Source organism: Mesocricetus auratus, unplaced genomic scaffold, assembly GCF_017639785.1.
Source record: "Mesocricetus auratus isolate SY011 unplaced genomic scaffold, BCM_Maur_2.0 Super-Scaffold_100028, whole genome shotgun sequence".
Lineage (NCBI taxonomy): Eukaryota > Metazoa > Chordata > Mammalia > Rodentia > Cricetidae > Mesocricetus > Mesocricetus auratus.
The window spans coordinates 9,341,368-9,403,249 of record NW_024429209.1 but is presented as its reverse complement, the minus strand read 5'-3'; the positions used below and the strand labels follow the sequence as shown (position 1 = coordinate 9,403,249).

At 47.9% G+C, this 61,882-nt stretch overlaps 2 protein-coding genes across 2 annotated transcripts; one reads left to right on the top strand and one right to left on the bottom strand.

Annotated features, from left to right (window-relative positions):
* The first annotated feature begins 22,949 nt into the window (after window positions 1–22,949).
* On the top strand, window positions 22,950–23,781 carry Gtsf1l (gametocyte specific factor 1 like). Its single transcript, XM_040733113.1, is given in 2 exon segments — window positions 22,950–23,645; window positions 23,647–23,781. Coding segments are annotated over 2 exon segments (537 nt in total). The 5' UTR covers window positions 22,950–23,243.
* A 4,458-nt stretch (window positions 23,782–28,239) lies between these two features.
* On the bottom strand, window positions 28,240–60,917 carry Mybl2 (MYB proto-oncogene like 2). Its single transcript, XM_040732907.1, has 14 exons — window positions 60,667–60,917; window positions 56,651–56,744; window positions 54,622–54,693; window positions 52,531–52,623; window positions 51,083–51,303; window positions 46,049–46,208; window positions 37,789–38,085; window positions 35,871–36,287; window positions 34,936–35,075; window positions 34,068–34,167; window positions 32,036–32,149; window positions 31,017–31,118; window positions 29,221–29,427; window positions 28,240–28,766 (listed from the first exon to the last, which is right to left on the bottom strand). Exons 1-14 carry the CDS (start codon window positions 60,684–60,686, stop codon window positions 28,638–28,640), a joined length of 2,166 nt encoding a protein of 721 aa, XP_040588841.1. The 5' UTR covers window positions 60,687–60,917; the 3' UTR covers window positions 28,240–28,637.
* Window positions 60,918–61,882: the final 965 nt, after the last annotated feature.

Below are 61,882 nucleotides of genomic sequence, written 5' to 3'. Positions count from 1 at the left end.
GGTAGATGATGGCTAGATGGGTGAGTAGGTGAGGGGGATGGATTGATGGATGGATGGATGGACAGACAGTAGGACGGACGGATGGACAGATGGATGGATGGTGGGTAGATGATGGATAGATGGGTGAGTAGGTGAGGAAGATGGATGGTGTCCTAGTTTGCTTTCTGTTGCTATGATAAACACCATGAGCAAAAGCAACTTGGGAGAGGAGTATGTTTCATCTTATAGTTTACAGTCTATCACCAAGGGAAACTAAGGCAGGGACCTGGAACAGAATCCGAGGCAGGGACCATGAAGGAGCGCTGCTTACTGACTTCTTTCATGGCTCTGCCCAGGCCTGGTAGCCTAGACATAGTATTACCCATAGTGGGCTGGGCCCTCCTTTATCAGTTAGCAATCAAGAAAATGTCCCATAAACATGCACACAGGCCAATTCGATGGAGGCAATTCTTCATTTGAAGGTCCCTCTTTCCAGGTGTGTCAAGCTGATAATCAAGATTAGCTGTCATAGATGGGATTGATGGATGGGTAGATGGATGTCTGGATATTCAGGCAGATGGTTGCATGATAAAAGATGGATGGAGGCAACCATGTAAAACAAACAAACAAAACAAAACAAATGGCCAAAAGTAAATAAATCAGTAGCCCTGATCTGTGTGTCCTCTGATTTCCAAGGAATTAGTATTTACACTGAAGTTTATTTCAGGGTTCCACCATAGTGTGGCCACGTGCAGTCGGAGCACAGAAACCACTCTTGAAAGTCTAGAAGCCAACGCCTGTACCAGGTGGGGATGGGAGGAAGGCAGAAGAAAAACAAGTGAGAGGAAGAGGAAAGAAATGGGAGAGAAGGAGAACCACGAGACAGGTCTACCACAGGGGGATGAAAGTGCCAGAGAACATGAAGCCACAGTGGGTACAGGGAGCACCCAGCATCACTATGGACTAGACCCAGTCCAGATCCTGCCCCTGGAGCAGACTTTTTCTCAAGGACCAGGCTGGGAGGGGCTCCCTAGTGCTGGACAAGGATCCTCCATCAGCTTAAAGAATGAGACCCTCTTCACAAGAAGTCACACTTGGAAGCACAATGACCACATCTGCTGATGCTTCTGAGCCCAGACTGCTGGGCACAACCCAGGGTAATGCATGAACACCCTAGAGTCTTCCCATCTACCCCATAAGATAGACACTCACCATGCCCAGCTGGGCAATGGGTTTGCAGCACCCCTCCACAGACACTCGCCATGCCTAGCTGGGCAGTGGGTTTGCAGCACCCCTCCACAGGAAGTGATTTTCACTCTGTTTCTCCAACCTAAAATATCCAGGGAAAAAGAAAGCGCTGTTGCACACTTGCCCCTGTAGGCCTGGAGCTCAGAAAGGAGATGAGGTAACGGATCTGACCCTGGTTGTGTCCCAGGTTGGCTGTGCACGCCTAGGAGACACTCTCACCCACTTGCTCAGCTATAACAACAAGGTGATTTACCTGTGTAGGCAGCAGGCAGGAGGTCTTCAGAAATCAATCAGCTGAAGACACACCGCTATATAGTTTCTACTGTTTTTTTGCTTTGTTTTTCTCAGCACATACCATTCTACTGTTTTTGACATTCTATGGAATTCTATTTCTCATTTAATTTAAATCTAATAGGAATGGCTTTAAATTAAAGGGACATTTCTTTTGAAATTTGTTTTTGTTGCTGTTGTTGTCATTGTTTGTTTTTGTTCTTAATGCAGCAATGTTAGCTCCTGAATCACCTTCATAACCAATTTTACCTATGCACATGCATTTAAACCCACTCTTGTGAGGAATAAAAACAAAAACAAGCCATCCAACTGACCGGCTGTTTCTCTGGGGCTCCAATCCCTTTAAGAATATAAAACTCAGATTTGGAGTTTTCTCCCCAGAGAAAGTGACACTCACCCACTTCTGCTATAATGAAGCAAGGCAGGGGAGAGTAGCCTAAAAGCTAAGACCACACCTGTCACTAAGGTTCCAGGCCATTCTTCAAGAGCCACCTTCAGAGTTCTTGACCAATGCGGGAAGTAGGCAGCAGCCACCCAGACACTCCCCAGACTGGAGAGTGAAGAATGCACGGGACAAATAGATCTCTTGATGAAATGCAAGCAATTAAGCTAAAAGTCCTATCAAATGCAGCCTGTCACTCAGCAGCCTGGCACTTAATTGAATTTCTTTTTCCATTGCATGGCTCCCTTTCCCTGAGAAACAGGTTCATTCACCCCAAGATCAAGTTTCTCTACCCCAGAAACCAATGATAGTCAATCAACTAATTGACACAGGGAAGATTTCCATTTTTTAAAGTTCCCCCAATAACATTAAGAATTAAATTTTATGATGCTTGTGCCTGATACTCATCAGGCCGCTCTTAACCCCCTCTCCTCCTCGGGGTAGCCAGTGGTAGAAGGTGGAGATGCAACAACCTAGATTCAAGACAAGTTCCAACTTTATCCGAGTTTGCCATCAGGCTGGGAAACATCTTACACTCTCTGTTTGTTTGTTTGTTCCAGCTAAAATGTAAGGGAAAGACTTCAAAGGCTGCCTTTGGCTCTGAGTCTTATGTTGTATGATCCAGAAGCCAGGGTATACTCTGTGACTCCCAATCCAGCCAGCACATGCCTGATTTCCCATGCAGCCTGAGCTGAAGCTGGGCACTTGAACATGTGCCCAGGGAGAGAGGAGCAGATGCTCTGAAGCTGTGGGCACACTGTCCTCACTCTGGCATACAAAACCTGTGTGGTCCTTGACTGCCTCCAGGCAGTCCCCTGCCCCCGACAGGCTGCGCAGCCTAGATTTCTCTAGAAGGTAGTAAGAGCCTGTCAACAGGTCTCTCTTAGAGGTGGTGGTTGTGACATGGTGGTGAAGGTGTCTGTGGATGAGTCTTTGCAATACCTGGTGGAGACTGGGTGTGACAGGAACAGGGAGCCAGGGCCTGCTCCCACTAGCTGACAAACTTAGGCTTCTCACTCAGGCTCAGTAGCATCTGCAAAGTGGGGCCAATGGCTTCTGTTGGCCAGGCAGTGGCAAGGCATGCAGGGCTGTCATATAGGTTAAAAAGAGATGCCTGACCCCAGCTCTCGTGCCATGCCTGTTTAGCAAAGCCTTCAGGATCTCCAGGGAGCAGGAGGCCTGAATGCCAGTGAGAAACCTGGTTTCCACAGGGAGTGGGGGTTGGGGGCTGCCTCTAATACTCGTGAGCAAAGGAGCTGGGCGTGAGCTCGGGGAGTGGGTGGAGGGGTAGAGGGGCTGAGGTTGGGGCCAGCGGGGAAGGAGAGAACCGCTGAGTGGAGCCAATGATGGACTCCCTCCCCCATCCCTCTAGGGCCCTGTTCAGGGTGCCCCCCACCCTGAGATGGCTTTCTCTGCAGGTCTGCAAGCTAGGCCAGGATGGTGGGGGCTGGAGTGGGCACATTTGAACCAGAGCGGATGCTCTCTGCAGCTGATATCTTCTGTTTAGCTCGTCCCCCTGTCTCTGTTTTCATGTTTTCCTCTCTCACGCTGGCTGTGTGGAGCACATCTCTCAGAAAAATACTTGCTTTTGAAAGTTGTTGCCATAACAACCACTTCATTACACGGCAGGCCCAGTATCTCAGAAATGCAGAATCTTGCCTTAAAAGCGTGCGCTGCACATCAAAGGGGAATGGGAGCTCATTATTTTTACATTATTTTGCAGGCAAATAGATATTTTCCAATACACATTTCTTTTCTAAGTTGATTTTCTTGTTCAGTGGAAATGCACATTTCTCTCTTAACGCTTTCCTGCCTGCAGGGCTCAGGGCCTGGAACCCCCACTTCTCAGAGCAGGAGGGAGAAAGTACTCCTTGGCTGGGCTTGCCATCCCTCGGCCCTCCATGCTGCAGCTTGTGAAAAGAGGTTCGCTCTAATTCACAATTTGCTACGCCCAGAAATTCTAGAAAAGATGGGCCTTGGCAGCTTTGCATCTGTCAGCCTTCACCAGCCTGGCACTGTTCAAGGCAAGATTTCAAAACCCATGCAGCTAATGACTTACGGAGCCAGACTTAAGTCAGCCCAACAAGCAAATGTAACCATGTGGGGATGGAGACGGGTCCAGGATCTTGTCTTATGAATGAAAGGGTGGCCTGAGCCTGGCAGTTGCCTCTAAGAGACGCCCCTCCCTAATATCTCACCCTGTGGTTTCCTTGTTTGGCTCCCTGCTGCTCTGACGTGGCCTAGAACAGTGCTGGGCCCTGTAGGTGCCACAGCAGTACTTGTTGAATGGACGGTGAGTGTGCTACAAGCATTCTGCAAGGAAGGCATTGTCATTGTCACTCATTATAGGCAAGGAGTCCATGGCACAAAGAACTTAAATGATGCGAAGATTAATAATAATAACAGGCCAGGCGGTGGTGGCACACACCTTTAAACCCAGCACTTGGGAAGTAGAGTCAGGCGAATCTCTGTGAGTTAGAGACCAGCCTGGTCTATAAGAGCTAGTTCCAAGACAGCCTCCAAAGCCGCAGAGAAACCCTGTCTCGAAAAGAAACCAATAATCATAACAACAACAGATCTGGGGACAGGGCTTCCCAGAACTGTAAAACCATAATAATTAGCATCTTCAGCTTCTTATTAAACATGATATCATTAATGAAAATGCAGAAGGGGCCGGGCGGTGGTAGCACACGCCTTTAATCCCAGCACTCGGGAGTCAGAGGCAGGTGGATCTCTGTGAGTTCGAGGCCGGGCTGGACCAACAGCCTCCAAAACAATACAGAGAAACCCTGTCTCGTAAAAAGCCAAAAAAAAAGAAAAAGAAAGAAAGAAAGAAAAAAGTAAATGCAGAAGGGAGTTGCAGAGATGGCTCAGTGGTTAAGAGCACAGGATGCTCTTGCAGAGAACCCAGGTTCTGCTCCCAGCATCCACATGGCCAAGGACAACTGCCTGTAGCTCCAGTTCCATTGCCCTCTTCTGACCCCTACTGGTACTGCATGCACATGGTGCATATACATACAAGCAGGTAAAACACCCATACATACAAAATAAAAAATGAATAAATCTCTAAAAAAAATACACAAGGCCGGAGGCTGCCAAGATCCTCCTGTCTCTGTTTCTCTGGTACTAGGATTACAGGTGTACACTGCTGCACTTGGCTTTTTTATGTACATGCTGGGGTCAAACTTAGGTATTCATGCTTGCTCAGCAAGCACAGACTGAGACATTACCCAGCCCCACAGCAGCTGGCTTTTCATGAGAAATGACTGTGACCTGTAAATTCACGGGGTCCTGCCAGTACCCTAAAATGTAGTTATTGTTCTAATTTGCCGGGGCATTACAGACATTGAGTAGAAATTGAACCCAGAACTTTAGGGTCCCAAAGCTCCTGGCATTGTTGGGAACCTCTCTCTTACATGACCACAGGCTCAAAGAACAGCTGATCACTGAACTAGGCCAGAAGAGGATGGAGAGCCCTGAGATCCAACAGTAAATGCTCACAGAAGGCAGTACTGGCCTCTAGCTTACGTCTGACCCAATCCCAACCTCACCATCAGGCTGTCAGTTGTTCCTCCAACAGGCACCCCAGATCTTCCTTTAATTTTCATTCCCCCTTACATACAAAATAAGAGAAAATGGCTCCAAGTGAGAGATATGGTGTCATGTGAAGAGTCCCCCTGCTCTGACTGCCAGGCTGTGGGCCCAAGAACCTGTGATTGGAGGAATTCTCCAGCTCAGACTGAGGGTTTGAGTCTCACACGATAGCTGGGAAATGATCAGTCCTGGGAGCCCAGCAGACAAAGCAGCCAGAGAAACACAAAAGGCCTCTGCAGGAAGGACTACTGAAGTGTCGCTGGCGAGGGGCTGGACTCGCCCACAGAAGAGCAGGTGGCCTGTAGCCAAGTTTGGGTGTCAGTCTCCACCCTCCTGGGAAATCCCCCTTCACCTCTCAAGCCCCACAGCCTATGCTGCATTGACCACACTCTGGGCCTCCTGCAGATCCTGAAGACACTGGGCAAGAGTGAGACAGACCCCAGAAGCCCCTGCCCCACCCAGAGGCCTGGATCTGGTGGTCTCGTCTCATCAAGTCCTCAGTCATGGGCAGCAGCCACCTCTCCATCAGAACACCCACTGAATGAACTAGCCATTCCTTTCCCTATACATTCTTGTGGGGATTTGGGCTTTGGGGAGGGGTTGGGTTTTTTTTTGTTTGCTTGTTTGTTTGTTTTGTGTCGGGGTTTCTCTGTATAACAGCCCTGACTGTCCTGAAACTCTCTTTGTAGACCAGGCTGGCCTCGAACTCACAGAGATTCACCTTCCTCTGTCTCCCAAGTGCTGGGATTAAAGTTATGCGCCACCACTGCCCTGCTTTGTGGGTGTTTTTTTAATAAAAGGCAAAAACCTTGGGCACAGGCTATATATAGATCAGTGGTAGAATTCCTATCTCTCAACTGCAATGTCCCAAGTTCAGTCCCCAACACTGAAGAAAAACAAAATCAAGGGTTAAATCGTGTCAACTCTCCACTGTTCTCTTAAGAGAAGCTGACTTTTCAATCTATTTGCCAACTTCTGTATTTTTTAAAGGGCTTCTGGTAGGTTGGGCTAGTCTGGAACTTACATATAACCAAGGCTGGCCTTGAACTTTTGAGCATCTCCTGAGCATTATGATTATAGGGGTGCACCACTGTACCCTGCTTTCCTCCCTTTCAGATACACACACTCAAGGTCTGCTGTCTAGTTTTTCTTCTGGACCAGTCTTTAACACCTCCCGGCTCCTTCACTAAAAGCACTTTGGTGTCTGAAGTTCCTACCATGGTAGGAGTGAACACCCCATAATCCCAGGTTCCACACCCCTGACTATAGCTCACAACAACCATCCTTCTGCTGTTTTCTGGTACTTTCCAAAGCAGCTTGATGCCTGTGCTGTAAAAGGCCACTTCATCCTGGGCCCACTGTTCACATTTGGTGACTATGTCCCTCTAATGGATGCACACGCGTCTATTGTGAGCACTGACATAAAAGTCACCATGGAGATATAGCCACAATGGCTAATTAGACAAAGGAGAGTATCTCTCAAGCCTTGACAGGCAGGCAGCATGGACGCAATAAATGTGCATCATATTAGTCAATCATATGCCTTCCCATCTCTCTTGAAACATCCAGAGATGGTCCCTGGCAACATGAGCTTTTTATGGAGGCAAACTTTTAACCCTCTGGCCAGACCCTTCCAGATCATCATCCATAGGCTTTGTTTGGACAATGGTACACAGCCGTGAGGCAGCTGGGGATGTGAGCGCACTATTGATGTAGTTCAGTTGGTAGAGTGCTTGCCTAACGTGCACTGGACTCTGGGCTGGGTCTTCAGAGTGGTAGCACATGCCTGTAATCTCCGAATGGAGGTACATGCAGGAGGATCAAGGAGTTCAAGGTCATCCTCACTACACATGGGGATAACCAGCCACAGAGGTACTTATCCATTGCTAGCTTCCCCCATCTGCAGGTAAGGCTGCCCACTCTGGCCCCTCCTGCTCCCTCGATTGCAATATTAAGAACTCCAGGCATGCTCCAGGCTGTGTGGTCCTTTTCCTATTCCCTCCATCACATCAGCCTGGCTCAGCCATCAGCCACCCCATGGGCAATACCTATTACCTATATTGACTGATTTAGGGATGTAAAGCAGGGCTTTTCTTGTTGGGCACATTCCTGAGAAGGCTGGAGCAGAGTCCTAACTATTCACCCTCAAGAAAAAAACTCTCCTTCAACCACGGAAACGGAACCCCAATGTATATGTTTACCAGATCTCAGAGGTGAGAAGGAAGTAATGGCAATCCCTCTGAAGACTATGGAGGGTACGTGGTGATCAGCGAGGCTATAAATGCCACAGGAGCTGCAATCACTTAGACGGCAAGCTTCCAGGCACAGCTGTGAGGGAATTACCTTGATTAGGTTAACTGAGGCAGGAAGAGAGTGTATGTCATTCCCTTGGACTTGAGGAGAAAGCCAGCTGAACACAAGCATGCGTGCTGGCTGCTTCCCGAATGTGAAAACTTCAAGTTCCCGTGGCTTCGACTCCCCACCATGATGGACTGTACCCTTGAACTGGGAGCCAAAATGAACACTCTTCCCCTTAGATTGCCTTTGCCAGAGTATTTTATCACAGCAAAGGGAAAAAGCAGCAGACGTGATCCCAGGAGTTTCTCCATTTTCAGGCCACCATGACCCTGAGCTGAAAGGAAAATGTCCAGAACACAGAAACCCTCAAACTATCATCACACCTGCCTCAGATACACTAGGAAAGAGTTCAAAGGTCACGCATGGGTGAGCGTCAAGGCTGGACAGACAGCATAGCCAGTAAACGCTGATGAGACCGAGACAACATTACATACTAACTGCAAATGTGTGCTAGAAATGTCATGTTAGAACTGTCGCTTGGTTGCTGGAGTGCTTCCTGCGCATGAACAAAGCCTTGGGTTTGAGCCCCAGTACCTAATAAAACCAGGCACGGTGGTAAGTGTCTACAATCCCAACTCTCAGGGGATATAAGCAGCAAGATTAGAAGCTCTAGATCATTCTTGGTTGCATGGTTAGCATGAGCCCAGCCTCAACAAAAGAAAGCAGACAAGAACATTACTGTTGATTGAAAGAGTGGAATGGGCCCTGCTGGAAATGGAGTCCTGTTTAGAAAAATCACAGCGGCTGAGACAGAAAGACAGGCCAACAATGAGGGAAGCTCATGGTTGAAGACACACTGTAGCAGACATCGGGTCTACCACGTAATGGCTGGTGCTAGCTGCCACCTTGACTAGAACAGCCCAGGAGAAGGGCCTATGCAGAACTATTTTGATTGTGTTCATTTGGGTGAGAAGAGCAGTCCATTGTGGGCAGCATCCTTCCCTGGCTCGGACCCTGGACTACGGACAGGGAGCTGAGCAACAAGCATGTTTTGTTCTCTGCTTCCTGGTGTGGGTATGATTGCCATGATGGACTTGAACTGTGTACCCTTGGAATGTGAGCCAGGATTAACCTTTCTCCCTTAATTGTCAGCGTATTTTATCACAGCAACAAGGAAAGAAAAGAAGGCTAGCCTGGGCTACATAGCCAAACCTGTCTTGGGAATCTAAAATTAAAACTCATATGTTTCTCTGGGCTGGTAAGATTGCTCAGTGGGGGCTGGAAAGATGGCTCAGCAGTTAAGAGAGCTGGCTGCTGCTCTTCCAGAGGTCCTGGGTTCAATTCCCAGCACCCACATGGGAGTTCACAACTGTCTGTAACTCCTGTTACAGGGAATCTGTCATCCTTACACAGATATACATGCAGTCAAAACACCAATGCACATAAAATAAAAATAAGTAAATCTTCAAAGAATAAAAAAAAAAGACTGCTTAGCAGATAAAGGCACTTGCTGGCAAGCCTGATGACCTGAGTTTGATCCCTGGGACCCACATGATGGATGGACAGAAGTGACTCTCACACGTCGTCCTCTGACCTCTACACACATACCACACAAAATAAAAATAATTTAAATAGATGTGTGTCCCCACACATCCACACAAAATAAAAATAATTAAATAGATGTTATAAACATATGATTCTCAAAGACACTGCTGAATCCTTCCTTACCTATTAGAATGATTTTATGAGACAAGGTCTTGCTATAAAGCCCAAGCTGCCCTTGAATGTATAAGCTAGAGTGTGTCCTGCCTCAGCCTCCTGAGTAGCCGAGACCACAGCCACTGCACTCTCCAACACAAACAATGGCAAGTGCTGACAAGGGCACACAGCTTCTGGAATGCTCGTCTGTGCACTGCTGGGGATGCAGGCTGTTAGAGCTGCTATGAAAGTGGCTTGGCAGTTTCTTGTAAAACTTGACCATCTACCCCACAAGCTTGCAACCCTAGCCCTGGATACCCATGCAGGAGGAAAGAAAACTCATGCCCACACCAAACTCTGCATGCAACCATTATAACAGCTTTGTTCTCTTACCTGGGGACTGTATAAGCTAACCTCAACATATCTACACTATGTGCTCCACCACCAACAGGCACGGGACCAGGACATGAAATGCAAATGCATCTCAAATGCAAAAGTCAAACTTACAAGACCAATCTTCTCTATGAAAGATATGGTTTTCTAGAAAAGGCAAAACTCGGGGGCTGGAGAGATGGCTCAGAGGTTAAGAGCACTGACTGCTCTTCCAGAGGTCATGAGTTCAATTCCCAGCAACCACATGGTGGCTCACAACCATCTGTAATGAGATCTGGTGCCCTCTGCTGGTGTGTAGACGTACATGGGGGCAGGGTGTTGTGTTCGTAATAAATAAATAAATCTTAAAAAAAAAAAGGCAAAACTCTGAGGACTAAAAACAGATGAGTAGTAGCCAAAGTCCAGATATGGGAGGAGGGTCCAAAGGACTCAGCACAAAACCTGGAAGAAAGGCCACACACCATGGGAGCCTTTGTGAGTTTTGAAGAAAATGGTTTTCAACACTCACATAGTGAGTGAGAAATGTGGCCATGGTTGGCCCAGTGTCTAACACAGTGATTGACCCTTAGAAAGCCCTAGTCCATCTTGGGCCTGACAGTAACTTCGTGAACATTCCTTTGCCAGGCCCATAGGGAGGAAGCAAAGCTAAGGGGCTCAGGGGCCTCCAGGATGGCCTATAAGCCATCAGACCAACTACACCCCCAGGCTAGATCTAGTGCACTTGCACACTTCTATCTGGGACCACTGGGAGCTTACATCCCCAGCCTGGACCACAGTGGCCTCACACATCACCAGCCCAGACCACTGGCCCACCCTTCTAGCGAAGGAAGCAGGGGGTTTGTTCTCAGTGGGGCCTGGGTTACATGAATTAAAGTCACTGAATTTCCAAGGAAGGAATGGTGCATAGCATGAGGCTGTCCCTGGGAGGACACTAAAGTGACAGAAAGAAAACGAAAACTCAGAAAGCTGAAGGTGGCACCCAGACGTCTCACCCCTTATGAATGTCACTGAGCAACAAAACTGGAGAGGCCTTTGAAGAATAGATGGCCTGGGCCAGATGGGAATTGGTTGCTGTGGAACAAAGCCACACCTAGCAACAGTTCCCCAGCTTAATGTCTGGTACCCTGTTTTCCCAACACTGGCTCCCTATCACACGCCTGTACAGTCGGGCAGGGATCTCACAGCTCTGCCATGAGCCGCCCCAGATGCTCCAGAGAGCGGATGCAGACCTCTGTTTTTGTGTCATGCTTGTGGTGACGGCTGAGTTAAAGAGAATGTTCACAGTCATTGCACTCAGAAACCACACACGAGTTCTAGCTACCGGGGTTTCGGTATGAATTGGGGTTCCAACTCTCTTCTCCACCTAATTGCATATCTTCGCTGGGTAACCTTTTGAAGTGAGTCTGATAATTAGTCATCATGGCCTAGTTAAAGAAAACAATATGTTCTCCAGTTGCACTCTGTTTCCAGCGAGAGACAGACATCAAATGGTAGCTTTCCCTCCTACTTAGAGGATGCCGCTCAGCTGGTCCTGCACCTGCCCAGTGCATCCCCAGGTTCAGTCTTTAACCAGCTGTGCCTCTGCCTAGATGATGACCCCCAACTCTGCCACATCCATTCCACTGTCCCATTCTGTGGGTTGAGGGACATGACGCCTCAAGCGTACCATGACTCCATGTCCTCCTTACAATACAGACATTTTGCCCTGGTTTGATATTCTGAAGGGTCCCAGCCCCCAGTTGCTACCCAGTGCCAGCCACTGCTCACTTCCCCTGGCCCAGCCATGTTTCCCACTTGCACTTTCCTGCACAGAGTAAGCAACTGCTATCCCAGGGCCTTTGCACGTGAACTTTTCATGTTAAAACACTCTGAGTGCCTAGCAGAGTCAAGTCCAGGCACAACTGCCTGAGGGAAGCCTTTCAGTCACATAGCTGCTTGGAGCAAGTAGCACCTTCATGCAGTTGCCATAAATGGTGATTTCATATTAAATGCATCTTTGCTATTCTATGGCTCCTAGACATACACAACTATGGGCTTGAGAAGGCCAAGAATGCTGCATCTTGTCCAACACAGCTAAGACAGAGAGGGTTGGTGGGGCTGGGGAGCCGACTACAGATACAGAGAGGGTTGGTGGGGCTGGGGAGACGACTCAGTCAATGAAGTGTTCCTCAGGCAAACATGACACCCACATAAAAAGCCAAGTGTGAGCCGGGCTGTGGTGGCACTTGCCTTTAATCCCAGCACTCGGGAGGCAGAGGCAGTGGATCTCTGTGAGTTTGAGGCCAGCCTGGTCTACAGAAAGAGTTGCAGGACAGCTAGGGTTGTTATACAGAGAAAGCCTGTCTCAAAAAACAAGAAAATAAAGCATAACAAACAAACATAAAAGTCAAGCATGGTGATGAATTTCTGTCATGTTTCAGGGACAGAGACAGAAGGACCCCTGTAGCTCATTGGCCATCCAGCCTAACCAAAATGGAGAGCCCAGGTTCAGCTAGATCCTGTCTCAAAAGATAAGGTGGGAAGGGACAGAAGAAGACATGCAGCCTCTGGCCTCCTCACTCACATGGCTACACCACACTAGACACTCACATATCCCCCCACCGCATACATAAAAAGGAATTGCTTTATATGAGATGGAAGGATAAGAAATGCTTTTAAGCAAACAAAAACCTCTGGCACTTAGCCAAAAGAGAAGTGGCCATGATACAAGACCAACCTCCAGCTGTCTGTCACACTTACTGTTTGTCACGCACACACAGGGACTACTGTCTCAGGCCCTGGGAATTCAGTTCTCCTCCCCTCACCCTTGGAGCACTGTTTTCCAAATTGTCAAGACTTTGCTATCCAAATCCCCAAGTTGCCCACTCTACCCACTTGCAGCTTCCAAGACACTACCACTCTACAACTGTTGAATGCCCTGGTAATTTTGAATGGAGGTGTGTCCCAGATCTCAATCTGAAGAGCCTTAAACATCTGTCCCACTGAATGAAACCCTCCCTATTAGGCTGATCTCCCACCCACAAGAGGACATCTGGCGACAGAGACCAGGGAGGTGCTGCCCTCTTGTGGTATGTCGCTGTGCAGCAGCAGCGTGCTTCCCATATTGACACCAGCTGCAAGTGCCGCCTACCGGTTAGTGATGTCCTTGTCGCCATGTCACCACGGGGCCCAGATCTCCTTGTTTCAGTCTTTGGTGCTGCAATGACTTTTTCTTCACGAACCTATATAGCATACTCAGTGTTTTCCAAACGTCAAATCTTTGAGTACCACCATCTTTTTGCCCCTCCTGTTTCTGCACCACCTTGATTAAATTATTTATGAAAATAACTTACTGTAAAAGAGAACCTTGAGGGGTTGGGTGTGCAGTTCAGCTGTACGGCCCTTGCCCAGCAAGCACAGTATCCTCAGTTTGAGCTCCAGCACTGCAGAAACAACAACAACAAAATAGCAGCTTGAGTTCCCACAATACATGAAAAAAACAATTTCATTTGCCATAATGGAAGAGGGAGAAACGGAGAAGTGTGTGTGTGGGGGGGTGACTAAAAACAAAATCAGGGCTGTGAGCGTTTTAAAACAAGTTCATTGTTCCTGGCAGCACTCCTAACAACCTGACTCCAATCTTCAGGTCCCACACGGTAGAAAGAGGAAACAGAGGCTTCATGTATGCCCACACACTAAATAAATAATTTAAAACAACTCTAAAAATTAGAACATAGTTATTCCCATGTTGCAAGAAAAGAAGCCCTGGCTTCCTGGGTTCAAAGTGGTGAACACTGGTAAGGTTCGGGGCCACAAAAGCACCTCAGAGTCACTGAGAAGCCAGGCCATATTACCTACAATGCAACAAAGGCAGAAATGCCAAACTAAAAGGTAAACAAAAAGGAATCACTTGGAAATTTGTTTCCTAATCACTTGAATCAAATAAAGGAAGAAAGTGGCAATTACAGGCTACTCAGAACATAATGGGGGCTGAAACTCCAGGTAGAGAAACTTGGGGAATGTAACCAAAACATCCACTCCCATTGCTCTGCGTGGCTTTGTCATTAAACAAAGAAGAATGAAAGTGTATAAAGCATCTAACCCAAGAGCGCAAATAAGCAATGAGATGGACTGGGGAGAAAAGCAAATACTAAGATTGAACCCAGGAGGCAGAGCACACAGGAAACAGAGTGGGCGGGCCTCACTCGTAAACAGTTGTGGAGACCCAGTTAAAGGAGCAGTGCAGAGAGAGGAGTGTGGAGGGACGTAATGCAACACACATACAGCACGAGAAAGGTGAAGGCGGCTCAGTGCCAGGCACTCAGTGCCAGGCACAGAGTAGGTTGACGGCAAGAGAACAGCGGGCTGGAGAGACAGCTCAGCAGTCAAGAGCACACGCTGCTCTTGCAGAGGACCCAGGTTCGGTTCCCAGCACCCACGTCTGGTGGTTCACAACTGCCTATAACTCCAAAAGACCCCAGACTCTCTTCTGCACCTGCAGGGGCATCTGTACTCATGCATGCACAGACACATAATCAAAAATAAAGTAAGTTGTTAGTGTAAGAAATAAATCATTGTGGTCCACTGTCAGTGTGAGGTGCACTTAGAGTTCATCAGAGATTCACAGGCGAGCCATGTGCTTGGCTCCACTCTCCCCTGGCTGACAGCTGATGCCTACTTGTCTCAAAACTGTGAGAGTTGGAAAGTTAGGAGGAAGTCTGCTATTAGAGAAAGGGATGTATACAGAATTTTCACCCTGGGTAAGGGCCAGACAACACCTGCCCAATTCCTCCTAAGGTTGCCCTGACAAACCAAAGTTCAGTTCCCCAGGGGAAGCCAATGAGTTTACTAATGTTACTTACAGAGAGGGAGGCTGGTGGCAGGGTGTTATGGATAGGTATAGGCAACCTTAAAGCAGCCACATAGGATGATAAATTATTCATGGCTGTGTAAATGGTGCTCCCTACCCTACTCCTTCTTGATACACAGGTTTTAGTTTCTGGAAAGCTGTTTCTGCACAGGCCATAGCCTTCCCCTCTCTGTGCCTATAATACCAACTGTCCGTAGCATCTCTTGGAAAGAGATGCGGGTCAGAGAACAGATCGGATCTTACTTGCATTATGGATCCTATCTATGAGGGCAGGTGTGAGAAGCACTATCCAGACAGGTGTGTGTACATCCTTCTCTCTGCTCAGGTTACCATGGTGAGCAACCTCTCAGGTCCCAAGCTCAGAGAAGATGCTGGGAGCAGGCTGCAGGCAGGAGGACCACTCAAGACATCTTTCAGAAGCACAAGCACTCTGATCTCCCTTTGTCACTAATGGACTTAACATCTGCCTGCTGTGCTAATGTGTGTTTGGCCATTAAACACCTTAAGAGCCTACATCCTGTGCTGTGGTTTCCAGGGTAGATGAAGTGCGGCCATTGCTGTCTCCACATGTGGCCTTTCATGAAAAGGCACCTCTGGGTTGTATGGAGCAAGAGCCAAAGCCGCTGCTGATGCGTTAGTGCTATGGCTCCGTCTGAACTGGGGTGCAGGCTCCAGGAAAAGGGCATCGTCACACTTTACCAAAGGCACATTCTGAGCAGAGCAAGCCAGAACTTTCTGTGCAGTGTTCCCTTACTTCCCTGCACACAGGGTACTCTGGAACTCCACCTGAGGCGTGGTCCTGTCCAACTTCAAGAAGCCCCATACTCCAAGCCAGGACCTGGGTTTTCTCCCTGGCAGGGTTGGGAGTATGCCCTGTGTTTGGAGAAAGGGAAGGGCACGCTGGAGCAATGCGCTAGGGAAGTCCTCGGGAATGTGGGCAAAGTTCTGTTCTCCTTTCAGAATTGGTACCTGCAAGTGTGGTAAAGCTAGCATACTTTCAACAGTGAGGAGTCAGTAGGAGTGCTAGTTATCGTTTCCTAGTAGCAGCTTTAAGAGCCAGGGCAAGGGGCTAGGGGGATGGATGGCTCAGTGTGTAAGAACACTTGTTGCTCAGGAATGAGGACCTGAGTTTGAATCCCCAGCACCCACGTAGAAAGCCAAGTATGACCATACACAAACCCATAACTCCAGCTCTGTGGGGGACAGAGATGGGAGGGCCCTGGGGCAGGCTGGGTGCCAGCCTAGCTCTGGGTTCAATGAGAGATTTGTCTTGAAGGAATATGATAAAGCATTATAAGGCAAACATCCAATGCCTCCTTGAGTCACTGCTCAGACACATGTATACCTCACACACATAAAACACACATACACAGCTAGTGCACGGTTCACCAGTGCCCCTTCTTCTCTTATGTGGAAGCATGAATTGCTCCAGAGGCTCCATTGGCCTAAGGCCCTCTTGATAGGAACAAGCAGATCCCCGTGAAGCCCTGTCCCATGCAGCTGCCTCAGCAGGGCCTGGTGCTTTACTGCTCAATGGCATCATGCTTTACATTACTACCTTAAGCCCCTGAACTTACAACAGCCTGACCCTGCCTGTCCTACCGGTACCCATAACAGTGAACTGGCATAGCTGTGAAAGCTGCCTTCTCTGGATTCCCGTGTCTAAGCCTGAGTTTCCACTCCCATATCTTTCTATGGGGCCAGTAGAGGTCATGTTGCTGTGTCCTCCACGCGTAAGAGACAAAAGACAGGCTGCCATGCTCAACAACACATCAGTTCTAACAGTGGAGCCAGAGCCAGTGATTTCCAGACCCTGTAGAAACTGAACGCCAGGGCCAAGGTGTAGAAAGATATGGGTAAATGCCATTTTAAATGGCCCATAAAGAAGGATATTAAGTTTAGATGCATCAGTTACTTATCTTATGCTGCAACAAAAGTACCCGATAAAGCAGCTTAAGGAGCCAGGTGGTGGTGGCGCATGCCTTTAGTCCCAGCACTCGGGAGGCAGAGGCAGGCAGATCAATGTGAATTTGAGACCAGCCTGGTCTACAAGAGCGAGTTCTAGGACAGCCTCCAAAGCCACAGAAAAACCTGTCTTGAAGGGGAAAAAAAAAGCATCTTAAGGAAAGAAGTTCATTTTAACTCACAGTTTGTGATGACACAGTCCATCGCAGCAAAAGACACATGTGGCAGGCAGATGCAGCTGGTCACATGACATCTGCATTCAGGAAGCAGAGAGAGATAAGCACTATTGCACAGATTACTTCTCCTTTTTATTCACTCTGTGACATCAGCCCATGGGATAGTGCAGCCCATATTTAGGTAGGCTCCTGTACCATTCTAGATCCCGTCAAGTTGATGATATTAATCATCACAAAGTCCAACATAAAGAAAACTACTAAATTTACTGAAAAAAATCGCCAGCAGACATTAGAAAATTCAAGGTACCATGAATCTATCATGTGCACACATGTACACACGCCAGCTACCCAAGTCACAAAAGTTAGTGGCCAGGAGGATTTAAACCTGAGCAATCAGTCTGCTTTCTGAGCCATTATTGATAAGGGAGTGGGGGAAAGCACACATGCTGATCACAAAATTTGGCAAGAGCGGGGTGGCAAGCTCTATAACAGGCCAGCTGGCAAACATCTGGACTGTTAAAACTACTCAAATGAAGTCGTAGCAACCAGTAGACAATGTATAAACAAGCATGTATGGGGAGGCTTCGAGATGTCACGCTTTATTTACTAGGGCGGGTCTGGACTCAGGCTACAGCTCACAGTTTGGTGTCACCTAACCTGGAAACACAGGTCCTGGAAGACAGTCATGCCCTGCCCCCTTTTGGGGAAAAATAACAAGCAGAGATTTGATCTAAAGTAAGATGGAGCCCATAAAGTAAGGATCCCATAGTTTTTATTTAGAATTGCATTATGTGTATGCATTAATATAGAGTGACTTTGACTTACTTCTGTACTTAGATATGATTTGGAATACGATCACTCAAGAATGTGGTCTCTCTACTGACACTCAGTAGAAGTTCCAGGTTCGTGTGAGTCTGCTGTCTCTGTTGAGGCCAGAAGAAGGCATCAGAGCTCTTGAAACTGGGATTACAGACAGTTGTGAGCTCCTGATAGATCTGGGGACCAAACTTGCATTCTCTGTGAGAGTAGTATCTGCCCTTAAGCACTGAGCCATGCCTCCAGCCTCAAGGCTCCTTTTGAGGTGCAAACCTAAAAGTAGAGAGGTGAATGTCAGAGGATCCAAACCCCTTAGAGGGACTGACAAGTAGCTTAGGGGTAGAGCACTTGCCTAGCAAGCATGGGAGCCTGGGCTCCATCCCTAGTACTGCCTAAGTTGGGCATGGTCACACTCACACTCACACTCACACACACACACCAACAACAACAACAACAATATGATTATCATATTATCTTGGGAGCAAAAGGCAGGAAAACTAGAACTTCAAGAGCATACTTAGTCACATTGTCAGTGTGAGGCCAGCCAGAGATACATGAGGCACAGCCTCAGAAAAAAATCAATACAAAACCCACTTACAATTATGTGCATTTGGATTTTGGTTCAGTCCTGTGTGGGGCAAGAGAAACAGTAGCAGGGACACCCCCAGCATGAGGAATGCTTCCCATTGTCAGCCGGGGTACCAAGAGCTCCGGCTTCATGGTTATAGGGATGCATCTGAAGCCTTCTTTGCACTCAAGGAGACTTTGAAAGGCTTCCCAGGATAGCAGCAAAATAAAGGAAGGCGAGTCTGAGAACCATGTTTACAGGCCAGCCCTTGTGCCAGCACCGAAGTGTGCTCAGCTAAGGAGGCTGTAACTTGAGGTGGAGGTGGTTCCTGACTCGGTATCTCTACATGACAAGCTTCTTCAGAGGAAGACATATCTATCTCACTTTAGAACAACCGAATTTGCCCTACAAAGAATTTTCCAAAGACAGAGAGTGCTAAGATACTAAATAAAACTAGTTAGCTGGGAATGGTGGCACACATCTGTAATCTCAGTGCTTAGGAGGCTGAGGCAGGAGAATTGCCAGTTCAAGGTTAGCTTGAGCTACATAATAGAACCCTCTCTCCCTCGATCCAAAATGAGTTTGCAAAAACAGGTTCACACGGGCTTCCAAGACAGTTTTTAACTCAGCTTACCATGCTTTACAAAATGAAATGGAAAACCTCAACATATCTGTCTACATTGAGCAGGAAACTATTCAAGGCAATGTAGCAGAATTGAAAACAACCAGAATCCTAAAAGCACAAACTCTAAACACCCAAATTATGCAATCATGGGGACTGAGTTTGGACCCTAGCACCCACAGAAAAAGCTGGCTGTTGGCTCCCATAACACCAATGCTGGGGTGGAGGAGACAGATGTGTATTAACTATTTTTGTGTTGCTGTGATAAAAACACCATACCAAGGCTGGAGAGATGGCTCAGTAGTGAAGAGCACTGGCTGCTCTTCAAGAGGTCCTAAGTTCAATTCCCAGCAGCCACACCGTGGCTTACAATCGCCTATAGTGGGATCTGATGCCCTCATCCTACATGCAGGCATACGTGCAGGTGGAACACTCATATACATAAAAATACATAAATAAATTAAAAACAGAACCCACCATTACCAGAAGCAAGGCCACACATTCTAAACCTACCCAAACATCTGGTCTTATAAGGGAACGTTCTAGGTAACTATACACATGTTGTAGTTAGGGCTGCTACAACGAAACACCTTAAACAAAAAGCAAGTAGGGAGGAAAGGGTTTATTCACTTTCCACTTCCATAGCACATTGGTCATCTTTGAAAGAAGTCAGGGCAGGAACTCAACCAGGGAAGGATCCTGGAGGCAGGAGCCGATGCAGAAGTCACAGAGGGGTGCTGCTTACTGGCTTACTTCTCATGGCTTGCTCAGCCGGCTTTCTTAGAGAACCGAGGACCACAAGCCCAGAGATGGCACCATCCACCATGGGCTGGGTCCTCCACCATCGATCACTAACTGAGAAAATGCCTTACAGCTGGATCTCATGGAGGCATTTCCTCAACTGGGGCTCCTTCTTCTCTAAAGACTCTAGCTTCTGTCAAGTTGACATAAAACCAGCCAGTACACACCCTGGTGTCACCAATGGGAACCAACTGTTCAAATACCTGAGTCTATGGTAGAGTGTGGAACACTCTCAGTGGTTAAGAACACTGGTTGTTCTTCTAGAGGGCCCTGGTTCAATTCCTAGCACCAACATGATGGCTCACAGCCAATCATACTCAATAGTCCAATCCTAGGTACCCAAAATTGTCGTCTAGCCTCCATGGACACTGCATGTGCATTGTATATAAACGTAAATACAGGAAGTACACCCATACATATGAAATTTTTAAAAATGCTAAAAAACCCAGTGAGGGGAGTGACTGAAGAAAACACCCAATGTCATCATGTAGCCTCTGTTCGCACATGCACACACACAAACATGTCATGCAGGCACAACACACTCATAAAAGAAACAGCAGGGGTATCTGGCAACAGAACTGTCACTACTCAAAGCTTGTGGCACAGGACACAGGTGGAAGAGGGGATGAGAAGCTGTGGGTTACAGTGAGGGGAGAGCCCGGATCCTCAGGAAGGAGAAGGGAGAGAAAATACGGCAGAGGCAGCATTTGAAGAGTGGCAGAATGTTTCCAAAACCAACACAAGACAGTCACACACCGATTCAAGAAGCCAAATAAGTAAAAGCATGGGAGACCTTTCCATTTCTGATATCTTCTCCAATTTCTTTAAATACTAAAAGTTCTTGTCATCCAGGTTTTTCACTTGTTTGGTTAGGGTTACCCCCAAGTTTCTCTGATTTCTTTCTCAGCCCATTTATCATTTGAGTTGATCTTGAATCCTGCTGCTCATCCAAAGAACCTGGGTTCAGTTCCAGCAGCCACATCATGGGCTCACAACCTCCAGGAACACCATCTTCCTACATGCATTCGACATACCTAACAAAATAAAGCTTTAGGGTTAAAAAAGAAGGTGAAACCAGGGTGTTGTCCGTCAAGCAGAGAAAGAATAGTCGGTCAAGAGGAGGTCAGGAGGATGAACTTGAATCAGAAGGGCAGTAATTCCCCAAGGGGATATAAGATGCCATGGAGCCAGGACAGCAGAGTGGCAAAGATTTGAGAAGCCAGGAGAGGCACCAAGAAGAAAGGGGAAGAAACATCAAAGACACCAAATGACAACAGCAGTAAGATCCAGGGAAGCCACTAAGTCAGGGCTAAGTGACTCTCCCTTCAAGAGCCCATCCCCATCCTTGTCTTTGTTTCTCTGGCTCCTTTGAGAAGCACACACACATGCAGGAGTCCATAGAGGCCAGAAAAGGGCATCAGATCCCCCTAGGACTAGAGTCACAGATGATTGTGTGCCATCAAGGGTATATGCTGGGACCTGAGCCACCACCCTCTGCAAGAACATCAAGTTCTTAGCCACTGAGTACTCCCTCTAGCCCTCCAAAATATCTTTATAAAATCCCAACTCTGCCTCATAAAGATAAATAGTAAAAAAAAACCATAAAAAATAAATAGTAATAATAAAGCCAGGGTTAAAATACAGAGAATAGGTTGAGGATTTTGCTCAGTGGTAGAGGGCTTGCCTAGCAAGTGTAAGACCTTGGGTTCAGTATCTAGCATTAAAAGGAAGGAAAGCAGTTAGAGGGAAGGAGGGAGGCAGGGAGGGAGGGAGGGAAGGAGGGAGGGAAGGAAGGAGGAAGGAAGGGAGGGAGGGAAGCTAAAGAAAACCTTCACATGATCCAGAAAGGGTAAAATACTAACTTTAAATTTGGGTAAACCAAGGATTAGAGAGATGTCTCAGTGGTTATAAGAGCACTTGGTGCTCCTGTAGATGACCCAAGTTCAGTTCCCAGCCCCCAACATAGTGGCTTGCAACTGTCTATAACTCAAGTTTCAGAAGATCCAGAGCCCTCTTCTGGCCTCCACCAGCACACTTACACACAAACAAAAATCTATTTTTAAAAAATTGGTAAATTGGGGAGGGAGAGGGAACTGGGATTGGCATGTAAAACAAGCTTGTTTCTAATTTAAATTTTAAAGGGGGGATTGGTAAATCACTGGGTGATGGTGGCGCATGCCTTTAATCCAAGCACTCAGGAGGCAGAGGCAGGCAGATCTCTGTGAGTTCAAGACCAGCCTGGTCTACAAGAGCTAGCTCCAGGACAGCCTCCAAAGCCACAGAGAAACCCAGTCTCAAAAAACCCAAAAGACAAAAAATAAATAAATAAAACGGTAAATCATCCAATAGAAACTTAATTTGTAATTGAATCATTAAACAATTTAAAAGTATGCACATTGAGGAAGGGTGGAAATATTTCTTCAATGCTCTGCTTAAAATAAGGGAACGATGCCAGGCATGCTGCTCACACCAGAAAACGTAGCGCAAAAGGATTTCAAATTTGAGACTGCCTACACTAAGAAGTGACCTAGTAGACAGACAGACAGACAGACAGACAGACAGACAGACAGACAGACAGATTAGAGAGAGAAGAAAAATGAACCAAAAAAAGTAGACAATATGGACTGAGGTCAGATGCAACTCAGTCAGTAGACTGCTTGCTACAAATGCATGAGGCCCTGGGTGTGCCCCCAGCTCCATGTAACCTGGATATAGTAGTGGGGGTTATCCTCAGCTACATATAAGATCCAGGCCAGCTGGAGCTACCTAAACCCTGGTCTGGAGAATGGAGGAAGAGAGTGGAGGGGCAAAGAAAGAAAAGAGGCAGGAAAGACTGACAATACAGTTCACTGGGTAAGGTGCTTGCTGCTAAGCCTCAGAACCTGAATTTGATCCCAGAACCCACATGGAGGAAGAAAGTCAAGTCCTTCCCACAAATTGTTCCCTGGCCTCCACGTGTGCCACCACATGCTACTCCATACAAATAAATCATGTAGAAAAGACATTTCTGAAGGACAGCACAAAGCTTATTTGAAACAAAGTGTATACTGGGTTTAATTATACTAATAAAGTCAGAAATGCAAATGGCAATGTTCGTGCCATGAACAAATTTGAACAGCAGCTTTCCTCAAAGCCACACCCCTGAGCAATGGACAGTTTTCCTGATGTCATAAGCTGCCCATTGTGACCACCCATTTCGCCCCTTGACAACACAGCGTATCAGCCTTTCCAGTCAAAGGACTGTAACCTGCTAACTTCACCTACGTGGAAGCTTCTGTTTTGGGCTCTGGTATCTGCTTGAGTTAACTTCTCTTGTGGCCGTTTGCTCGCATTCTCTGAGTAGCTGTTGCTGACGGAAGGTGAAGAGCTTAAGAATTTCACTCCAGAGTCCCAAGAGCCAAAGCCTGGCAGAAGACACTACAATCTTTCTTACAAAAAAGGCTTTTCCTTGAGAGGTGTGTCATTTGTACTTTGGGCAGCAGGACACCTGGCTTCAAGTCCCCATGGAGCCAGAATCCATAGAAATCTGTCCTTATAACCCTCACCACCGAATCCCACTCAGCAGATTCCAGTACCACCTGGCATCATGCAGGAAGAAGAACCCCAAGAAAGCCAAAAAGATGGCCAGCTGTAAATACAATGCCTGCCACGTGGTCCCTATCAGAAAGCTGGCTGAACATGAAGCGACTTGTGTCAACAGAAGCTCCATGGAGGAAGAGGACACTCTGAGCCCTCTGCAAGTCAGTCTCCCACAGCCGCAGGATGAGGACACACTACAGGTCCGTTGGCTTTCCAATCCTGATATATGGAATGTTGACGGTGCCAACTGTCACCCAATGTTCGTCCTTAAGAGTTTTGTTCCCCAAAAACTTGTTTGTGAAAGTGACACACAAGAGTCACAGAGAGGAGACCAACCCCCTGAAGATCCTCAGTCCAGGACCAGGAGGGCAAACCTCTAGCAGGAGAATGAGGGCTCTCAAATGCGTGGATAGACGCGAATCTCAGAATAAAAACCTGCAAAGTAACTGGCCCTGCTGCTGATTGTTCCAAAAGGCTTAGGGATTCTGCGGAGGAGGTGGGGCTTATAGTGTAAGTGAGAATGTAAGCTGAACCAATTTCCTTGGGGAACACTTTGACAGTAGCTATGAAAATGATTATCACACATGAGCTTTGATCAAATAATTCTACATCTAAGACTTCGCCCTGCACAGACAACCACATGTAGAAAATGAGGTTGAGTACAGTTATTCAGTGAGGTGTTATTCATAGCAGCATGAGCTTACCCATAAGGAAGGTTTACTGAGGGAACTGTTGCAGCTTTACAAATGAGAGGTCTTATGAGCCAGGTGTAGAAACTGTACAGATGTTGGGCGCTGCGCATGGCTCATTCAGAAAGGTTTATAGTTAGGCTCGGCTCATCTTGCAGTTTCTCTGGCAGCTACTTGGTTCTATAGCATGAAAACAGCCAGAGATAACACTGAAGCCAGTGACCCCATGTTCCAATACAACCGTCTACATAAAGAGGCAGGCTGTACTTGGCCAGTGGGATGTAGATTGTCAACCCCTGAGTTTAACTGATAAAAAAACAAAGCCTAGAAAAATTACATTATAATGTGGCCTTTTTACAGGGCCAGATAGGAAACATATTTGCTTGTTTGCATGGCATACTCGTGATGCTATAGGAGTCTATCCATGGAGGTCTCAGTGGTTACCACCTGATAAAAGAGCTTCCTCCCTAGAATCTAATACTGACTGCCTCAAGGGAGGATGATGAGGGAACCAAGGAATATGGAAGACAACTCTCCATTCTTCGCCTGTCCATATATGTGAACGTGTTACCTGGTTTAAATATACAGATTAAAATAACTAGCAGCCAGCTCCTCACCTCCCCCCTCTCTGCTCCCGATTGGCCAACACCTAACCCCCCTCCACACCCCCACTCTCTTCTCTCTTACCCTCTTCATCTCTTCCCTCTCCAACTTCACCTGTAATAAACTCTATGGTTAATGAAAAAAAATTGCAGCCAGAAGCCATAATTAGGTTTTCTATAAGTTCTTATAGAAGAAATCTTTATTTTTAAGACATGGTCTTACTGGGTAGTTACCCACTGGCCATGAACTTTGAAGTGAGCTTCCTGCTTCCGCTGATATCACAAGTGACCCACCACATCCAATTTGGGAGGAAATCTAATCGCTTTTTTGAAGCATAATTTGGGCATACTTCACACCCCCCCTTACCTCTCCAATTGTCCCCATAAAGTTAATACTATGTGTCCCTGTGCGCAGAGACAGAAGGCTCTGGGTGTGTTTGACAAGATTACTCAATGGGTAAAGACACTTGCCTCACAATCCTGCTGACCTGTTAAATCTCCAGAACCCACACAAAGGTGGAGAATCAACTCCACACGACCTCTGACCTCCATATGCACACTGTCAGCAATGCCCCCAACACATATCCACTAATAACCATTTTAGATTTTTAAAAAGATTTATTTATTACATATACAGTGTTCTGCCTACATGCCAGAAGAGAGCACCAGATTAAATTGTAGATGGTTGTGAGCCACCATGTGGTTGCTGGGAATTGAACTCAGGACCTCTGGAAGAGCAGTCAGTGCTCTTAACCTCTGAGCCATCTCTCCAGCCCCATTTTAGATTTTTATTCTTGTATGTGAATGTATGCCAGGCCCTAGCAGGTGCTGGGGGACTGTGAGCTGCCTGACAGGGATACTGGAACCTGAGCTTGGATCCTCTGGAAGAGAGCCCTGAATAACAAATAAAACTTAGCAAGAATTTAAGTGCACTAAGTAGAGATCTGCCAACGGGACACCAGGGGACAGTGGAAGAATGGTTGTATAAGGTCAGGAAAAAAGTCTGGTGTGGGTTATGAGCAAATTGGTTATAAATAACAGATCCTGCTATCACCTGTTATATAAACTGATTCTGGCATTTTACTCTTTTGTGTAACTAGGGCCCTAGGGTTTTGCACACACTGGGCATACACTACCACTTGCTATACCTTTAGCCTACCTCTATATATACTTGAAGTCTTCCATAATGAGGTTTAAATGCATACGCTAAATGCAAGGTGAAGCTGGAAGGATGGGAGAAAAGCCTCTACAGGCTGACCCCATCCTGTCACCTGATTCCAGGTATGGGGAGTTCCCATCAGCTGCTTATCAGTAGGGCAATGGGCTCATGACTGTCAAGGACTGAGTGGTTCAGCAAACTTGGATCAGGGAAGCTCTCCATCAACACTAGTTGTTCAGTCTTCCACGACATTCTTCCAAGTCTCACCGGCAAGCCCACTCCCTCCCTGCAGGCTGGCCCGAACCTAGGTTCCAGCCATCAGCTGCTGCCTAGGCCTGCTTCAGTTCTTGCCCTGTCCCCAAAGAACTGGGAGACTGCAATGTCTATATAGCAAACTACCTCCAATTAGCTTGAGATATGGATTGATTGCTTCCTCAAAGTCTGTAACCAGCTGGTCTGCATAGTTTAGGACATTCCCATGCCAACAGTCTCAGTGACAGCAGGAATCCCCTGCCTCCTTCAGTAGATTGACTCCCAGAGTCCCAAGGGACCCTTCTTGCATCTAAGCGTCAGTTATCTTCACCTTGGGGCCATGTTATATACGGTCCACCATTCAGATCTTGTTGGCTCACCCCTGCCCAACTTTCAGACCATTCCCACTCAGTATTCATAATCCGCTCCCAGCAGTTCATCACATTAGGACACACCAACCCTGCACTGATCCTACTGGTGAAGGCTGCAAGGCCTCACCACAGCTGAGGTCCCCTCAAACTCACCTCCAGCTGGCTCCTGGCACCAATACCTGGCACTAGGTCCTCCCATCCCCAGTGGACCGCCCCTTTGTGTAGTTCCTGAGAACAAGACCAGAGGCAGGAAAGGGAACTGGGCTGAGCCTGTGGTCTCTTAGGCCAGCTCATCGGTATAACCAGAGACTTCCAGGGGCCTGGGCTCCTCTCCAAGGTCTTTGGACCCAAGAATCTACATTTCCAGTCCACAGCAGGCAGCCCCCATACTTGGCGGAAATCTTTGGAAAGAATGCAGTTTCGGCCTCTTCCCCAAGGAAGCAGACATGTTGTGGAATAATCTTTTTGTACACTGTTATGACTTGTGTCATTTGGTTTAATAAAAAGTTTGACAGGCTGGTAGCTAGACAGGAAGTATAGATGGGGCAGCAAGACAGAGGAGGCTGTGAAGGAGGGGAGGGAGAGTAAGCAAGACATGTCGACAAGTAAACGCCACAAGCCTTGGGGCAACACATAGATCATTACAATTGGGTTAAGTTGCAAAAGCTAGTTAGTAATAAGCCTGAGCTATTGGCCAAGAATTTGTAATTAATATTGAGTCTGTGTGGTAATTTGGAAGTGGGCTGGAGGGGCAGGAATACTCAGACCTAGTCTTTTATGGCAAAGAAAAGAAAAAGGCAAAGACACTATGATGGCTACTCTTGTTAACTTGGCTGACATTTAGGAACACATATTTGGGTATGTCCAAGGAAATTCCAGGGGCTCAAAAGACCCACCCTAAATGCAGGTGGCACCACCCTTTGGAGAGCCCAGACTGAAGAGCCTCATGAGCACTAGCAGCCTTCATCCTCTGCTTCCTGGTAGCCTCAATTTCTGCCACCTCAGAGATAGCGCCTACCTGAGAGCATGAGGGCCCCCATACACAAGACAGGGTTGAGGCAGGTACAGTTCAGACACAGCCTACCTCAGCATGGGACTCAAGACACATGGGCTGTAGGAGACAGGCTGAGAAGAGTAGAGTATGCCCCCAACATCCCTTGCCTAAGAGCAGGGTAGTGTCTTAACTCTGGTGTACCAGCTCAGTAATGTCTTCAGATGTTATCTCTTGCCCTAGCAGAGAGGACCTGCCTCTAGTCTCCCCTGTAACCAGGACTAAGTATAAGCTTTCCACAGGTCCATCCAACCCAAGGACACTCATGTAAGCTACTGAACACTTCCTGATGTAGGCATTAGGCTCAGTCATCTCCCTCTTCAAGCTTGTGACTGTCAGCCAGGGACCATGGTCTACCCACTGAACCTAACCAAAGGAGGCAACAGTCTGGGCAGTTGCTATAGCAACCTCAGACATAGGGTCCCAGGGCTAAGCAGCCTTCTGCACACTGGCCACCAGAGTTGGAAGGTTCTGCCAGCCCTTCCTCATTAACGGTTTTACCTAATGTCTGGCTCAGCTTAAGGCAGCATCTCCTTGGAGGCCAAGAGGCACCCATGGCCCCAGCCAAGTACTATACAGTGGTAGTGCATTAGGACAAAGCTCAATGTACCATTCCAGCAGCCCTCTCAGAGCCTGTCTCTATCCACCCACCTGCAACTTCCACCCCACCAAGAGTTCTCGAGAGCTTTGCAGAGAAACCCACTGGGCAAAGCTGTTACCTGAGGATAAATGTCGACATGCCTACATGTCAAGGAAAAGCCACTGAGGCACAAGGCCTAGAAGGCAGAGTCAGGGCTGCATAGGGAGAATGGCATTTTATTGTGGAGAGAATGTACCAACAGGGGATGAGAAAAGGAACACTCCTAGCCACGCCCCCTATCCTAAGCAGGGGTCTGAGATGAGGCCAGGCCAGAAGGGAGCTTGGGAGAAACTAGCAGGGCTCCTTGAGGCATTGGGGACAGGACACACAGGCCCAGGAGTGGGACTTTGTTCTGTTAGCACCAGGAACATCCCAAAGCTAGACCCGGGGACAGGATATAGTGTGCTACTTCTACTGCCACCTGAGTAGTCTGAGGGGCTGGCAGCAGACGACTTCCTGACGCTGATCACCTGAATGCAATTTCAATGCACACCTCACCCCCCCCACCCTAGCCTCTGTAAACATGAGAACAGGCTTGTGCCTTCCAAGCCCCTTCAGGACAGAATGAGGGTCCGAGATGTGTGACTGGGCTTCAAACGGCCCAGGAGCTGCCGGGCTTTCTCTTGCATGAAGAGCTGGTCTTTGGTGCCCCCACAGGCCACCATCTTCCAGGCGCTGGTCATCTGGGAGGAGATGAGAGAGTTTGCTCAATAACAAACACTGGTGGTGCTGGCTAGTAAGGGTGGGGACATTTCTAGGACATCTGGATGCTGGAAGTCAGCTTGTGCTCCCTCCATTTTCTTTGATGATCTTGGGGAAGTCATGCCTCATCTGCAGGCTTAACAGCAACGCAGGAGGCAGCACTGCAGAGCAGCTGAGGTCACTGTGATACAAGGGACCGGGCTAGCTACTGTCAAGAACAGAGCACTAAGCAAACCAAATACAGATAATGACCTAGCGAGGAAGGAAATGGGGCTGGGGGAATCTCTTTGGGTGAAGTCAGCAATGGCTTCCTGAAGGAAGTAGCATTTGGGCTAAGATCCTAGAAGTTAATCACACAATCAGCCACAGGAATGCGGCAGAATAGTGTGGCCCTGGGGTGAAAGGGCAGCAGGACCCGTTCATAGCAAGACTCACAGGGGCAGGGGCAGGAATGTGGCTCCGAGACTTGTGGGTGACCACCACCTTCTCAGGCTTGGCCTGCAGGAACCCCTGGTTGAGCAGGCTGTTATCCTCTTTGGTACCTGGCAGGGTGGCCTGCAGGAACCCCTGGTTGAGCAGGCTGTTATCCTCTTTGATACCTGGCAGGGTCAAGCTAGAGGAGCTGGATGGGACACTTGTTGGCTGAAATCAAAACCAAGTTAGTCACTACTCTGCCACAAGATCTTTGCCAGGAGAAAACAAAACAAACAACCTGGTATCCCGGCACCCGCCCCTCCCGATGAGATCTGGAGCAGGGTATTTGCCCTGTAAGCCTCAGTTCCCTTTCAGACAATCTTTTTACTCAAAGGATTAAAGGAATATCTGTGACCTGATTGTTTCAGAGCCCAGCAAAGCCATCCCCTGTCACGTTGAGGCCCCACATGATGCTCCAGGCTTCCTAGTCCAGAAACACCCATAAGTACCAAGTGGAATGTGCCATGGGCCCATGAAGCACCCCTTGCCCTGCTCACTGACCTGCCTTCATAATGCGCCACTTGGGGCTCACAGGCTAATCATTTCCCACATCCATCTCCACAGCACAGCTCATCTCCCAGAGTGGGTGAGGCCCTGTGCTCAAGTAGAGGCAGCCAAAGGTCTGACTGAAGGGAGCAAGTGCTCCAACTGGCAGGGTTCCCTGGGGAAAAAAGCTTTTCTAGAAGGACAACAGTCCTACCTATAAAATCTGTTTAGCAATTCATATCCTCATCCATGCCCCCCCACCCCCATTCACTGACTGCCTCTTTACTGGTGCCAGGTGGCAGGTCCAAAAGAAATTCCAATTCCCCGAACTCCAAAAGATGAGCTCAACCTAAACTACAGGAGGATTTCTGGCAGATAAAAGCCAGCATTCCTCAGGAACTTGTGGAGCTGGTTCCCCTCTACCAAAAGGATCTTTTCCCTTACCTCAGGCAAAAGAGATAATGGTGCCTATCAGTATATCAAAGCTTATTTATGCTGGTCTCCAGGCTGGCTCAGTATTGCCAAGTACCTGCTACTCATTTCAAAGGCATTTCACCTCCTCCTTTACCCCAGAATCCCAGTTCCCTCCTGGCAGCTACTCATTGTCCTTAGAATCCTGTTATTCTCAATATGTTTCTCTAATAACTATCTATCCCCTGCTATCCTCCCCTCTCTCACAGATAGCCCTGGTCATGTCTAGTCTGCTGTCCATATGCAGTCTATACTTTCTCTGCTCTGGATTCATCCAGATGTCTCTAGCTGTTCCTCTCCATCTCATACCTACAATAACAAACCTTCTCCTACCCACACAATGGAACATGCCATCAGTTTATATAGCAGGTCAAGCCAGGCCATATCCCATCAGCTGCAAGGAGCCAGTCAGTAACACACCTGTGCTCTTAAAGCAGTGACTTCTATGCCCAGAAGAGCAAGGCTGGCCTATAGGCCAGACAGAATATGCTCAGGGTTGATGTGCCTCAACCACCCGGCTGTGCTTAGGGCTCATGTGCTTGACACTCAGTGGGAAGGGTGGTGCTGGGGGCCCCATAGTATTCTAGAAATGTATCTCCTGCCAAATCAAACCTAGGAAAGACACATCAGAACTCACAGTGAGGCTCAGGCTGGGTGCCTAGACCTGCCACCACCTGCCATTCCTCCCAACACTGGGCCAACTGGAGAACCAGAAACCCACCCCATCTAAAGGGCCCTCTCCATGAAGGCAGAAGGTTCCTGAAGACCTGTGAGGCAGGTGGTCACTGTCAGCCCCTTACCAAGGACAGTGTTTTGGGCAGTGTGGACATCAGCTTCCCATCTTCATCCACAATGTCAAGAGCCAGAGACTTTCGGACTTTCTTGATAGGGCTTCGCCGCAACTGAGGGTAAGGGAAGAAAAGGATGGTTAGCGTGGGCAATCAGATTCCCCATGGCCAAAGCCTCAGTGACCACAGTCACTGAATCAGGACTTTCCAGAGTGGGATCTTCAAGGGATAACCGCAGCTCTTACTCCAGGGATATGGGAAGACCAGGAGACCTTGGCCACATTAGACTCTGACCCAGGCGGTCATTACCCTGCCAGACACTGTGGGTCCATCCCAGGCTCACTGTCCAGCTTTGACTATCATCTCTCCCTAGGGAGAGCAGGAAAAAGGATCACAAAGGCTAGGAGAGACCTGAAGTGCCACCTTTGGCTAGAAGAGCTAGGCAGTGCAATGAGAAGGATGCAGACCATGAGCCTGGCATCTCACCGGGTGGCCCTGTGAATCCCACCTGATGGAAACCACCCCCACGCTGCTTGCTTTCATGACCGAGGCACCCACTCTCTTCCTAGCTCACTGTCTATCATCTGAAAGAAACACTTGGACTCTGTCTGTGCCCCTCTACTCCCTTCATCCCCATGAATTCACATGGTCATGAGGTGTGTGTTGTATGCCTGTCTCCATCCGCTGAGCTCTGAAGTCTTACCTGACCACTACATTCCCACCACCCCCACCCCAAGTCCACTTGAGAAAGTCCATTCAAAATGCTGGATGAGTGAGTGCCATCCATTGAGCTCTGGAAGTCTCACCTGACCACTATGCACTCCTCACCCCTGCCCAAGCCCTCATCGGAAGGTCCATTCACAATGTTGGATGAGGGAGTGCATTAGTCAACACAGAGGACACGGTAAGAAGGAAGGGCCCTCTGAAAGGTGCACTCCCCTAAGGTACTCCACAGGTCCTCCCTGCCCTCAGGGCTGACTTTGTTTCTATGCCAACTGCCTAGGCAGAGTAAGAGTCCTCAAACCACTCACCCCAGGCTTTCGCTTCTGCTTCTCAGGCCTCACATCATCCTCAACAATGAGCTCAATGCCAGCCTCAGAACGTAGCACTTCCTTCAAGTCCTCTTCCAGGTGTGGAGTCTGGGGCTGTGGGCGGAGACAAGTGAGATCCACATGAAGCCCACTCAGGCTGTGTAGGTCTAAGAGAGGTAGACAGTACTGGGCAAGCAAAGGGAGCCTATACCAGGACACTGACCTCACATACACTGTTTATAACCATATGTCCTGCCTCGAACAAATGGATGATGACCTTGACTCTGAAGGTCTGCGTGTCCAGAGGAGCAGTCTGACACTCTCACCTAGCCCTGTGCAGCAATTTTAATGCCTATAGAATAGACTCGGCTCATAACAAGAGCCTGACTCAGACCACAGCAGTTATTATAATCCAGATTCTTGAGCCCAGCCTTCCCCAAGGTCTCACGCACTCATGGGTCAAGGCAGAAGCATCACCTGAACCCAGGAATTTCACACAGCACCTGTCTATAGCTCCAGCACTGTGATGCCAAGGCAGGAGGAAATCAGCTTGGGCAAGTTCATGGATAGTCTTGATAGTGTTGGTTAGTTTTCTATCTGAGAGGAGGAAACCTGAACCAAGAAAATGTTTCCAACCAGAATGGGCTGTAGGCAAATCTGTGAGGGAATTTTCTTGATTAGTAATTGATGTGGGAAGGCTCACTGTGGGCTGTGCCCCTCTTGGGCAGGTAGTCTTGGGGTGTCTCATAAAGAAACTAAGCTAACCACGAGGAGCAAGCAAATAGAGAGCTTCCCCCACAGTCTCCCCAGCAGTTCCTGCCTCCTGGTTCCTGCCCTGCCTTCCCTTAGTGATGGACTTCCAACGGAAAGCTGAAATAAACCTTATCTCCCTGTTGCTTTTGGTCAGTGTTTTACACCACAGCAACAGAAACCCAAGACACAGGCTTCGTAAACAAAAGCTAGCTCAAAAACAAAGAACCTGCACACACTCAGTCCAGGGGCCTTCTGCCTTTGATCCACACTAACTGGGACACTAGGGTGTCATCTGTTCTCACTCCTCAGGCCCACGCAGCCTCTCCACCCTCGGGGAGCAAAGACAGGAGAGAGTGAGCTCCTGACAGTGAAAGGGCACAGTGACACTTCAAACAGCACACAAAGAGCCCCTGAGCACGAACTACAGCTGCCAAGAACAAGCCTGGTGGGCAACCTAGTTCAACCGACAGCATCTCTACTCCCTCAGAAAGGGGCAGTAGTAACTAGTAGCCATGACTCTGCCACATGCACCAGTCCCTAGAACCCCATGTAACCCAGAGGCAATGAGACAACCTGCATCTTTACTGAGCCCTTCCTTTGCCCCGCCCCACGCAGTGCAGACTGGTTCACCATCTCCTTGCCGCAGCATCCTGAGTGCTGAATTATAGGCATGGACCACCATACCTGGATCCCCCCAACAAACCACACACTTTTTTTTGTTTGTTTTTGTTTTTTCGAGTCAGGGTTTCTCTGTATTGTCTTAGAGGCTGTCCTGGAACTCACTTTGTAGACCAAGCTGGCCTCGAACTCACAGAGATCTGCCTGCCTCTGCCTCCCGTGTGCTAGGATTAAAGGCGTGCGCCACCAACCCCGGCTCACCACACACTTTTAAATAGTGTCTCATGTTGCTCAGGCTAGCCTCAAACTTTCTAGGCGGCTGAGCATTACCTTGAACTTTTGGCCTTCCTGCCTCCTCCACCTGCCAAGTACAGGTATTATTGATGTGTGTGTGTGTGTGTGTGTGTCTATGCATGTCTTGGCCTTTACAGTAAGCTCTTTAGGTGGCACGTCACACTGTTTCACCAAAACGCCACTAACTCTTCCACCAGCCAGCATCTGCCTGCCTGTCACACTGAAGGTACTCAGGAAATGCAGGTGAGGTGACAAGTAGAAACTGTTCCTTTTTAGAAGACTCTCTAGAGACCTCAGAGAGAAAAGGGCTCACCAACCCATGTTAGATGAATTCACCCCAGAGACTCCCAGCAACCATGCCACATACCAGAGGCTTCAGTGGTCCGTACTTCTCCAGGGCATTCTTGAATGGGGTTGGCGTGTGGGGAGTGTTGTCCATGGAGTACTTCTGATCTGGGGTTACAAACCTGCCATGGGCCAGAAGAGGCGACTCAGCAAAAGGACAGGAGACCCCCACTTTCCTGTCATGGCTAGTGTGTCATGTGCCCCGTCCCCGTCATCCCCTCTCCCCCAAGATATTCTTTCCTATCACGCTGGTCCAGTGGTGCGGGCCTGTATTCCTGCACATGTCTAGGCCAGGGAACTAGAAGAAGGGCTATTCTCAAATAAAGAACAGGAAAAGGGGGGAAGGAGACCATGACAGTGATGGGGAATGCTGCCATCAAAGTAGTTTTGGGACTTCCCAGAGACAACCCTGTGTGCCCTCTCTACAGAAAGTATGTGGTACTTGTACCAGATGGCATGGACACGACCTCCACAAGTCCTCTCAAATTATGGTGGGGGCGGAAATATGGAAAGAACACATTTGCAGTTCCTCCATGTTCTCACCCCATCTGCTCACTACTCAGGGGCCCTACGGCTCTTTACACAAAGACAGGCTTCTACCTTTTAGCTTTGGCAGTTCCCTTCACTAAGTCACAACCTCTATGTCATGAGGGAAAAAGTCCTGGGCATGGTGACACATACCTGTGACACCAGCACTTGGGAGGCAGAAGCTGGAAGATACGAAATCGAGGTCATTCTCAATCACATACTATGTCTGAGGCAGGGTAGGGCACATGAGAGCCTGTCGCAAGCAATAACACACCCTAAACACAGGATGCAGGAAATAATACTTCTAGCAACAAAACTCCACTGATTTGCCCAGGGTGGGCAGGTGGCCGTGTGACACTCACGATGGATACTTCTGGTGGAGGGGTGTCTTATCCCTGTGCAAGGGTGTGGTGACCACCACCTTCTGGCTGCACACTGGAGTGGATGTCAGCGAGGGGCTCTCCAGCTCCAGGGTATCCTGTTTGTTCCAGAAGTTCAGAAACTGCCAGGGAAGAGACAGAACATGTGACAGGATGAGGCCTTCGAGGAACACAGGAATAGATCCTTAGACACCCCTCCCCATGCCTGTTCTGTAAGGTTGAGGTCTTGTCCTGACTTCATTCAATAAGTGTGACTCAGTCCTTCTGTCTTTTCTGTATCATCCAGCATGGCCATTCAGCTTTCTCAATGGAAGACACTCTTCCGCCTCTGAAAGTGCCCCTGGATCCCTAGTTAACAACTTGATGGTGTTTACAATCGCCATGGGAACAAACCTCTGGGCATGTCTGCAAGTGACTTTTCTAGATTAGGTTAAATGAGATGGGGATGACCCACCCTAATGTAGGCAGTGCCAGCCCACAGCCTGGGCTCCTGGACTGAATGACAAGGAAAGAAAGGAGACTAACAGGACATCATTCCATCTCCCGACTGGCAGCAGTGTGACCGGCTACTTTTAGCTCCTTGCCATGGTGAGCTACACCTTGGAACCATAGTCAAAATAAAGCTGTCCTTTCTTCAATTGTTTTCACATCAAGTATTTTGATGAAACACAGGACAAGTGACTACAGTCTTTGCCTCTTCTTCATTTTATCACTTATCTGGATATTTTACAACCCAGAGTATAAGCTTCATTAGGGTAGGGCCAGGTCTGGTTTTCTCAACTAGCACTGGGTCCCCAGCACTGAGCAGAGGGAGACACTCAGCAAATAGTGATTATGTGGCGTGTACCTGTGCCAGACCCTACTGGGCACTAGGTGTTTACATATGGAAGCCAAAGTAGCCAGAAGGGCTCACACACCTGGGAAGGAGAGAAGGGAAGGGCTTTGACAGGTGTGCTCTTCGGGGTAAGACTGTTACAGGAGTCCAGGAAAGACAGGCTGGCACTGTTTTCTGTGACAGGCGATAGGGCCACACGCCGCTTCTTCTGTCGCTTGAGCACTGAAGGTGGCGTGCCAATGCCTGAGCCCCCAACCTCAGTGCTGGGGGAAATGGGGATCAGCTCCCCCCGGCTGCTCCGGCTCAGGTCTGAAATAGTGTGGCCATCGAGTCGATACTCAGTCATGCTGGGCCCTGGTGTGGTGCTCTGGCGGGATGACACTGCCTGTTGCTGCTGCTGTGATGTCTGGGGCTGCACGGGGCTGCTGTTGACACTGCCCTCAGCAGACGGTTCTTCAGGAAGATCAAATTTACTCAGGTCACACCAAGCATCAGGGTCCTGCCAGAAAGAGAGGTTAGAAAGTCCTAATACAGTAGAACTTGGTTTGGGAAAATACACCAGTGTCAAATTCAGTCATTACCACTTACATTCAATTCCTCAACATTCTACGTATAGGTATTATGCTGAAGCTTGCATGGGATGCGTGCCGATCAGCAGCCTCATAATCCCCTTAGCAACCTGCTAGGAAGCACGACTTTGCCTTTTTTTTTTAATCAATTCACTGCATTTATTTATACGTGAGTGTCAGGGACAACTTGAAAGTTAGTCCTCTCCTACTGCCAGGTGGGTCCTGTAGATTAAACTCAGCTGGTCGGGCTTGGTGGCAAGTGTCTCTATCTGCTGAGCCATCTCACTGGCTCCCTTTCCTACTTTCCTATCAAGGAACCCACACTGAGCTCCGAAGAGCATATGAGAATCACCACAGTCCTTTGTCTTTACCCAAAGGCTTCTGGAAACAGAAGGTTCCACTTTGATCTTTGAGGTATGGCCCTGTGTAGATCCAGAGCCCACTTACAAGTTGTGGTTCTTGGGACTTGCTGGAGCCAGGGGCAGTTCATTCCTGAGAGCAGAAACTAGCTTGTAGCTAGGCTGACCTCAGTCCCATACCCGGATCTCAGAGATCTGAGGTGCAGGAAACTGATGGCATCTTGAAGCTAGAAAGCATATACTGCAGGAATGCCTGGAAGGACGCTGGAGAGGATGGAGAGCAGCTTCTGTAGATCCTTTCCCTGATCTTCACCCCTCCCAAAAGGAAACTGTAAAAGAACCTGAGGTCTGAGTCACAGTCAGGACTTAACTCCTAGATGATACAGCCTAAATCTGGATAGTACAACAGAGGGATGGCCCCGCCTACAGACTCGGGCAAAGTCTTTGTTTATTTTCTCAGAAATGACACATTCCCTCCTAGAGGAAAGTTACAAGAGCCAGAAGGCCCCTCCCCGAGGGTTGCATGCAAGCTGGGCTGGGAGCTCCGGGGATGCAGCTTGAGTCTAAGGCCATGATGGGTCAGCTTTCTGGTGACGAAGCCGTCTTAAGGGATTGCAGGATGCCCACAATCCTCTAATTGTCTCCAGGAACTCATCAGTTCACCATGCTAGAGCTGTGTGGGATCGTTCGATCTAGCCTTCGTAACATATCTGGGACAAACAGATACTTGTCTCCCCAGGAAAAGCCACGTAAGGAGCACAACCTGTAACACGGCAGTAATCACAGCATGGCCTTGGGCTGAGAAGTCAAACCCATTTGCTGCTCCAGAGGCAACCATAACCCTTGGCATTTCCAGGGCCCTCTCCAGTGAGTTATAACTATAAGATGCCAATTCAGTGCCCTCTCTGAGAATCCTTTTTACCCCTTTCCACGCTGTAGGGCAAGGATTGCAATGACCTCACTGGTGTCCCCAGTCTGATCAGAGCTATGCAACTTCCATCAGTCAATAAACACTAGAAGGATGATGGGGAAAAAAGGCAAGTTCACAAGAGAAGTGCCAGGACCAACATACCGACTCAATCAAGTCCAGGGCTTCAGAGAGACTGGACCCCACAGCAGGGATGAGGAGGTTTGCTGCCTCTACCACCCATTTGTAGGGCAAGCTGGTTTCTGGCGAGGAGTCCTCCTGATATTCACGCTTGAGGGATTCCAGGGACTGTGGGGTGTGCACTTCTCCCAGATCCGTAGGGACAGGCTCATGTTCAAGCTCTTTAGCAGCAGAAGTAGCCGCTGCTGCAGCCTCCTCCTCACTGCTCTCCTCCTCCTTCACAGTAGAGGGCGCCAGGGGCCAGCCGGTCATAAGACTTCCCTGTCAGACCCAAGGGCACACTGTATGCTTATGTTGAAATAGACTACGCTGTAGTTTCTAAAAACACATAACCCAAGTCAAACATAAAGGAAGCTCAGATGAACAGAAGTTGAGAGACATTCCATCTATACGGTACATTTGAAAAACTATCAGTATGACACAGGCTAATGAGACTAGCAGATAAATAACTGACCCTGGACGGTCCATGGGAAAGGCAGACACGGGCTACAGATGAGACAGAGGTCCTGAATCAACGGTGAGCACGGAAGTACTCATCCTAGAATGTGGAAGGCCCAGGCAAGAAGCTTACAGGAGTTACATAGTAAATTCCACAACTGCAAGGACCACAGAGACGGCTCAGCAGATAAAGGGTGCTTGCAGACAACCTGAGTTTGATCCACAAGACCCATATAGTAGAGAAAACAAATGGTAACCTGACTTTCACACACACACACTTTTTAAAAAATATTTTGTAAAGCAAGCAAACAATAACAAATTGTGTTACCACAAGGTTCAGAATCCATGTGGAAGTCCCTGAGTTAGAAACAGACATACCATGAGTGTAAATGAATGCCCTTATCTTAGGAAATACAATCGGAAGCACAGAACAGTCAGAAGATAAAAATGTAGTAACTCTCGGCCTTTCTTTTGTTTTTGTTTTTTTGAGGCAAAAATTCTATATAGTCCTAATGTGGCTTGTAATTAAGTCTCTAAACAGACCAGTCTGTCTCCAGGGTGCTGAGATTAAAGGTGTGGGTCCAAGTACCCTGCCCTAGATAAAGAAAACCCTAAATGGACACACAGAGTAATACAGTTAAGTCTGGCAAATGGGAACAATGAACTAAGCCTTGGAGCTGCAGGTTTGTGGGAGGGTGCTTATCTAGAATGGGCAAAGCCCTTCTGGAATGGGATGGGAATGGAACCAATCCCAAGAATACATGGGAACTCTGAGCCGGGCGGTGGTGGCGCACGCCTTTAATCCCAGCACTCGGGAGGCAGAGGCAGGCGGATCTCGGTGAGTTCGAGGCCAGCCTGGTCTACAAGAGCTAGTTCCAGGACAGTCTCCAAAGCCATAGAGAAACCCTGCCTCAAAAAAAACCAAAAAAAAAAAAAAAAATACATGGGAACTCCTAGCACTATTCCTGAAACTCTTCCAACACTGTGACAATAGAGATTGAGGAAAATCCTTCACAGGAATAATTCTCAAAGCAGAACCTAGTAAATGAGCCCAGCCCACAATTCCCACAAATTCGAGGGCAGACTATGCTACATGAGATGAGACCTGCTGTGCTGGCATGGTAGCTCAGGGGGTAAAAGCACTTAGTTCCATCAGGCGTTGGTGGCGCACACCTTTAATCCCAGCACTCTGGAGGCAGAGGGTCTGATGATCTCTCACCTCTACCTGCACGGTGGTATGTATGCCCCTTCCCCAACACACACACATATAGAAGATAAACAAATATAATAACAAACTGAAAACGTGGGGCCAGAGAGATGGCTCAGGCGTTAAGAGCACTGGCTGTTCTTCCAGCATTCACATGGCAGCTCACAACAATTGTCTCTAACTCTAGGATCCAACACACACACACACACACACACACACACACACACACACACACACACACACAGGCAAAACACCAATGCACATAAAAAAATGAAAAACTAAAATTCATCTGGAGAAGAGTGAGACAAAGGTCTCCGGTGCTCTGGGCCTATGTGGGGCTCAGAGCCACCCCAGCAAGGCCAGCATGTCAAACAGCACTCCAGTGTCAAAGGAAGATGCACCAGGAAGCTGACTTCCAGCAAAGCAGGATCATTAGCAGCACGACTCCCCCTCATGCTCCCAGCTGCCCTGGTGTGTGCTTTTTCTCAGAAATTTCATGTAGCTTAGACATGCAAGAAACTGCCAGGACAAGATCCTCTGAACAGATGGGGAACACGGCGAGGGGTGGGGTGGGGGGTGGGGGGACCTGGGAAATAGAGAGGGGGAGAAGTGGAAGAGAGAGTAGGACGTGGAGAAACAGGAAGGTCGACTGGGGGGGTAGGATAGGGGGAAGAGGGAATCATAGGTTAGAAGACAGATCAGGCACCATTGTGACCTCTAGTGATCTAAACGGATGACACCAATTGGCAAGCTAAGCAATAGTGTAGAGACCACCCCGAATGCCCATTCCTGATAATGAGCTTGATGTCTATAACCATCCTGGAGCCTTCACCCAGTGACTGATGGAAGCAGAGGCAAACACCCACAGTTAAATACTGAACAGAACCCAAAGAACCCAGCGACAGAGAGAGAGGAGCGAAGAGCAAATTGGCAAAGAATGGGCTGGCAAAACCAGCAGAGACAGCTGATCCGAACAGGGGAGAGCTCTTGGACCCCAGACAGACAGCTGGGAGGCCAGCATGGGACCTATCCAGACCCCCTAAATGTGAGAGTCAATGAGGAGGCCTGGGCTACCTATGGGGCCCTGAGCAGTGGATCAGTGTTTATCCCTCGAATACTAACAGACATCGTGTGTCCATAACACAAAGAGGGTTGCTCTCTCTGCCTGGACTCTTAGGGAAGTGCCTGGACCCTACCCTGAATGAAATGATAGACTCTAGATATCCCCTATGCGGAAGGAATTGGCAATAGAGTGGGAGGATGGGGGGATGCGGGAGGAGGGGAGGGAGAGGGAACTGGGATTGACATGTAAAACAAGCTATTTAAACAGTAATTGACAACTTCTCCTTCCTGTGGGTTCTTCTGCTCTGTGCCATGTTGGCTGCTTCAACCATGCCGCTAATGTTCATTAGCCATAGAGAGGAGACAACAAGAGGCACACTGTAGCTTCACTACGCTTGTCCTTCACAGCCTTGAGGACCAATTGCTTTAGTCTTCTGATGAGCAAAACATGAAACCCTGCAGCCTGAAGACTCTCCAAGTCCGTAGAAGTCTGTGACTGACAAAGAACACTGATTTAAATTAAAATTTATCTTAACTGCCAAGCATGGGGGTGCACACCTTTAAACCCAGCACCCAGGAGGCACAGACAGGTGGATCTCTATAAGTCCCAGGCCAGACTGATCTAATATTGACTTCCAGGCCAATTTGGGCTACTTGAGGACCCATTTGAAACAACAACAAACAAATTATTTGCATTCAAGTCCTGGCTGTGAATTTTAGAGCACCTGAGGCCATCTCTATGGACTTTGGTTTTCTGATTCATAAAGCAGGAATGCTAAAAAACCTCAGCCTAGTGCATACTGTGTTCAACATGCACCATGAGAAGCTTTAAGAACAGAGCAATGAATGCCTGGACAATGAAGATTATCCAGACAGTCTTGACACCCGCTTATAGTATTCATTAGCTATTAAGGCTTGTTTTTGTTGTTTGGTTGGTTTGGGGTTGTTTTTGTTTGTGGGTAGAGTTGTGTTGTCTCTTATTTTAATATCTGCCTTCGTGAGATTTCAGGAACAGAAATCTGTATCTGTAATCCCAGCACTTGGGAGGCAGCTGTGATAAGATCAGGAATCCAAGGTCATCTTCAGCTGTTCAACAAGTAGCCTGAGCTACATAAGAACCTGTATATATATATATGGAACTGCCAGGAGCAGACTTCTTTGGTGAAGGGACCTCCAGGGAGCTAGAACACTTCCATCCTTCTCTACAATTTCAATTTCATATCCTATCCCCCCACACAGCAGCATCTGACATCAGGGAATCAGATTCCCAGAAGTTGGGACCCCAAGAAATAGAGGCAAAAAACGTAGTGTAACTCTTATCAGGACAGCGTAGGCATTGCAGCAGTCCAAGCAAGCAGGAAGAGGGACACAAAACAAGCACACAGGCCGGTAACCAGCTCAGCTCACAGTACAAGACAAGGCAGGGGCTGTTCAATCAAATCTTCACACTGTCATCTTGTCTCCAGTCTTAATTTTTAAAACAATAAATCCGTTTCTTGACCTTTTAGTTGAGTATAAAAAACAAATAATTGGAGACACGGTTTAATAGTGATGGCTATTCATGGTTGTCAACCTGACTACACCTGGAAGTAACTAAACCCAAGCAGTTTGGTACACTGTGAAGGATTTTTCTTCATTAAATATTGTGAAGGGGGCGGATCCACTTTTAACCCTTTATCTGGGCCACACCTTTACAGACATGGAAGAAGTTAGTTTTTGCTCTTTGCCTGCTTACTCTCGCTGGCATTAGAGCTTACTTCTTTGGCATTCTGTAGTAAATGAAGACAAGATAAACAGTTCCAGTCTTGAGAACTGAACAACTGGTAGATTCTTGGCCCTTCTGTTGGTAGGCAGCCATTGTTGGACTAGCTGGACTACAGCTATAAACCATTCTAACAAATCCCCTTTCTACATATACATACATACATACATACATACATACATATTTTTTGGTTTTTCGAGACAGGGTCTCTCTCTGAATTGTTTGGGAGGTTGTCCTGGAACTTGCTCTGTAGATCACGCTGGCCTCGAACTCACAGAGATCCGCCTGTCTCTGCCTCCCGGGAGTGTTGGGATTAAAGGCGTGGCCACCAACGCCCAGCCTTTCCCCTCTCTATATTTATAGACAGATTCATTTTTTATTTTTCGAGACAGGGTTTCTCTGTAGCTTTGGAAGCTGTCCTGGAACTTGCTCAGTAGACCAGGCTGGCCTTGAACTCAGAGATCCTCCTACCTCTGCCTCCAGAGTTCTGGGACTAAAGGCGTGCGCCACTACCACCTGGCCAGATTTATTCTATAAATTCTGTTCCTCTGGAGAACCTTGACTAATAAAATTTTTGGAACTAGAAATGGTTCTAGAGCAATTAAAGTATAAGGATGAATTTTTTTGTTTTGGTTTGTTTTTTCAAGACAGGCAGCCTCTGTAACAGCCTTGACTGTCCTGAACTTGCTTTGTAGACAGGCTGGCCTTGAATTCAAAGATCCACCTGCTTCTGCCTCCTGAGTGATGGGATTAAAGGCCTGTGCCACCACTGCCCAGAAAGGAAGTATCTGAATAGGTTTTCCAGTTTGTCAACACCTACAGTTACTAAAGCCTTTCAGTGACTGAAATCTCTCCTAGAAGCTCAGAATGTATTGTGAGCCTGTGGTAAGGAGGCAAATGCATTTGATGATCTGATTCACTGACAGTGAGAAACAATGTATTTGGAGACTATAAATAAGGAAAATGAAGATGCTGGTGGTTGGTTGTTCCTCCAGAAGAGTTGACAAAGGAATGTTTTCTGTTTTGAAATAAAATTCAACAACTTCTAACATCTCAGAATTTGGTAAAGGATAACAATGAACTAAGTGGTAAAACTGACCAACTTCAGATGTACATAAGCTGTCTGAAGCAGTGGTTTTCAACCTTCCTAACGCCTCAACCCTTTAGTACACTTTCTCATGTTGTAGTCACCCCCAACCAAAAAATTATTTTCATTGCTACTTCGTAACTGTGATTTAGTTATTGCTATGAATAGTAAATCTGTGACTTCTAATGACCTAGGCAACCCCTGTGAAAGCTCACCCCCTCACCCCGAAAGGGGTCTCAATCCATAGGTTTAAAGGTTTCTCAGAGTGGCCTTGAAGAAAATCTTCTCCCCAGCAGCTACAGTACTCAAGCTATGGAAAACCAAGCCATTACTATAATGGCTGAGTTACAAAGAAAAATTCAAGTCCCAGACTTGGAGGGTGTCTAAAGCAGAATTAAGGTCATTAATTGATAAAGAATGGTATCCTATAACTTGGGATGGGAGTGTATGGGAGAATCTTAGTGAGGCTGACAACTTTGAACCTCTCAGATTCTCAAGGGCTTATCTCACCTGAGGAAGTAGTAGTCTCTCCACCCTCAGCAGAAGATGCACAAACCCTCTGCCCCCCCAAAATATTGCCTCTCCCCCTTTGACTGAGAAAATTAATCCTTCATTGTCTGCTAAACTAGTAGTGGAGAATGGCAGCTGATTATTAAAACTCAATCAAGCAGTGACTCCAATTGTAGCTGCTGTACCAGATGTGGTGTCCTTACTTGAGCAGATTAACATATTTCCTGAGTTACACGGTATGCAGCTCGGCTTCCTAAGTACCTGTCCTTCAGGACTGCCAGACTATTTGCTTTCAGTTGGCAAGGCAGCAGTCACAAAACATCACGCAGGTGCAATGCATTGATGACATGATGCTTACTGGACAAAGTGAGCATGAATGAGGTAGCTACTACTTCGGACTTAATAACACACATATACACATCAGATGGAAAATAAATCCAACCAAACTTCAAGGGCCTTCTAACAGTGTTTATTGAGATAGCATTTCTCTGTAGCTTTGGAGGCTGTCCTAGAACTCACTCTGTAGACCAGGATGGCCTTGAACTCACAGAGATCCAACTGCCTCTGCCTCCCTAGTGCTGGGATTGTAAGCGTGCGTCACCACTGCCTGGCTCAAATAATATTTTTTAAAAAAAGAAATAGTTTTTTGGGAGTGGAGATTTAGTACATTCACACATCAGTTTCAGTGTTTATAACTGTAGAAATTCTAAGATAGAAATGCATCAGGGAGATAATAGGAGGTTAAAGGCTGACAAAAAACCAAACAAACCACAAAGGAATTCTGGGTAGATGGTAATATGCTTGAGTTTTCCAATGGTCTCAGGTGACCCCCGTGAAATGGCCATCCAACCCCCACCACACCATGAGTCACGACCCGCAGTAGAGAACCAATGTTCTAGATGGCAATGGGGAGCCACGGTGGTATGTGAGCAGGTGAACACTGGAATGACTGGAACGGTGGTGGTGAAGTGGCTACAAATACACCAGCGCTTTATAGCATAATGCAGATATACGTCAAATGTCAGAATAGTTTCTCTCAATAATCTGATCCTTTTTAAAATGCAAATGAGGAGCTAGAGAGATGACTTAGTAGTTAAGAATACTTTACTAACTACTCTCGCAGAGGGTCCCAGTTCAGTTCCCAGAACCTACATGGAGGCTCACAACCTTCTGTAACTTCAGTTTTAGGGGATCCGATGCCCTCACCTGATCTCCGTGGGCTCCTACAGGCACATGGTGAACACATCCACACGTAAGAACACATCCACACATAAGAACCCTTACACTGGAAACATAGGCTGGTGAGATGGCTCAGCAGGTACAATGCACGGAAAGTCAGGTGGCAGAAGGAGAGAGTCAGAGGCATGGTTGTACATGCCTTTAATTCTAGAACCAGGGAGGCAGAGGCAGTAGGATCCATGTGTCTAAGGCCAGCCTGGTCTACATAATGAATTCCAGTACAGACAGCACTACAGAGAGAGACCCTGTCTCAAAGGACCAAAAAGACAAGCAAAACACAAAAAGAAAAAACATGAGCAAGCTGTCCTCCACATGTGCTCTAACACACACACACACACACACACACCCCTATAAAACTGAATTTTTTATTTATTTTGGGGAGCAGGGTATCTTTGTGTAGCCCTTTGAATTTTATTTATTTTGGGGAGCAGGGTATCTCTGTGTAGCCCTTTGAATTTTTATTTATTTTGGGGAGCAGGGTATCTCTGTGTAGCCCTTTGTAGACCAGGCTATCCTGGAGTTCATATAGCTCTACCTGCCTCTGCCTCCCAAGTACTGGGATTAAAAGTGTGCACCACCACCATCCAGCTATAAAAATAATTTTTAAAAATAGCAAGCAATTTTCAGTTTGTAGATTGGAAAGACCTTTAAGAAAAAAGTTGCTAAAAGGGGTAAGAGGCTGAGAACTCCCCAACCCACTTCTCAAAATGTTATGTGACTGCTTTCCTATCCTACAGGCAAACTATGGCTAGGTTGTCACAAGGAAAGACCTAGAAACACGATGGCCACTCAGACCCCAGGGCAGAAATGAGTGGCTCTGGGGAAGGTATTGAAGAGATAGGGTCAGATAACCAGGGAATAAAGCAAGCCAACCACCCTGGAATGGAGCCCAGAGACTGAGCCACAGGCAGCCACTGACCTGGCCTTCCAGGGGCTGGGCACTCTGGTGGCGGTCCTTGTCCTCAAGTTCCAAAAGCAGGTAGACAGGCTTGCAGTCTCTGGACTCGCTTGGGAAGCCTCCGGTGTCTACTTTCCTCTTGATGGTGGAGTTCCAGTGATTCTTAACAGCATTGTCGGTCCTGTGGGGAAATCCAGGGGCCTCTGACTCGACCGACACTTTCTGCCTCTTGGAGGTTTCTCCCACCCTCTGCAGCTTCTCCCCCATGTGTAAGTGAAGATTAGGCCGAATGTACCAAAAGCATTGGTTAGAGCTACAATGAAGTCTCACTGTTTGTAGCTCTCAATGACTTAGCAATCTCCAGTATCTCCGTGGAATAAGCAAATGCAGAACTCAAGGCAGGACTGAGTGCAAGCTGGACTGACCCAGAAAGCTGCTCTGAAGAAACAGCAGTGAGAACTGACAGCAAGCCGGTGGGCCTCACAACAGGGCAAGGGAGCAAGGCTGGGGGAGCGGGGGATACATCAGAGCCCAGCAGCTGCGGGAATGGAAGGGGAAGAGTTGCTCAGGACCAAGCAACCAAGGTGACTGCAGATGGAGATGAGGCTACCAACATGAGCAAGGCCACCACCATGCCACACAGGAAGGGGTTGAGTCCCCAACCAAGAAACAAGGCAGGCCCTCAAAGACAATACACAGGACTAAAGTTATGAAAACAGGCAGTTCAGAGTCAAGAAAGAAGACACTTTATTCTTCCTCCCAGGATCACACTGCCATGACAAAGGAGAGACTGAAAACACAAGAAACAGCCGGGCGTTGGCACACGCCTTTAATCCCAGCACTCGGGAGGCAGAGGCAGGCGGATCTCTGTGAGTTCAAGGCCAGCCTGGTCTACAGAGCGAGACCAGGACAACCTCCAAAAACAATACAGAGAAACCCTGTCTCAGGAAAAAAAAACAAGAAACAAGAGCAAAGAGGAGGAAACAGGGAGGCAAGTGGCAGCAAATCAGATTTTAGAAGTTATCAGAAGATGGAAAGAGGTCACGTGACCAACAGCCAGCCCAGGAGACGAAGAGTCCAAACCTAACTGACCTTAGAGGAAGATTCTAGCTACAATCAATTCATCCCAGGGCTCCTCCCAGAACTCCAGAGCCCCAGGATTGGAGCAACCAGACTGAATGAGGAGCACAGACAGGCTCAGGTTAAGCAGAGCAGCTGTCCAACCTCCAGCTCCTGTCCTGACCTCCTGGCAGGAAGAGCGGATGTTTCCTCTTTTAAAATAATCCAGCTTCTGTGTTGGGGGTGCAGCTCAGTGCTAGGGCATTTGACTGCAGACACGAGCCAGCAACTGTGGCCACAACAGACAGAAACCGGGACTCCATGGAAATCTGCAGGGCACCCCAGGCAACAGCTCCTTAAAGGAATCATCTAGCTCTGGGGAAATGAGTAATTCTAGAGAAAAGCATTAGTTTTTGGAGCGTCTCCTCCCGAAGGGCCAGAGGACAACAAACCCGGCAGGTAAAAGGCACCAGCAGGTAAGCACCAGCGGTGTGCAGTGGGCTTCACCAATGTTCACGGACTGTCTCCTAACTGCGGAGGGCCAACCACAGGTAGGCAATCCTTCAAAGCAAACCTCCTGTAATAACCAATATGGACGGGCAAAACAAAGAAAACCAAACACCAAGCCAGTGGTTCTCAACCTCCCTACCACTGCTACCCTTTGGTACAGGTCACTGTTGTGGCCAGCCCTAACCATGGAATTATTTTCACTGCTACCTCATAACTGTAGTTTTGCTACTGATATAAATTGTAAAGTATCTGTGTTTTCCAATGGTCTAAGATGATTCCTGTGAAAGGGTTGTCTGACCATCAAAAGGCTCTCAACCCATAGGTTAAGCAAACACACAATGCAGGGGAGGAGTTTTGTCTTTTGATCTTTTAACACAGTATAAATAGTGAAATAAGTGGTTGCAAACATGTTAGGAACTTGGTCCAGAAAAGGAGTGAGAATTTAGAAAACCAAAATTCTTAAGTTAAAATAATTTCCAAAGGGCTGGAAGGTAAAACCCATGAAACTTGTCAGGAAATGAAATCAAAAGAAAGATGAAAAGATCCTGGAATGCTCTCAATATTCTCAATAAAAGTTATTTTCAAACTCTACATCTACTCAAATCATCTATTAAATGTGAAATAAAATTGAGGACTGAGCTCAGGATACTAATGAAGGCTGTAGGGGCACAAAACAATAAACAGGTGGAATCAAACAGGATGAGGGACAAAGACATCCAATCTAACAACAGGGCAGCAGTCATGAACACAAAGGAGCAGGTACTCCTACTTGCGCGCGCAGTCAGTGCATGCAGAGGCCAGAATAGGGTGTTATAGACTCTGGAAGTGAGTTAGAGGGTTGTTAGCCACCATGTGAATGCTTAGAACTGAAATCAGGTCCTCCACAAGAACAGCAAAAATTTCATCTCTCCAGTTCTGCCTCGGCCTTTCTTTGGTTGGTTGATTTTGTTGGTTTCTCTTTCTTTTCCCTAACAGGGTTTCTCTGTGTAGCCCTGGCTGTCCTGAAACTCACTTTATAGACCAGGCTGGCCTATAACTCAAAAGATCCACCTGTTTTGGCCTCCCTAGTGCTGGGATTAAAGGACTGCACTACCACCAAACAGCTACTTTTACTTTTCTTAAAAAGCTATTTCTATTCCATGCCTAATTTAAAAGGTATTACTTTTGCAGGTCAGTGGCGGTGCACGCCGTTAATCCCAGCATTTGGGAGGCAGAGGCAGGCGGATCTCTGTGAGTTTGAGGTCAGCCTGGTCTACAAAGTGAGTTCCAGGATATCCAGAGCTTGAAAAAACAAAACAAAACAAACAAAAAAAAAGAGGCATGACTTTCTCTCCATCTCTTGGTGGCCTAACCTGTACTATATTTCTCTTAAACTAATAAAATTGTCTTTGAGAGTTAAAAAAACAAAACAAAAACCTGGGGGGGGCACTTAGGAAGAACAACAGCCAGGTAAGAAGGAAATATACTCATAGATAGCACTAGCACTTGAATTCTATGTTCACAGCAATAATGTAAGCTCTATTGTCCTAATTCAAAATCGGAGTAATGGGATATAATAGGCATCCTAGTTAGCCTGAGACAGGGTCTCTCTGTAGACCAGGCTGGCCTCGAACTCTTCCTCTGCCTCCCAAGTGCTGGGATTAAAGGTGTGTACCACCATATCATGGTGTCTGCATCTAATTAGTTTTAATTAACAGTGACAGTCAGCAGGGAGGCAGAGGCAGGTGGATCTCCATGAGATCAAGGCCAACCTGGTCTACACAGAGTTCAGGACCCTGTCTCAAAAAGAAAAAAGTTTGCTAAGTATAAGCCTAGAAGTACAAGTGATGTAGAACAAGTCAGTGAGCAATGTTCTTCCCTGGTTTGGGCTTCTAGCTCTTGCTTTACTTTCCTCGGCTGTGACCTGGAAGTGCAAGCAAAAAAAAAAAAAAAAAAAAAAAAAAAACCACCAACAAAACCCTTGCCTCTCCAACGTGCTTTAGGTCAGTGTTTCATCACAGCAACAGGAAAGAAACTCGAGCAGATATAATGGGGCATTGGGGAGGCAAAGAGAGTCAGAGCCTCAGAAAGCTAATCTGTGTCTATGATGTTACTATTACTCAAAAGCCAGGAGAAGGCTGGGAGAGGAAGGCAGAGAGAAGCTGCTGAGGACATGCCATGATGCTGAAGGAGTAACATGCCAGATTGTGGGCAAACCACAGCCTCCTGGCAATGCATAGATTAATAGAAATGGGTCAATAATTGAGAGCTAGCCTATAAGAAGTCTAAGCCATTGGCCAAACAGTTTAACAATTAGTATAGTGTCCAGGCGTTTATTTGGGGCTAAACAGCTGCAGGACCAGGTGGGACAGAAACCTCCATCTTCAGAAAAATATAGCTAACAGCACCAATTACTCTTCCAGAGAATCTTTCTTGATTTGATTCCCAGTACCCACAGCTCACAAATGTAACTCTGTTCCTAGGGCATTCAATGCCCTCTTTTGGCCTCCTCAGGCACCAGGCATGTACATGGTACAGACACACAAGCAGGCAAAACATCCGTACACATAAAAACAAAAATAAGAAAGAACTCACAAGTATAATATTCTCGAAAACAAGAAATCATTCATAAATATGGAGACTGGCTAGGCTTGGCATAGTGGGGCACACCTACATCCATAGCACTCATGAGGCCAAGGTCACAAGTTTGAAGTCAACCTGGGCTCAACACCAGTGTGGCATACACAGCAAGTCCCTGTCTTTAAAATCAAACAAAAGGTGAGTCTGATTTTGTTGGGCCCCAGCCCCATGGGGTCTCTGTGAGTTGCTGGTCAGCCTACAAGTGCAACTTGTTTTCCAGTTCAAGTGCTTTCTGTTTTCTAGTCCTGGCTTACTGCCCTGGCCTTGACCCTCTGACATCAACATCTAGCAGGAGGAAAACAACGATCTCTTCTACCTGGGGTTTTTTCCACTGTGCTGTAAACTTGTATAAAAAGCTCCTCCCTCCTACAAGGGAGAGACCTGTTAGCACTTGTAATAAAGATACACATACACTCTCTCTCTCTCTCTCTCTCTCTCTCTCCCTCTCCCTCTCCCTCTCCCTCTCCCTCTCCCTCTCCCTCTCCCTCTCTCTCTCTCCTGGCAATAAAGGCAACACATGTATTCTCTTAGTACAAACAAGTGGACGTCTGGTCTCTCTTTTCCTGATACCCTGGACTTGTTTGTGGCTCGGGCGCCACAGATTTAGTAGAAAGTAGGAAATGGTGACAGAAACTAGTGTTTCCATTATATTTCCTTTAACAGGCAGGATACAACCTGCCTTTTCTGGTACTGTCTTTTTAGACCTACTTTCTTCCTTCTAAAGCATGTCCTGGGAGACCTGGAGTCAAGGCTGGTTGAATACTGAAGAACATGGGACTGATCTACTCTGAGTCACTCCATGAAGCATGGGCCTCTCATGCTGGAACAGCATCCTGCCTGCACCCCATCTACCAGACGTTAGCTCACCTCCCTGGCAGCATTTTGGCAATCTCAGCCCAGCGGTTGCCCAGCACTTTATGGGCCTCACAGATTATGCGATCTTCCTCCTCGGTCCAGCAGGACTTTTTCACCTCAGGGTTGAGGTGATTGTGCCAGCGCTCACGGCACTGCTTCCCCAGCCGGCCCTTCAGGTGCTTGGCAATCAGTGTCCACTGTTTCGTGCCATACTTCTTGACCAGCTCAATGACCTTGAAGAAAATATCAGTGAAGGAGCAGCTCCTCAACCACCTCCACTAAAGCACTGCCATATCCAGTGTGTCTCAACTTGCAGGACTGTACAGGTCAGCCCCGGTGACACCACAGGGTTACGTAAAGTCCCCTCCGCACTTCTGTGGAAACTAGGAGGGGAGAGCCCCAGGTTGTGTGTGCTACCTAGAGCTAGACTTCAGTCTGCAATCATCTCTTAGGAAGGCTCTGCTGCTAAGGAAACAAATACCAACAGTCACATCTACCCAAGCTAGGCCCTCCTCAATTCCTTGTTTTTCCAGATAGGATTCTTCTGGGTAGCCCTGGTTGACCTGGAACTCTCTCTGTAGACCAGGCTGACTTTGAACTCATAGATCTGCCTGCCTCTGCCTCCCGAGTGCTGGGATTAAAGGCGTGCGCCACTACTACCCGGGCTCCCACCTCAATTCTTGATACACACAGTCTAATGTGCACAAAGCCACAACCAGGGAAGAGTAGATGCTTACAGAAAAAAAGGAGTTTTTATGTGGAATATTCTTTTTTTTTGACACAGGGTTTCTCTGTGGCGTTGGAGGCTGTCCTGGAACTAGCTCTTGTAGATCAGGCTGGTCTCGAACTCACAGAGATCCGCTTGCCTCTGCCTCCAGAGTGCTGGGATTAAAGGTGTGCACCACCAATGCCCAGCTGTGTGGAAATAATCTATTTCATTTCTGTATAGTTAAAAAATTGAGACAGGGCCTCACTATGTCAACCAGGTTGGCTTTAAAGGCCTGATCCTGCAGCTTCCACCGTCCCAGCGCTGGAATTACAGACATGTGCCACCACACCCAACTTTGCTGTGATGTAAGTTTCTTCCGTTCTCACATCCCATTTGAAGGGGAGTATGCATCTACAATGACAATGCTTTTATCCCTTGCTTTTCTTGGGTGCTGTGCCTACCAAGGTGAAATGGCATCTTATGGGCTGACACCAGGGAGGTACACCAGAGCGCGCGCGCTCTCTCTCTCTCTCTCTCTCTCTCTCTCTCTCTCTCTCTCTCTCTCTCTCTCTCTCTCTCTCTCTCTGTCTCTGTCTCTGTCTCTCTCCCTCCCTCCCTCCCTCTCTCTCTCTCCTGAAGACACTTAGGACTAAAGTGGAGTGGTACAGGGACGTTTTGATATCTCACGGTGTCTGACTCACTGGCAGTGTTGACAGCCCACTATGCATGCAGTCTTTTCGCCAGCACTTACCTTCTGATCTTCCTCTTTGGTCCATGGTCCCTTAACAAGATCTGGATTCAAAACCCTCAGCCACCGATACTGGCATTGTTGGTCTGTGCGGTTCTGGGACAGGAACAGAAATGATTGTGGGACCATAAGCTTGAGCTCAGAGCTCAGGGGCCAGGATGCAAGCACTCATACAACAGGTAGCTGTGTCTTGTGCCATGTACCCATCACACACCAGAGGCTGGCCTACCAGAACACAGGTACATTATTTTTGCTTCAAAGGACAAACTCCAGCCCTGTGGCAAGTGTAGGGAAAAAGGGCCAGCCAAAGAAACACACTTTGGCCCTGCAACTAGAACCAAAGAAATGCACCCTGACCCTGAAACTAGAATCAAAAGACTAAAAAGGATCAGAGAAAGAAACACACTTTGGCCCTGAAACCAGAGCCAAATCTAACCCTAAACCTGTGCAGAAAACTAGCCAATCCTTGAGCAGGAGTTCTAGCCAATATGAGCTCAGCACTGAAATCTGACCAATCCCTACCCTGCCCCCAAGAATCCCTACATAAACCCTGTGTATGTTCAGCTTGGTGGGTGCAGCTGCCTCCTTCTACTAAACCTCGTCTACGAACTTTGGGTGAAGATCTTTTGCCGCAGAGCGGAGGCGGCCCAGGGCAGAGCAGAGCAAGCAGGGCTGTAACACTTTTGCAGGGGAAACCTGGCTTGGGGAAGCAGAGCTGAACTGAACTGTAGCAACTTCGCCCCAGGAAACCTCCTCCTGCCAGAGCAAAACTGCTACACGGGGCAAACATCCCCAGCTGGAAGACCCTCTCCTGCTGGAGCAGAGCCGATACACTGAGGAAGCCTTTCCCTGAGGCAGGGCTATAAGCTGCTTTGCTTACTGAGACCTGTGGTAGAGCTTGGCTCCCAAGCTCCAGGATACCTTTCCATCTGAGCTGTGTAACACACTATTCTGTGACTCCCGAGTGCCGGAATACATGTCCCATCCGATCCCTCAAAACGCTTACAGCGAGGAACCTCCTACCCTCTGAACCAAGTATATGTGTGGGGTGCATTATCTCAAAGTCCAAAAAAGTTCTGTGGACTTATTAATGATTCCTGCTTTCTTCTTGGAGAACATATTTATTTATTTATCTATTTTTGGTTGTTTTTTTTTTGAGACAGGGTTTCTGTGTAGCTTTGGAGGCTGTCCTGGAACTCACTCTGTAGACCAGGCTGGCCTCGAACTCACAGAGATCTGATTGCCTCTGTCTCCCGAGTGCTGGGATTAAAGGTGTGCACCACCAACACCCGGCTATTTATTTTTTAATGATGTATTTATGTTTAGTTCATGTTCATTGGTGTTTTGCCTGTATGAAAGTGTCAGATGCCCTGGAACTGGAATTACAGATAGCTGTGAGTGCTGGGAATCGAACCAGGAGTCTCTGGAAGAGCAGCCAGTGCTCTTAACCACTGAGCTACCTCTCTAGCCCAACATTTTTATTCGTTACAGAGTTCAGATTACAAGGAAGAAATGGAGAAAGGGGATGGGGGGGCACAGAAAGAAGTATGCTGATCCATCCTGAGATGCCTGGGGAACCCAGCAGTGTGTGCTGTCTACATGCCTGCAGTCCTGGGAGGAAGAGCACTCATCCCTAGAAGGCTTTGGAAAGTTCAGTGTTGTGATACCAGCCACCTGCACAGGAACCTCAGCTAGAAGTCTGCTCAAAGGGTGCGCCCTCAGTGTCAAGCTGATGGCTCATGGCTCAGTATCCAGGTGCTCCGGCCTTGTAGGAAGAAATACAAACATGCCTTTGGGCCTAGGACCCGATGGCGCTAAAGCAGCTGCCTGCAATCTTCTCATTGGGTGCCTTCTGGCTTTTGCTTGGTTTGTTTTTTTTCCCCCTAAGAAGGGTTTTCTTTGTGTAGCCCTGGCTGTCCTGGAAATAGCTCAGTATCAAACTCAGAGATCTGCCTGCCTCAGCCCTGTGTCCCACCCCCAGCCACCGCTGGGACTAAAGGTGCACACCACGCCCACCCTCCAGGCTTCACTTCTGCTTTCTAAGCACCTCTGCAGCAGGCCACCCAGAGCCCTTGCCTGAGGGAGGGTACTCACAGGAAAGTGGCTGGCCAGGAACTTCCAGTCTTGCTGTCCAAACTGCCTCACCAGGGCCTTCAGCTGCTCATCCTGCCAGTGTAAGAAAGATTCAGGATTTAGCTCACGCGTGTGCAATGTTTTACAGCTGCCACAATACCGCCATATTCACACATTCACTCAGGAACTGTGTGCCTACTAAGTGCCTCATTTTAGTCACAGAAGCAGGCAGCAACACATCTGCCTGACAGCCAGGAAGATGGTAATCAAAGCCTCAGGCAGACACAATAATAGCCACTCTGCGCTGGGGGATAGGCTGGGAGCTAAGGTGATTAACTCTTCATGCAGGTAGGCAGGCAGGTGGAGGCTGATTGTGGCAGGCCCGGAGGATTGATTCAGGGTTCTACGATGAAGAGACACTTAGGCAGCAGATGTTCTAGACCCAATGTGCTTGTTACAAAGTATCCATGGGCTGCCTCAGAGTGGGGAAATTTCAGAAAACAGAATGGGGGTGGGGGGTGCATTTATTTTAAGCTCTGCACTTGGATTCAATAGGATCAGTTTAAGGCCATCCTAAAGTATACAGCTAGCTGGCATTCCAGAGCAGCCTAAAATACAAGAGACCCACCTCAAAACAACAATTCACTTTCCCACTTAGCACTGGGAATGCAGCTAAGCTGTTGCAATGCTTGCCTGGTGTAAGCTGCTCTCTATCCCCAGCATATACTTCAGGAAAAGTAAGAAATTCATTATCAGCTGTGTAACAGATTGGGAGGCCTGCCTAGCACACATTAAAAATCCTGTCTCTCCAATAAATCCCATATATATATATATATATATCTTGTCTTAAAACGGAAAAGAAAAGTACCAGAGAGACTGCTCAGTGGATAAAGGCACTTGCTAAACCTGATAACAATCCCTAGTACCTGAACGGGAAAGAACTGACCCAAAAGTTATCTCAATAGACACACACACAACAAGGGAAAAGAAAACCTGTAGCACACATCAGCCCTCTCACACAAAAATAGCAATACATAAAGTTAAAAGGAGCTGGAGAGAGGGCTCAGTGGTTAAGAGCAGCGGCCGCTCATTCCCACAAGACCTGGGTTCTCAGCGCCTACACTGCAGCTCACAACCATCTGCACCTCCAGTTCCAGTGGACCTGGCACCCTCTTCTGGCCTCTGTTGGTACCACATAAACAAGTGGTGCACCCACACACATGCAAGCAAAACACCCATACATGTAAAATAATTATTTTGCTTTACATTTTTTACAAGGATTGCAGCAAGGGTACTTAGGTCACATGTTTCCACCAAAACTCAAATTTAAACTTAATCTCCACTATGCAGTATGAGGTAATCTCATGAGTACTAGAGGTGTTGAAGTCATATAATCTCTGCTGTCAAAATGGATTATTAATACACAGACCGATGGGTAAGTATCTTAAATAAGTTTGGCAGGGCGGTCCCAGCACTTGGGAGACAGAGGCAGGCGGATCTCTGTGAGTTCAAGACCAGCCTGGTCTACAAGAGCTAGTTCCAGGACAGGCTCCAAACCACAGAGAAACCCTGTCTTGAAAAATAAAAAGAAAGGAAGGAAGGAAGGAAGGAAGGAAGGAAGGAAGGAAGGAAGGAAGGAAGGAAGGAAGGGGAAAAAAGCCAGTTTGCCGCTGCCTCTTACATAACCCTTTTGTCGTGTGATACTCTAAATTGCCTGTGAACACAGAGTCTCTGCCAGTAAAAACGTCTTCATTATAAGCACCCCAGAATGGTGAGGTGAATAACCCTTTTGTAATGAACTACTTACTCTCTGGAATTAGGACACAACAACAGAGAGCAGACTAAGATAAAGGACAAGAAGCACACATCCTGAGGCCTGAGGACCACACCCCCAGTCCTCAGATTTGAGAGTTTGAGAATGCTCTGAGAAGGTAAAGAGAAATAGATGGCCCATCAACGTTTTCACTATTCACAGATGGGGGGACATTAGGCACCACCACCAGTCATTAACCCCCACCCCACCCCACTTCCCTGGGGTAGCTGCGCTCACCTCCTCATGGGTCCATTTGACCTTGCACTTGCTGTCTCTGGGCTCCAGAAGGTCCGAGTCTGTGTCCTGGTAGTGCAACTCCTCCAGCTCCTCACTGTGGAAGCAAGCTAAAGGTCATGGAGAGCATGTTTACATACCTTCACCTGGGGATGCCAGTGTATGGGCAAGGGTAAGGTCAACTGAGGTTTGGGGTGGCAGGCCTTTCTTTTCTACTTTCACAAAAGTTAGGTACAGGCCGGGTGTGGTGGCCCACACTGGTAATCCCAGCACTTGGGGAGAGGGGGGTGCAGAGGTGGGGGGAAATAATCAAGAGTTTGGTCATCATAATTACATAATTAAGTCAAGCCTAGTCTGGGTACCATAAAACCTTGTTTCAAAAAGCCAAAAAATACAGGTACATTTTTGCCTTCTGGTTTCTTTTTTACACTAGTTTCTTTTTTTGGGGGGGGGGGGGTTTCGAGACAGGGTTTCTCTGTGGCTTTGGAGGCTGTCCTGGAACTAGCTCTTGTAGACCAGGCTGGCTTCGAACTCACAGAGATCCGCCTGCCTCTGCCTCCTAAGTGCTGGGATTAAAGGCGTGTAGCCACCAACGCCCGGCACTAGTTTCTTTCTTGATACACTGTCTATATGGTTTCTTTCCTGGCTGTCCTGGAACTTGCCACGTAGACCAGGATAGCTCTAAACTTGGATCTTCCTGCCAGTGCTAATATTAAAGGCATACTCTACCACCCAGACTCTGCTTTCTCTTTTCTTCTCAATGAAATGGGTTTATGAGCTTTAATAATACATTTATTATCTGTATGCCTATGTGTGTGTGCCAGCACCTTTACATGCTGAGCCAGCTGCCCTGCTCAGGGTTATGTTTTTTTTTTGTGTGTGTGTGATTTACTGAGGAAGTCTTGTCATACAGCTAGTCCCTGGCACTGGATATTTTCAAGACAACATGTAATCATCAAACTTGCAATCCTCTCCCCCTCCCAAAGAGGGTTTCTCTGTGTAGCTTAGGAGCTTGTCCTGGACCAGGCTGGTCTCAAACTCAGAGATCCACCTGCCTCTGCTTCCCAAGCACTGGTATTAAGAGCGTGGACCACCACCGCTGGGCTAAGCATACAAAATCTTAAAAGTCCTGCCAGGCAGTGGTGGCCCATATCTTTAATTCTAGCATTTGGGAGGCAGAAGCCAGCCTGGTCTACAGAGCTAGCTACAGGACAGCTAGGGCTGTTAAACAGAGAAATCCTGTCTCAAATAACCAAAACCAAAACAAAAAATTTAAAGTCCTAGTCACTTAGGAAACCATCTAAAACATGTATCACTAATTTTTCCATTCCTTTTATCTGGGATTAAAGGCATATCCATCACACATTAAAAATTTATTCATTCTTGCCAGTCCCTTTCCAATTCTTGCCTGCATGTGGGCATAATTAATGAGCAGAAATAACAGAATACAATCATTTGACGTCTGAAGACTTTTTAAGAAGCTAACATGGGGCCGGGTGTTGGTGGCGCATGCCTTTAATGCCAGCACTAGGGAGGCAGATGATCTCTGTGAGTTTGAGGCTAGCCTGGTCTACAGAGGAAGTACCAGGATAGGCTCCAAAGCTACAGAGAAACCCTGTCTCAAAAAACAAAAACAAAAAAAAAAAAAAAAGAAAGAAACTAAAACGGAAGATTGTTATTGTTTTGTTTTTCAAGACAGGGTTTCTCTGTGTAGCTCTGGCTATCCTGGAACTCCGTGCTGTAGACTCACTCAGAGAGGGGCCTGCCTACACTTCGGGGCCAACTAACATGAAGTTTTTTTATTTAACTGCTACCAAAATCCTACTCTCTTTGTTGGAGTCTTTGAAAAAGGAGATCCCACTCTGAACACCTAAGAACGCTCTTAGGGACTGAATTGATGGAGACCCGCAAGTTCAGTTCCCAGCTCCAGTTACCACCACCTCCCAGCTCCAGGAGGATCGGACGGCCTCTGACCGCTGAGGCACCTACACCCAAATGTGTTAACCACACTAGCACATAATTAAGGGAGGAAGGAAGGAAAACAACCAGTTACTTACAGGTTGTTAATCCTTCCCGGTATACTACTAGGTCAGTCATCTGCAACTGGGGAAAGCAAAGAGATTTGCAAACAAGACAAGCCATGAGGGTTTTCATTGGTATCTACACTGCCCTTCCCTTTTCTTCCCCCAAAGGCAGCACAGCTTCCCAGACACTCCTACACGCCCAAAACGCTTTGGAAAACCAGGCCCTGACCTCAGCTCCAGCCTCTGGTCTTGATAGCACCCGCAAAGGTCAGCTCCACCTTCACAACCTGGAATCTGGCACAGAGAAGCCTTAAGAAACAGCTTCCCAGGAAAGGAGTGGATTTGTGAATGAAGGAACACTTACAAAGAGAAGCTGCCTACTAAACAATGTTAAAATTCAATTAAAATGAAAAGAAGTTTCTAAACCTAACAATACATGTCACTGGATCTACAACAGATTTATTCTGTCATTTCTCTGACCCAATGCATGTACCACCTACCATTGTAAAGCAGAAGGCAAAATCTACTAAGCATTTACAATTGAGTTTGCTTCTCCAGTACCCAGCACAAGGCCCAGAATCTACGAGAAACTCAGCCAATGTCCCAGAACAAAAGGTGTCTGCACAGGGAAGCTCTGGTGCTGTGCAATGGGAACACTATTAGACAGGTGGAGATGATGGCGTTCACACCATGCCTACTCAGTCTGGAGGTCTCCATTTAACAGATGTGAACATTGAGGCCAACTAGGATTATGCTGTGTCAGGCTCCACCCCTATAAACCCTCACCTCCCCATTAATTGAAAAGCAGAGGCCAGTGTGTAGTTTAAAAAAAAAAATCACATTTTGTCCACATGCCCTTTCTCTTGCCATTGGAGGTTCTGGGCTGTGCTCCAGGGAAAGGTGAGTCAGAGGCCAAGAGGGAAGTGGGGCACTGGGGTACAAGGGAGTTATAACATGTGGCAGAAAAGGGACTGGGGCTTGAAGGAGGCAAGAGCACTGAGGCCTTGCTTCACAGGGGTCCCTCCAAATGAGCGAGTCCTGGATGCTCTTCCTGGGCACTGGGCCTTAGAAACTGGGGCATGGGAACCCAACCAGACCAGCACCCAGGAACCGAATACTTAAAAGCCACGAGGAACTCTGAAAATAAGCAAGCAGGTCATCTCTGTTCCGTATCTTCATCCTAAGCCCAGTTCGGCCATCTGAGGCCGTGGGTGATCTGGATGGGAGAGTCCCAGAGGGAACACGGCAGGACCCCATTATCCCACTCCTTAGAGAGGTTGGAAAGCCCCGCGATCAGGTCCCAGATACACAGGTGTACGAAATGTCCATGCTTAACCAGCCACTTACCCTCTGGGGAACTAGTAAGAGAGAAACGCGGCTCCTGCCTTTGGCCTAGCGGCTGCAGGCAGATCAGTATCGTTACACATCATCAGTCTCTACTGAGCCCCAGCTGCCCAAAACCAGCGTGGGACAGGAAGAGGGCTTCTGAAACCAAACCGAACCGGCCGCCGAATCCCCAGGAGACAGACAATAAATCCCCTCACACCCGGCCGAGGGCCCAGGGGTTTTGTGCTTCCCAGAATACAAACAAGAAAAGAACGCCAGCAAATTCGAGCCACTCTTGGACGACAAGTGTCTCCCAGACTTCTGCCTCCCACTCGCTGCGACTAGGAGAGACATTCTCCCTGCCAGGTAGTGAGCCTCCAGCTGACACGGCGCGCACCAGCTTTCCTTCCCCACCCTACAATTAGGCGGGAGATGATGGACCTCACCCAGGGCCGGGATTAGGTCTGGGGGAAACCCGCGCTTTCCTGTTCCAGGGCCTTCTGGGCCCGGGAATCCGGACCAGGGGTCCCTAAAGCCCCTTAGCGTGGCGCGCACCCCTGCACCGGGCGGCGCCCCGGTACCGAGCGGCCGCGCGGGGTGCATTTCCCGCGGGGAACCCCACCTCAAGTTTACAGACCCAAGGGGAGGGGCGAAAACCCCAGCGCTCACCAGCGCGTCCGCCGAGACATCCCCCCGGCCCGGGCCGCGCCGCGCCCTCACGCCCGCCGGCCGAGCCCGGAGCGGGAGCCGGGCCGGGGTCAGGACTCCGGCTGCTCCGGCCGCTCCCGGCCCCAGGCGGCGCTCTGAGGCGTCTGCGTGTCTGTAGGTCTTGTCGCGCGCTCTCAGGAACTGCAGCTGCCTCGGGAGTGCACAGAACCACTTTCCTATCTCCCGCCAAGTGCGTCGGCGCCGCCCGGACCTGGCGCGCGAGCGCAGGGGCGGAGCGTACGGAAGGGGCGGGGCGGACAAGAGACGAGGGGCGGAGCCCGCGCGCAAGAGCCCTAGGAGGGGCAGGGAATAAGGAGGGGTGGGGACTAGCCTAAGGGAGCACTCGGACATAGCCTGCGGGTCTGACTGGCAAGATGCTACTGCCTGGGTTGCGAGGACCTCCAGATTTGGGGACTGAATGAGGCGCAGGGCCCGGCCTTGCGCGGATCGTAAGTAGACCTGAGCAATTTATATAGCAAAGAACCGAATAAGGAGTTGGGAGAAACTTCCCGCCCCAATTGCCACTGCTCCAGTCCAAGTCACTGCTCCCACAGCCCCCAAGCTCACTTTTTTCTGGGTTTGCCCCTTTTCCTTACCAAGTCTTCTTGCTTTTTCATCTGCCTCAGAGAGAACCAGCTAAAAATACCAACGTTTCTCTCACCAAACTTGAACTATTCTCTCGGGATTCTTTTACTCTGTATTTAAGTTTTTAAAACTCTTCCAGATCACCACGCCAGCCCCAGAGTGGGAAATTTAATCTCCTAGGTTTTGCTTGGGCCATTATCTGGAGTAATAATTTCCCACACCTCCCACCACTGGGGTCCCATACCCTTGCTGACGTATGTATGTATGCATTTCCTCAGCTGCACTGAGAGTATCCAGGAATTTTAGCAGCCTTTCCTACCAGGAGGTGCAGGAAACCTCCGAGCAAACGTTTGTTGACTTGTTCAACTTTCGCTGTATTGGTAAGGACTTTCGATTCTAGGTTGTCATTTACCAACTAAATACTGCGTGTCACCTTACTGGGACTTCCTGGAAGGATAGGAAGGAAGGAAAGCCCCAGACAAACACCTTTTATTTAGGCCCATCTCAGGCCTCAGATCCCTCTTCCAAAAATGGCTGGCCCCCTGAACACAGTCCAATAATTCAAACTTCATTTACAACAGCAGAATGAAGA

Bases quoted from the DNA above. Each gene is read 5' to 3' on its own strand.
- Mybl2 (XM_040732907.1), bottom strand. From the start codon at position 60,686: ATGTCTCGGCGGACGCGCTG. The intron at 51,304-52,530 runs GTAAGTGCTGGC...ATTTTCTTCAAG, and splicing joins CCAAAGAGGAAGATCAGAAG to GTCATTGAGCTGGTCAAGAA. The intron at 38,086-46,048 runs GTCAGTGGCTGC...TGGGTCTGACAG, and splicing joins CCCAGCCCCTGGAAGGCCAG to GGAAGTCTTATGACCGGCTG.